This window comes from Ambystoma mexicanum, chromosome 7p (genome assembly GCF_040938575.1).
Source record: "Ambystoma mexicanum isolate Mex_15411 chromosome 7p, UKY_AmexF1_1, whole genome shotgun sequence".
In the NCBI taxonomy this organism is placed as follows: domain Eukaryota; kingdom Metazoa; phylum Chordata; class Amphibia; order Caudata; family Ambystomatidae; genus Ambystoma; species Ambystoma mexicanum.
Genome location: NC_090939.1, coordinates 195,911,921 through 195,984,009, shown reverse-complemented (window position 1 = coordinate 195,984,009; position 72,089 = coordinate 195,911,921). Strand labels below are relative to the sequence as shown.

At 44.1% G+C, this 72,089-nt stretch overlaps 1 long non-coding RNA gene across 1 annotated transcript; it reads left to right on the top strand.

Moving 5' to 3' along the window:
• The first annotated feature begins 46,655 nt into the window (after positions 1-46,655).
• On the top strand, positions 46,656-47,459 carry LOC138526540 (uncharacterized). The gene is made up of 3 exons (XR_011283615.1): positions 46,656-46,765; positions 46,854-46,889; positions 47,353-47,459. It is a non-coding gene; the product is annotated as an uncharacterized lncRNA (long non-coding RNA).
• The last annotated feature ends 24,630 nt before the right edge of the window (positions 47,460-72,089 follow it).

Sequence of the window (72,089 nt, the reverse complement as noted above, 5' to 3'; positions counted from 1 at the left end):
GCCTCTTATCAAGGACATTCTGGAGGCTGTGCAAGGAGCAAAATGGTTTACAAAATTGGATCTCAGGGGTGCATATCATTTACTAAGAATAAATCAAGGTGACGAATGGAAGACAGCTTTTCGCACACCCCTGGGTCACTTTGAGTACCGGATAATGCCCTTTGGCTTAGTTAATGCTCCCGCTCAATTCCAAAGGTTTATGGACAAGATTTTCTCTGAATTGTTGTTCAGCAAGGTGGTAGTGTATCTTGACGATATATTGGTCTACTCAAAGACCCTTGAGCAGCATCGTCTGGACGTAAAGGAAGTCCTGGAATGGCTCAGACAAAACCATCTCTTCGCAAAACCTGAAAAGAGCCAGTTTGAAGCCTCTTCTGTTCCTTATCTGGGATTTATACTTTCGGAAAACCAACTGACGATGGATCCGAGCAAGGTCAAGGCAATATCCCAGTGGCCCACTCCCACTTCGGTCAAAGATGTACAGCGATTTTTAGGCTTAGCCAATTTTTACCGGAAATTCATCACTGGGTTTTCCAACATTGTCCTACCAATAACCGCCCTGGTAAAAAAGGGTGTAAAGTTCACATGGACAATCGAAGCCGAATAAGCCTTCCATCAATTAAAAAAAGCATTTACTACTGCTCCAATACTTAGACAACCTGACCAGACACAGCCTTTTATCATTGTAACTGACGCTTCTTATGGGGCCCTCAGAGCCGCTCTTTTACAGAAAAAGGAAGACCAGTTGGAACACCCAATTGCTTATTATTCAAGAACCCTCAATTCTAGTGAGAAGAATTACTCAGTGATTGAAAAGGAACTCCTTGCCATTCGACAAGCCTGCGAGGAGTGGAGACATCTTCTGCAGGGAGCAAGGTTTCCTTTTCAAGTCCGCACAGATCATAGAAACCTTAACATCCTACAACAAATGCAATGCAGGAATTCCCGCCATGCCAGATATGCATATTACTTTTCCCAATTTGACTTCGAACTGACCTATCTACCAGGGAAGGAAAATCATTTAGCCGATGCTCTTTCTAGAAGTCATGGGGAAGAATCAGGAAAGTACTCAGGTCACGAATACTTACTGCAGGTTAAAACCTTTATCAACTCCATAAACACTTTCTTACAAGATGTTCTTGAAGCCCAGAAAGACCCATCCACCACTCTTATTCCTCTCTTGTTTCAAAGAGGATACCCTTGGTTTTCGGGAGAAAGGATTGTATCTTCCATCTCAGGAACTCATGTCCAAGACGCTTACATGGTGCCATGATATACCTACCGCAGGCCACAAGGGTCAGTCTGCCACTCTGGAACTATTACGTCGACATTTCTGGTGGCCTAGGATGGCTAAGGATACCAAGGAGTATGTCTCCTCATGTCCCACCTGTGCAAGAAACAAATATAATACGGCAAAGCCCTTGGGACTCCTTCAACAAGACTGCCCTCCTTCAGGACCCAGGCAACACCTCTCGATGGATTTCATTGTGGAATTACCAGCCTCGGCAGGATACATTGCAATCATGGTGTTAGTTGATTCCTTTAGCAAATTGGCTCATTTCACTCCAATGAGGGGCACTCCGTCAGCTTCGGAGACAGCCCTTGCCTTTCTCAGAGAGATTGTGCATCTACATGGAATGCCATTTACCATAGTTTCTGACAGAGGTACCCAATTCACCTCGAAATTCTGGACTGCTCTCTGCAAACAACTTCAGATCCAAAGAGCTTTATCTTCAGGTTTTCATCCTGAGTCCAATGGACAAACGGAGTGTCTTAACGCCACCCTCGAGCAATACATAAGATGTTTTTGTCACCAAACACAGGATGATTGGCATCAGCAATTACCGGTGGCTGAGTTTTCTTATCACAACACAGTACACTCAGCAATCGGAATGAGTTCCATTCAAGTGCACCTCTGGATACAATCCTCGTCACATCCCGTTTTGTACCATGCAACCCACCTCGTTACCTACCATCGATCAGCTACTGCACACACTCAGAGACACTCACAAGGAGGTTCAAGAGAATATGTCGGACAGCCTCCAGAAGAACAAAAGATGGGCCGACAAGGACAGAAGACCCAATCCTAAATGGAAAGTTGGTGATAAAGTGTGTTTATCAACCAAGCATCTTCTGAGATGGGTCCATCCTGGGATGTTTGCCCCAAGATACATTGGTCCTTTCTCCATTGAAAAATGTGTCAATCCTGTAGCCTTCCGACTCTCTTTGCCATCTTCCTTACGCAAAGTCCACCCTGTATTTCACACATCCCTGCTCAAGGAATACAAATTCGACCCATATAAAAGGCGATTGAGAAAGAAGAGACCAACTCCAGATGACAACCAGGAATATGAGGTCTCCAAAATATTGGACTCCAGGTACAAACAAGGCAGAGTCCAATACCTCATACTCTGGAAAGGGTATCCCTGGTCCGAAAGATCTTGGGAACCCGAAAGGAATGTGAAGGCTCCCAGGCTCCTACATCAGTTTCATCGAAATCATGCAGGCAAACCAGGAGGGCTGCCCATAAGAAGGGGTCATACTGTCACGATCCACCGTCCCTGGAAACTATGGTGGAAATGGAATAAGGGCAACTGAGTGGAAACTAATGCAGCGCTCTAGTTGTTTGCGACGCATCACATACATATACGCATCACGCCTAAGCGACGATGCATTGCAACCCTCCTTTTTTGGGTATACATGCTTGTTCTCCGTCCACTGTTCTGGGGGTTCTGTGTCCCCTAGTTTTCCCACTGCCTTCCCGCCTCCCTTGCTTTGCCTTCTCCGTGCCTCCTTCTTCCCTTTTTTCCTAGCTGTTTGTTCTGATCTATCGGCTGCCATTCTGCCCCTCCCCTGCGCTCCGCTTTCCTTCGGAGCGTTCTTCCGCTCCGAGTCTTCTCTGAGTTTTCACCCTTACACTTACCTTGTGCTTCTACTACGCATCTGTTAGCCCTCATTTGCATCTTGTTCTCCCACCAGTGTATTCTGGGTATTAGAGTTTCTACCTTCCTGCGGCAGGGTTGCTGCCTAAGAAGAATCCTCTTCAGCACCTTCTGGAAAGACAGGATATGCCTTTTCGTCCCACGAAGTCTACTGCATTCAAGAAACCGCAGGTTAACACCGTTCCAGAGTTGTTCTGCCTTATTTTACCTTGGTTGTGGGGCGGTCCCCCTGGAGGTCCCACTGCTGGGCCGGCTGCTATTAGGCAGGGTGGCCTCCGGCGGGGATCTTCCTAAGAACTGGCCAAAAAAGCCGGTGCACGCCTGGAGAAGCCAGAGGGAGATATCTTCAGAAGACTCATCCGAGGAATCACGGACAGGTGAGGAGGAAGGGGAGTCTGGGTCAGAAGAATTGTTTTTGGATAGTTTACCCCACATTCCTGAGACCCACCCGCATACCCCAAAGGAGTGACAGATGTTGTAACCATTATAATCTGACACCCAAACACAGACGTTCTCCCAATGAGTATAAATGGTTCATGGCTTCACACACTTTAATGTTAGAGAATACCTCTGTATTCTCCACCCCTCACACTCAACCCTGGATAATCTGTAAGATTCATCCACTCAAGCTCACCATGCACCTTCATCATCACTGCCGATTGACACCTTGCACCTCCCCACTCATTCCATTGGTGTGAAAGTTAAATTAGCATTAAGTTCATTGCACAATATGTAACTAGTGATTCAAGCATACAACCCTTTTATTTTGGAAATTGTTACCAACAATACAAATTTGTAGCCAATCCTATGCTCCCAAAATGCTGCTGGTTGTATACAAAAAAGACAGGAATCTTCCTTGGTGCTATTGCTCTCCTCCTCCTTTCCCATAAGAGTATTTTGGACCAGTACAGTAGGAGTCTATTAAGCTGACCATCTTGGAATGATAACCTTATGTCAGAGAATAGTGTATGCTTACTCTAGGTAATTTGTTTTGCTCAGGAAGGCAAGCAAGTATACAATATTGATTATATATGCCATGTATACTGGAAGTGATCATTTGAAATGAACATTGTAACATTTTAAAAAGAGGCAGTATACTTTGTAATTGTATTTGTTTTATTTGACATGTATAGAACCCTTTACTCCAAAGTGCTGTACAGAAATAAGTTATAGTACAATAAGGTGCAGATTGATTCATTTTTCACCATTTTCAGCAGAAGGATTTTAGAATGAAGAAGATAGTTCCTTAGAGAGGTATAGAATTAAGAATAGTAAGTAACAGAATGGAGATGCAAGGGGAGAGAATTCCAGTGGAGTGGGGCAAGAAGAGATAATGAACAGAATCAAGATTGGGCACAGGGAGGACGAGGGACAGACAATAGGAACTGAGATTGAGAACAAAGGGAGCGAGTAGGAGCATGTTAGTAGAATTCAATAATGTCCTTTTTTCATGGTTTCTTTTGCCACGAATGCACACCATTTTGTCTCTTGAAATACTGTTTCGTTTTGAAAAGGGCCAGTCTCAGATTCAGACCAACTCTTTCTTTTTTCTGTAACCACCAAGGCAATATTTCATTTTGGATGGTGGTCACTGAATGGTTGGCAGTTCTGTTGAATACGCACATTTTTGAAAGCATACACAAGCAATAATTAACACAAAATAGTAAATAACAAGCAATGTTGTAAACGCAGCCTCTCATAAACCCAACAACCCACCAAAAGAGCCTTTTAGTATTCCCCACATCTCCCCCTTAGTGTACGGCACGTTTTCGGTGTGATAGAGACATTCCTACAGTAAACACGCAAGGACAATATATGTCTCCAAATACTAGATCAGTTCCTCTTCGAGCGATCCCCCTACACTGCCATTCTACTGTGAACCTTAAATCAATACAGTGTCCCCTCCCAATCCTCCTTCAAGATCATTGTTTATCTGGTTTGTCACGCGGCTATGCTTTCCCCTTGAGAGAGAAAGCCAGGCCAGGAAAGCTCCTGTGCTAAGGGAACGCTCAGTGTCTTCACTGTGCTCACTGGGCTTGTTGATAATGGGTGGCGATTTGACGCCCCAATGCCCATTATCGACGAGCAGACCCTGCTGCAAATCATCTTCTCCTCCCTACCCCTTTACATCCTCTTTTTCGACTCATGGCCACACAACCCTATCAACTATTTGCTCCCTGATCTTCAGCTTCTCCTTGACTCTTTTCCCACCGACCTCATGTGCGACTTTAACCTCCCCAAAATCTCCCCTGCTCACATCTCTAACATGACTCTCTTCTTTGTGACCAGTTGCTGACCTCCATCTATTACCTTCATGGTAACTTTCTTGAACTTGTTTTCCTTTCTTTCTTTCCTACTCTTTTTTCCACTCCCTCACCCTATCTAAAATCTTTATCTACCCCTCCCCTTAGAACCACACTCTCATCCACTTCAACGTCTTTGGCCCCTACCATTTTCCCGTCCTCCTACATCAACTTTATACTGACACAAATTCCAACCTGACTCCCTTGCTCCTGGTGTCTAGTCAAATGGTCGACAGACAAATGGTCGACAGACAAATGGTCGACACAATTTGGTCGATAGGACAAATGATCACATTTTTTTTTTAGTTATATATATTTTTTTAGGTTTTCGTTTAGGAAAAAAAGGGGTTTTTAGCAAAAAAAAGGGGTTTGGGGGGAACCCCCCCAAAAAAAGAAAAAGGGGAAAAAACAACAAAAAAACATTCGATCATTTGACCTGTCGATCTTTTGGTGTCGACCATTTGTCCTGTCGACCATTTAGATTCGATCAGTTGACCTACAACCCTTGCTCCCTACTTAACTAAGGTCTGATCTTGCTTCCTATCCCACTCCCATCCCCAGGTCCAATCCACCTAGATTTGAGTTGCCTATTTCAACACCACTACCCTTCCTTACCTCTGTATTCTCCACCCCTCACACTCAACCCTGGATAATCTGTAAGATTCATCCACTCAAGCTCACCATGCACCTTCATCATCACTGCCGATTGACACCTTGCACCTCCCCACTCATTCCAGTATACAAAAAGGACCCTCTTGATGGCCAACTCCTTCTGCACTGCAATTGAACCCTCTGCCATCTAAACTATCAAGAAGCTCTGTATTTTTATATTTCTGTATTTAAATTTCTGTAAATGTGTAAACTGTTTATTTTGTATAAATTGAAAAGTTGAGCAATCAGCTAAATCAATAAAAAAAAGAAGGTTGCACCATTAACCTGCGCATGTCTCTCACCCCTCTTTAATCTCTCCCCTCTACTGTGACATTCCCTGCATCGTTCAAGGTAGCCACATAAATACATATCATCAGGAACCCTATCTGCCCTGGCAACCACTGGCCTATTTTGCTCCTACCCTCCTACTCGAAACAAATCTAATGATCTCTGTGGGCCTCTTAAATCCGGTTCCAACAGACACCAGTCCAGTGAGACAGCTTTGGCCCAATCTATGGATATTCCCCTACTTGGTTACCACTCCAAACCTTCCTCCATCGCCTTTCCCCTAGGTCTATCCTCTATCTTTGATACAACTGACCAGCCTGCTCATTTTCTAATCCTCCTTTAAATCAGAGTTCTAGGTTCTGCTCTCAGCTGGATTGACTTCTACCTTTCAGACGGTCCTTCTCTATGTCTTGGAACATGGCAACCTCAGATCATATTCCTCGCCCAGTAGCTGTCCCATGGTCTTCATGTTACATCGTCAATGCACTGCTTCTTCTGGTGGTGGGAGGCACGCTCCTGAGCTATGCAGGAAAGGTGGGCCTCATTTTATGTCTCACTCACAGGACATATATCATGGGCGTTTGAAATTGATTTACTTAGTACTTCTATGGCCTCTTTCTGAGATGCATTGTTCTCTCAAACATACATTTTAAGAAACCACTTCCTAATGCGAGGGTGCCCGGGGGAGGGGAAATGACTAGTTGGAAGACTGAAAATGCACCTCAAGTGCAGACATTTGGTGTGTACAGAACGGGAAGTACTAATTCCAACCACAGCATGTATGCACCACCTGACTGCTTTTTTGATACTGACGATTACATCTATCTCATCTCTGCATTTGAATGAAATTGAAATCTGCATGTACTATTCATAAAAACATTCTGGGGCCAGGACGGGGCTACCTAGAACATTTTGCACGCGTGTTGAGCTAGCTGCGCTCACAGGATAGTTGCAAAAGGTAGAAAAAGCAATCCACAGAACTCATGAAAAGGAGTGCAGCACTTGCATGAAAAACACAACATTTATTGATACATCACAGCCGGGAAGATGAACTGAACGTAGCCAACTTCAAACCAACCCCGAAACCCCTTGTGGGCTGAACCTTTTATAACCAGAAACAAAACATAAGCATATACCAAAAGGAATGTAACAAAAAAGCCATCCTAACATTATCATTGGCTGTTCATCACCAGTTCACTAAACAACCCTATACATTGCTCAAAAAGTACTGCCAGTTGCCTTTTCATCACAAAAAAGAAGAACACCCACCCAACAAGATCTCACCCCCATTGGTTAGCAGAAAATGCACCAATCCCATCTCGTGGAATAGTTATATAAAGAGCTTAATTCTAATTGGGCCATGCCTCCTCAGACAACTGTGAAAGTAATGTCCAACCGAGATGGACCATGAGCAACACACCAACATGGCACACATCCTCTATTAATGTCCCAATTCCACTACCCGCACCTGCTCACTATGTAGCTCCCTATCTCGTTGGCAATCATGGTACATCATCTTCTAGCAACCTCCCTGCAAAGAATGGTCTTCTAGAACAACATGACAGGTCCACTGCTGAACACCACTCCTGGACCATCATTTCTGCTAATTTATACATATTATTCAGCCCATTTCACACTGTAGCTGCCTGTGAACTAATCCCACCCCTCACTGTGGCCTTCACAAATATCATATGTTATTTCCCTATCTGATGAGACTGAATTTGCTGTCTGGGACTCAACATTCGTGCCTTGAGAAATGTTTCCCTTGCAATAATGCACTGACAACTATTTTATACCCCTCTACACTTGCCCTTGAGCGCTTATCCTGTTTGCAGGACAGGATGAAATTCAATCAAGTGCTCCCAACTAACAACTATGGCCTAATGCACTATAATGGCTGCTCTGCCCACACTTGCAGAGGCCTACTGGAAAATGGCAAAGCTCTTATTCATTTTACCTAATAGCCCTACAGGCACAATGGGCAGTAATGCAGTGCTATGTGTTCTCACTATGTACTCTAAAAACTGCAGAGGGCAAAAATGCATACCTTGTTGACCTGTATGTTTTTTTGTGTCTGATGGTTTGTGTGTAACTGAACGTGCTATGCAATGTGCTGTGTGTTTTCTGTGAAGTGCACTATGTATTTCTTGCAATCATGGCGTGCATGCAAAGTGAAGTAAGTATGGTGCTATGCAGTGTGCCGCGCAGTCGTTCACAGACATGAGACAATCTGCTACATGAAAAATGAAATACTGCTTCTTCTCTGCTATGTGTTGCAATGCAATGGTATGTGCTGTAATGCTGGCAAAAAGCAAAGCAAAGCTACAATGAAACAATTGCCTGTGTTATGTAAACACATAATGTAATACTATTTGCTACATTGTGCCAAATCGTAGCTACTAACCTAAAATTATCAGCACTGTTACTGTCCTTGTGGCACGTAGCCATTACATCACTGCCTGGGTACTGAAGCCCTGTTAAAGGACCTTCCTCAGACGATACCTACATTCGCTTTGTGAGCGGTGCACCTGCATCTGAACATGCTGACAGCCCTACCCAACATATAGGCTACAGCATAGAGGACAAGCAACCTGTCATTGTCCAGTTGTTTCAGCCTACAAGTGCCATCATCCCTCACCACTGACTGTGCTGGCTGGGGATGATGGGTGTTATAGATCACAACATCTAAGTAGGGGTCTGCAATCTGTGGCTCTGCAGATGTTTTGGACTATGACTCCCATGATCCCCTGTAGTTCTGTAGTCTTGGGAGGATAGCACAGTGGCAACGTGCTCGCCTTGAAAGCAAGATGACATGGAGAAACCTCTGGGTATTAAGCGCGTTATAAATAACCTATCATATTATGGTCAAGTTGTCTTTACCCAGGAAAAAGAGTTTTTGGGCGGCTTATAACTTTGGCACTGTTTGATGAATCCTCCCAAATCTTTGCAAAAAAGTAAAGACCTGACTCAAAGATTTTTTTGCGATTTTGTCAAGGGCTGTAAAAGTTGTAGGGGGGATCCCAAAACCTTTGAAATCCAGATAGACATGAATGGAACATATTTTGTTTGCGGCTGCTGCCCAAACCGTTGGATGGATTTTCACCAAACTTGCGGGAGGAGAAGCGCTCTGGTCTCAAAAGTGTGCTTTATCAAATTTGGTGTTAATCTATCTCACAAATAGGTATATCAAATTAGTGATCTCTCTGTCCGGTCTGCGGACTCACTTCCTGGTTCTGTGCACGCGGACTCCTGTGAGCCAATCAGGTAACCGCATAACATTCGCAGACATCGTACGTGGCCACTCATTCTTCAACTGAAAACATGAGGTGAGTCAAAACGCTTGAAATGAATGCCATATTGGATTTGCAAACTGCACCCGTAGACAGAGGACATCAAGGTAAAAACATATTTAAAAAAATAACATTAATCATGTCAAAGTCAAACTAATGAAACAATCTCTGGGGATGTGAGGTTTGATGAGGAATGGATGGGATATGTCCTGAAAAAGTAAAAAATCAGGTGTTTTTTGTCTCCGATGTCCATGAACATGGATGGGGATATTGCTTTGATGTTTGGGACCTTGACAAATGTTCGAGGACATCCATGCATTTGTGTGCATTAGTTGAAGAGTCATTTTTGGACGGCTTATAACTTTGGTGCTATTCAATGAAACTGCATGAAATATTGAAATAAAAATATAGACACTACTTTGAATGTTTCTCCAAAGTTTGTGCGATTTTGCTAAGGGGGGGCCACATTTGAGGGAGGGCCCACCATTTTTGGATGGCTTATAACTTTGGCGTTGTTGGACGAATTTGCACAAATGTTTGCTAAATCATTACACACTGAACATGTAATGTTTTTGCAAAGTTTGGTGGGATGTTTTCAAGGAGGGGTAAAATTGCAGGAGGGACCCACCATTTTTGAAATTGGGACGGACAGGAATGGGAAAAACAAACCTGTTTGCGGTTACAGCCTGAAATGCTGGCTGGATTGTAGTAAACCTGAGCGAGGAACATCGGCAAGGAGCTGAAAGCATGCTTTTTCAAATCGGTCATGTGTTTTATTTTTTCAAAACGTAAAATGTAGCTACAAAAGAGTGATTTTTCTTTGGGGCCTGTGGCCATGGTCAGTGACCAGATTTGTCCAGGGCATGACAATCTGGCCACTGACCATGGTCACCAGGGGCCAGCTATATGGTTAAGTTTGGCAGTGGGCCTGGCCCCCGGCGAGAAGAAGTACAAATAATAGAGATATAACTTTAGCCTGAGAATGCTGGACTGGATTGATGCAAACTGGCATGAGGAGCACCAGGAAGGGCCCAAAAGCATGTTTTTTGCAAATCTGTCCTGTGCTTTATTTTTTCAAAGTGTCAAAATGTAGGTACAACAAAGTGATATAACTTTGTTACCGAAGGCATAGCCTGTGGCCATGGCCTGTGGTTGACAATCTAGCCACTGGCAATAGCGACCAGGGACCGGCTATGGGTTTAAGTGGATATGGCCACTTTGTACTGCTTATGTGGTTAAGGTGGGCAGTGGCCTGCTCCCGGCAAGGACAGGTACAAATATTAGTGATATAACTTTGGGGCCTGAGACATAGCCTGTGGCCAGATTGTCCAGGCATAGATGAAAATGCTGGATGGATTCTCAGCAAACCTGCACAAGGAGCATTGGCAAGAAGCGTCAAAATATAGCTACAAAAAATAATGATATAACTTTAGTGCCTGAGGCATAGCCTGTCGGCCATGCCCTGGACAATCAGGCCGCTGGCCATGGCCACGCTGGATCGGTTATGAGGATAAAGTGGGCATGACCACCAGGAACCGGCTATGTGGTAATATGTTCAAAATCGTGATAGGTTGTTTAAGAGGGAAAAATTCTACTTGTGGCTACAGCCCAAAGCTATTCACGGATGTGCAGCAAACTTGCGTTCAGAACGTCGACACAGACCTGAAACCATGCTTTAGCAACTCGCTTCTGTGTTAAACTTTTTCAAAAGTGTTAAAAGTAGGTACACAAAATATTGCTATAACTTTGGTGCCTGTGCAGTGGGCCTGGCCCACGGTAAGGACCAATATCTACACCGATTTCCTTGCAACATGGCTGAAGCCCATGCCCATGGATCCTGGACACTGGCCATGGCTGCAAGCCATGAACACTGATCATTGGTCACACACTGGGTTATGGTGGACACTGCACCAGGATGCAGGCTATGTGCAGTGGCTAATGAGGGTGGTTTGCTGGAGCCGGTGTCGTGGTCGAGCCTCATGCCCTATGAAATTCAACCTTGACTTGCATCCAGAGCCTGCGCTGCAGAAAATGACACACATGAGAATGTGCTGAGAAAAATAGGTCAGTTAAATAGCAATCTTGTTCTTTAATATATGATAAAAGAGAAAATACGAATAACTTATATACAGTACTGAAACACCATAAAACATTTTCGGTTTTATAATCCATAACAATTCAATGAAAAAAACGTTGCTTAAGGGACGTTACGGTTATGCTTCCCTAATGAAACCTATGAAATTCAATGAAAAGAGTAACTTAACCATAAGGGACGTTATGGTTAAGTTACTCCAATAAAAAAAACCTGTGCAATTCAGTGAAAACACTTTGTTAAAGGAACGTTATGGTTGCAGGGCAAAATATAAAAACCCCAAAATATGTGCCATTTATTGTAAGCTATGCAACCATAATGCGCGCCATGGGCAAGCACTGCCATGACTAACACCCAGAACATCAAAGGTGACGTGACAGTGAGGGAGCACGGGAGACGCAGATTTCAGAACCATCTCCATTCTAATCCTGCTCCAACATACACATCTTATATGTTACTTCGACATATTTTGACAGTCAAAGAAGATAACCTCTTGGCTTCTTCCCTGTTCCTGTGACCAGTAGTGGAGGCAGCTTTTGGTGCCGGGGGTGGTGAATAATAGGGCACCAGCGAAAGGCTGGGAGGCGCACTGGGCGCACAATGGGCATCACAGGGATTCCAGGGGCGGCGGCAACCCCTCCTGACCCCACCCTGGCTCCCCTCTGCCTGTAAACCCGTAGGCACGTGGGCGCACCACCGACCTGTTTCACCGAGACCGGTGTCCAGAGTCGCTGAAGAAACCGCGAGGATTCATACTCTGCTGCACCAAACTCCTATAAAACAAATTAATAAATATATTAGACTGGGGAATTTGCAGTAATATTTACATGAAATTGAGTTATTTTTAGTTTGAAACCCTATTAGTCATAGCTTTCACCGAACACATACCCCACAGTGGGCGATACGCAGAATACAGCGTTGTGTCCAATTACCCTAAAGCAGCTGTTATAGAGCACCTGGCAGCTTTAATTCCAGAATCCAAATGTGGACCGATTCAGATAGCATCAGAACAGTGTGTGTCCTTGAAAACACTATCGCTCACTGGAACAACTGACACTCTGTTCCTGAATGATATAAACCTTTGATTAGTGGAGGATGAAATGGCAAAGAAGCAACTCCTGCCAAATGGCCTTCAGATGTTTAGGGGAAAAGTACAACATGGAAGCCACTGCAATGCCAAAGAGTTCATGGGCGCTGCTGGGGTGCTGACGAGAAAGCCCTGGCAATGAACTGCGCCGAACATGCTGCTTTCCACATCATCTGAGCAGTGCTCTGGGGTCCAGATTTTGACTTGGGCTCAAAGCAGAATTTACGGTAATGTTAAGGGCAGGTGCACCCAGAGGTCGAAGTGGGCGGGAGCGGTCGGGAGCAGTGTTCCTATACTTTTTAAGTTTTACTGTTCCTATACATTTATTTTAAAAAGAAACCGTTCTGGAATGGTTTAGTTTTAAAAATAAAAGTGTAGGAAGACGTTGAAGCTTGCACTTAAGTGCACTGCACTGAAAATTCCCATAAATAGCACATGTGTTTGTTTGGGGGGTTTGGATTGTGTGTGGGAAGGGGTGCAACAATGGGGTTTGTGGGGAGCGTGGCAGACCCACAGGGAACATAGTTCCACTACTTGATTTTGTACACTTCGACCACTGGGTGCACCTCATCATGGATTATGACTAACGGGCTGATACAGAGGTCCGAGTAACAAAATGGAGGTGTGTCCAAACACATTTCTTAAATGCTCCATAATCTGACCATGCAAAACTGTGTTGTAGGGAAATGAAAGCCTCTACCTTTGCATGTGCCTGATTTACGGCCTGACAACGACCCTGGTAACCAGCAGGAATGCACGACAGGGACGGCAGGGGATTCTCCTGGAAGATCCCGGCTTTGGCATGGCAAAGAACAGGAGCTAATAGAGGGCACCTGTGAGGTGCTGTTAACATCTACTGCACCTGTTTCTCCCTGTTCATTAAGGCATGAGGCAGACTGCAGCACCAGTTTCCTGATTCCGGTTAACGCTTGAGGGCACTTTTGTAAATTAGAAAAGTGGCAGACACTTAAGAAATGCTTGCAGTGATACTGCTGCACACACTGCCCCACAATGAGGGATTTGAGTAGCTTTATAGCTCTGAAGCACATCTCCCATCTTGTCTCTCCACCCACCTCAGAATGTTGGTGCCGGGAATTGGACGGAAGGGAGAATGTCGGTTTTCTACACTGCTTTTAACCCGAGCTCAGAATCGGGTCCTAGTTCTCCTTTCGGGATGTTCTACTCTGCAGGAAGGCCCATTCGTGCAACTGACATTGCAGGATGGTGTACGCCAGTCAATTCAATGGTAAACACGTAATAGCGTTATGGCGACGAGCGCTGATGCACTTTCTCTTTGGGATGTTTTACGTTGCAAGGCCCATTCATGCAACTGACATTGCAGGATGCGGCGCACCGGTCATTTCAATGGTAAACACGTAATAGCATCATTGCGACGAGAGCTAGGGCACTTTCCCTTTGGGATGTTCTACGTTGCAAGGCCCATTCATGCAACTGTTTGTTTGTTTGTTTATTTATTTATAATGTGCTCCAGACCCAAAGGTTACCGGGTGCAGCAGAAAGTATATGCGAGACTTACAATGTTACATGAATACATTTACAATATTACAATATTACATCAATGTACAATTTCATACTTACAATATATTTAGAGAGATTACTAGGAGAAACTAAGCAATGTGCAGGAGTATACATACAATATTAGCAGTTATAAACATAATGGAAGGTAGCTAATAATAACTATGTACAATTGAGTGGGGCTAAACGTGCGGAGGAGTCATTTACAGGTGTCTAGGCAATGTTAGCATTAATGTGTTTAATGAAGTTCCTTCTGAAGTGTGAGAAAGGTTGGTCTACTCTTAGGTTGGGTGGCAGAGCGTTCCACAAGTTGGCTGCTCTCACAGGGAAGCTAGTGCCACCGATTTTGGCAAGTCTAAATCTGGGTACTACCAGGCAGTTAGAGTTGGCGAGTCTCATAGGTCTATTGGATGTTTTTATTTTTATTTTGTCCGTCAGGTAACTAGGAGCAGCATTATTAAGAGCCTTATGGGTCAAGGAGATCATTTTTAGTTGGATTTTGTTGTCAGCAGAGAGCCATTTGTGTTGCTGCCTAGTAGAGAGATGTGCTCCCTTTTCTTTATGCCAAGTGCAGCTCTAAGAGCATTAATTTGTAAAGTTTGGAGTCTTTGGGTAGTGGCTTTGTTGGCACCACTGTAGAGGGCATTACAATAGTCAAGTCGGGAAAGTATTAAGGCTCTTGCCAGGATCAGACAACTAGTATTGGAAGGGAAGGGCTTGCCTGCTGTTATCAATTTACAGGTGTAGGCTGTGGTAGAAGATAGGGAGTTGACCTGTTTGGTGAAAGACATGGTGGAATCAAGGTAAAAACCAAGTGTTTTTACTTCCCTCGAGACTTTGATAACATTTCCATCTATGCTGAAAGCTGAGTAGTCCGGGCGCAATCTGTTGATGTTGGCTTGTGTGCCCAGAATAATCAACTCTGTCTTATCATCATTCAGGCAGAGACCATGGGTAGCCATCCATGCCTGAATGATAAGATACACTCTGTTCACCAAATGCCTGTCCCTGATATGATCCCCAGAAAGCGGGAGGAGAATCTGTGTATCATCTGCGTAGTTAGTGTAGGTGATACCTAGATTGTCCAGATCATCGAACAGAGGTTTGGTGAAAATATTGTATAGAGTAGGGGAGACGCAGGATCCCTGAGGGACTCCACATGTGATAGGTGTAGGGTCTGCTGCTGCCGATGGGGAAAAAACTCTCATGGTTCTCTCACTCAGAAAGGATTCTATCCATCTGATGGCTTGGGTGGAGAAGTGAGCGGCAGAATCCAAATGTCTGCAGAGGACCTTGTGGTCCACAAGATCGAAGGCAGAGGAAAGATCTAGTAAGAGGAGGAGAGCTGTCTTGCCTTGATCTCTCAGTTTGTCTATTTGGGTCTTTAAACCGATAAGGGCTGTTTCCGTTCCGTGTAGTGGGCGGAAGCCAGATTGTCTAGAACCTAGTAACTTATGCAATTTGAGGTGTTTTTGAATCTGTGTATAGGCCACTTTGTCCAGGATCTTCAAAAGAAATGGAATTGTGGTAATTGGACGGTAATTAGTAGGGATGAGAGGGTCTAGTGTCTGCTTTCTGATCAGCGGGAGCACCCAGGATTGTTTTAAGTCGGCAGGGATGATGCCTGTAGAGAAGGACACGTTAACAAGTTTGGAGATAAACGGTGATAAATCTCTGGCAGCGTCTTTTATTAACTGTGCTGGGCAGATGTAACCTTTGCAATTAGATGGTTTGAGGGTGAGGATGATTTTCTCTACCTCTAGTGTAGTAGTTTTGGTGGAGGAGAATTTGCTAGACTGGGGATTGTGGGTGGCATTAGGTGGTGGCTTAGGCAGAATGGAAAGGTTGAGCGAGTCTTTTTTCAGTTAAATTTTATTTTGGAGGGTGTTTATTTTATTAGCTAGAGCGTGTTGGATATCTGTGCACTAGGTCTTGGCCTTAGTGCAGGTGTCTGGTATGGCAATGGGTGATTCAAGTTCCTTTAGTATGGAGAAGAGTTCTTTCATACTTGAACTAGAATTGGCAATACGATTCTCAGCAGTTGGGCATAGCTTCCAATTAGATTCACATTTTCTCTTAGTGAGGCGTAGGGCCTTACGTTCAGGTGTAAAACATTTATTTAAATGGGCTTTAGGTTTACTTGTACGCATTTTAAGTGGGGCAATTTTGTCCATGGTATCAGTCATAATTTTATTATACTCATGAACTAGTATACTAGGGTCTAAATTGTTGGGCAGTGCATTTAATGTAGGAAGGATGGCAGGTATGACATTGTCTATTGTCATATTATTCTTGATTCTCGTTAGGCATGATGGTGCCGTGGGAACAGCTGTAGAGGATGGTCGGGAGGTTAGGAGGTTGAAGGACACTAATGAGTGGTCAGTCCATGGTAATGGCGAGATAGACGAGATAGCTGCTGTGCAGTTTGAGTCAGCGACCCAGTCTAATATTCTGCCCTTCGTGTGTGTGGGTGGGATTGTTAACTTTTTGGGAGAATCATAGGGAATTAATAGCGTTGGCAATGGTCAAGGCGTACGCGTCCGCTTGTTCATTAAATCCTAGGTTAAAGTCCCCTAGTACCAGCAGTTGTGAAGTGGTTTTAGCATTGTTGGTTAGGAGCTTGTGCAGATCCTCTTCAAAAGTCCCAAGCGGGCCTGGAGGTCTATAAATTAGGTGAATGGTTAAGGTTTGAGTATTGTTTATAAGGAGTTTGGCAGTGAGGGCTTCACAAGATTGTAAGGTTTGGGTGGGGGCTAGCCTTAGCGATAGATTCGATTTGGAAATTATGGCAATTCCACCTCTGCGGGTGCCCTCTCGGTCTTGCCTACATATAGTGTAACCGTCAGGGATGGCCAACATAAGTGATGGGCCTGCTGCCTTGTGTAGCCAGGTCTCAGTTATTACAATAAAGTCCAAATTCGCCTCGGTGATTAAATCAGCTATATCAAGGACATGGGTAACTAATGACCTAGGCTTGACATTATGCAGAGCTATCACTTAGTTGGGTAGGTAGGTGTCGTGCAGGGTAGATGCTTCCTATGGTCGGGTGAGATGACCCAGCTGGTGAGTTAGGCTGTGTGGGTAGGTGGTGGAGTTAACAGATAATACTTTGTCTTCTAGTTCCTATCTGATGAGGGCATTGGGTGATCACATGACAAGTTCTGGACATGTGCAGGTCGTTATACTAACCACAGTGAAATACACAGCGTGATTGCACATATTCGTAATCAGACTATAATCTATAGGGATTGCAACCATTCATAATCGGGCCATAATCTGTAGTAGACAGTGGTCACAGGCGATTTTCAAGTAAGGTTGATTGCAACCTTAGGCTAGACAACGAGGCTAGATGGGGAACAAATCAATAATCACAACACTCACAGTGCTCAGATTGCAATACATCATGCCACAAGTGGAGCGTTACGGGAGTACACACTCACAGTTATGAAATATGCTGTACATTGCAGTAATCTATAGTAAACAGTGGTCTCAGGAGAATAGCAAATAAGGTTAGGTTGTTAGAACTGATATAATATTGTTTCGTCCTCATTGTATATGTTGGCCTACGCCCAGCTGCTTTGCGAGGAAATCCGTATTGCAAGGTTGTGACCTTAAGTGAATCAAGCCTCCATTTTAGGTTAAAACCACCATTTTAGTTTATTGTACAAAGTCACCCTGTGGCCTAAAATGGCTGTCTTGTGTTCTCTTGTTCTTGCTTTAACCTCTTCAACCTCTGTAGGAGAGTTAATGTCCAACCTGCCTTCAGGCTACATGTTAGGGTTATGTAGACCTCGTCCTTTGACCTCGGGATCAGGGGATTACTTGAATCTGCAATGTTAACCTACAAGTATATAAGAACAATAACGCTATCTAAACACGATATGTGAACATCTGTATGATCTGTATTAAAGCAATGTGTAAAGAGTGTAAAGTTAAACCTATGGAATAATAGTGTTTGTTAGCAAATGTATTAAAAGGTAAACCGCATGCATGAGATATGTAAATTAGGAAACAAACCTGGCGCGACCCTAGCCCAGTTCATGATTAACTTGTAAGAGGCTGGACATCGTCATAATGAAACTGTATAAATACGCTGATGTCCAGCTAGAAAATCCTGTTCACTGCTCACATTGAACCCTATTGGTGGTCTCTGTGATGTACTGAAAGCCAAATAGCTATTTGTGTACTTTCTTTTGTAAACTGTACAGAATTGCAATAAAGATTCTGGGAATCTTTACAAGCCTGTGTCGGTGTATTTCTCTTTGCATGGTGTAAAAGCCTTAATAATGTATTTTCTGATTCCACAAGGTCTCACGCTAGTTTGGCAGATAAAGGGACAAGGCTAGACAACGAGGCTCATATTGCATACATCATTGAGGGCATGTGTGGCAGTTCAGAAGGCAGTGCACTAGCAGGTTGAGGTGCAGCTATCAAATGGTGATGCACTCATAGTCTAAATGCAGTTTATCAAATGGCAATTCAATTGTCAAGTGGTAATGTAGTAGCAGGCTAAATGCAACTATCAAATAGCAGTTCAGCTAACAAATAGCAGAGTACTAATAGGCTAGATGTAGCAATCAAAGGCCTAGTAGACTAAGTGTAGTTATCAGATGGCAGTGTAATGCATATGCAGCTGTTAAGGCGGTACAGTTAGTAAAACTGACAAAAGGCAATGCAGCAGGAGGCAAGTATGGATAAAATATGGTAACATACATACACACGGAAGCAGTTATCAGATGGCGCTACAAATGGTGAGCAAGTGGTAGTACAGTTGCAGTCAGGAGGTACTCACATTTAAAGTTCCCATTGAGATGTGGAGTACAGCGTTTGCAAAGTCCTGGTAGGAACCCCTATAGAGTCTGGTATACTGAAAGGGCAGAGTCCAGAGCTTTAGCACTGTATGTTCAGGGTGGGCTCAGGTCCTAGGTGGGCAAGGGCTGACTTGTAAGCACGTAGGGCAACACACACGTTGAATGGTGGCAAGAGTATAGCGCCAGTGATAGGGCACGGGCGCGCGGCCCGCCCCGACACAGGCGCAGACTTTAGCTCGCCCTTCGGCTTCCGCCTATCGGTGAGGCCGGGGGGCAGGTGTAGCAGGAGACAGCCAATCCAAGGCCAGGACTGCGCCCGGCAGCAAGAAGCAGCTTGGAAGTTTTCCAGGAAGAGCGGCCATCAAGCATGTTGCTTACAATGGCGGCTGTATGAGCAAAGGATGGCTAACAGGCGTAGTATTTGCATTAGACCTATTTTAGGGTGATGCTGGCAATATTTGTGGAATTGTAACGGGGTAATCCGCACCGCCAAATTCGGATGCCCATCTTGCTCACTTAGCATGTAGGCGCATCGGATGGCTCGTCAGTCCTCCGGGATGAAATGGAGTGGAGAGGGAAGGCTCCTGCCCTCTCCTCTCGGCACGGCTTACGAAGTATACGGCACGGCTTACGCAACTAACACTGCAGGATGTGTTGCGCCAGTCAAATCAGTCGTAAACACGTAATAGCATCATGGCGACGAGCACTGATGCACTTTCCCTGCAAGAAATGCACTTGATTTTAAGGAGGAATGAACTATCTTGCTTACAGCCGTTCTTTCTACAGGCATACCCACTCCTTTCTCCCTCTCATTTACTTACCCCCTTTCTGGCCCGCAACTTCTTCCCCACACATTGGCACCTTTAAGTCTCTCCTTTTTTCCACAGTGCCCGAACCTTATGTTTTTTGTGCCCCTCTCTTTGGTAAAACAGGGTGTCCAGTCATTTGGTCGACTACAAACTGGTCGACTGCAATTTGGTCGACGTCATTTGGTCGAAAACCAAATGGTCGAATTTTGTTTTTTTTATTTATATATGTGTTTTGTGGGTTTTCATGTAGAAAAAAAAAAAAGAAAAAAAAGAGGGTTGGGGGGGACCCCCCAAAAAAAAACCAAAAAAGGGGTAAAAATAAAAAAAAAAAAATTGACCATTTGGTTTTCGACCAAATTGATTCGACCAGTTGTCCAGTCGACTAATTGTTTTCGACCAAATGACTGGCAACCGTAAACCAGTCATAAGATAAAGAGAAACATTACTGCCCCTTGCACCTTTTACCTTCTGCCTTTTTCTGGCCGCTTCACCATGTGTCATTTGTTTGTCCACTCTCTTCGCTTCGAGTTCTGGGAAAAGGTTTGTGAATGATTGAGTCTAGTGTTAAGCATTACAATTCCCATGAATGCTTCTTTACTCAATTGACTTTGGCAGGAAAGTTTGGCTGAAAGTTTGGTTACTGCGCGCATGCATGGTTGCTAAAAAAATAATATTGTGGTCCTGGAAATCAAGCCATTCTTTTAATATTGATGATTGGGTGGAGGAGCTTCTTACTGTCTCGAAGTTTGAAAAAGCCATTTACAAGAACAAGGATGAAATTGACAAATTGTGGGACATTTGGAGCTGTTTTCTTGATGTCTATGGATGAATTTGAACTTAATTCGGGAATGATGTATCCCTAGCTTTGTATATTACTGTTATGTATAATTACTTATAGTTTATATACAATGTTTTTGTGGTATTCTTGTATCTGCTGCATGGATTATTGCATTTGTAATTTTCAGTCTTTGGCTTTGATGTTTTCTTTCTTTTTCCTTTCTTCCTTTTCTTCTTCTGTTCTCCCCTTCATGCACCTCTATTCTTTCTCTTATATAGGATATTTAGTGGTAGTTTATGATTAACTGATTAATATGTTTTGACTTTGATTGACTAGGAGCGTGATGTAAAGATTAATGCCATATTTTGGTGTTATTTGCTGTTGTGAAAATAAAAATGTTGAACTCGCTCTTCGCTCCTCTCCTGCTTTGACAAAACATTCGAAACATAAAGGGCATTTTTTCCCCCTTGGTTGTAACATGCGAAATTCAGGGCATTTTGTTTGCCTTGTGCATGTTAAAGCCAGCAATCAACAGGCAATGGACATCTATTAGGTCTGGCTTTTTAAATGTAGAGGATCTGATTTTCTGGAAAGCGCCCACAGAGCCATACATGCTTACTCTCCATGTCCAAAGCAAGAGCTACTGGCTAAGGCAATGCTTGTTACTGAACACTTGCAACTGAAGAAAATCCCCAATGCTTCTACTACCCAATATGTATCAATATTACACAGACATCAGCACTGGAACAGCTGTTCTTCTGGGCCAGGTTGATCCCCACACTTGCAAGAAGCTGCAGGCGCTTTCTTCTTAATTGCACCATTGTTCATTTTCATGGTTGTGCCCCTTGTGCCATACATTACATTGGGTCTCTAGATGGCATTGCTGTGGTCAGAAGCACATGAAGCTCCAGAAGATTCCAGAGCCTTTCCCTTGGGAATAGCATTGGCCCTACATAGATTTTCCAACGGGCTACTGTAGAGCATGAGATGTGAACAGTGATTGTCAAGTGCCAACAGCTGGTACTTACCAATGGTTACCCCATAGATGCAGTGCCACTTTGGGGACACTTTCAGCTGCAGAAGGAGGCCCTGAATGACCATTCCACCCAACGCTCACGAGAGGCATCTTTAAGTAAAATACGCATCTATAACGTGGCAGTCATTTTTACTTACCCTGTAACTGCAAATTATAAGTGCTCATATATAAACTTGCATGGAAAGCCAGTTAGTCATCGCAATATACTGGTAGACTATATTTCTGTTATCGGTCTGCCTACCTCCCTCCTCCGCCGATGATTTGGTCGCTATATCACTGCTACCATTCCTACAGGACATCTGAAGAAACCCAATGCTTCGCTAGATCAGGGTGGTGATCTTGGGGTCAGAAAATCACTTCTGTCGCTTCCATTACTCTTTATTAGCACCCTCGGCGGGTGCGGGAGCCAATCAGGTTGTTACAAACCTGGTCTGAATCTATTAATGCAAGCCTGGGTTCAGAGCAACCTGTTTGCCCCATGCACCCAATCTCCAATGGCGCAATGCTTCCCCCCGTGTCTCCAGCTCCCAAATCCAGCCCCTCAAACCCCCACTCTCCACGCCAACTCACCTGAAATGGGCTCCTCCACCCGGTTCCCATGCTCCTCTCAGCACCATCACCTTGTCTTCCTGGAAAGCCATGGAAATGGAAGAGGTGCTCCTTCCATTCGCATGGCAACCCTGACTCTCCCTGGCCGCTACTGTGAACGAAGCAGTAGCGGCTGCGTGGCTGAGTTTTTAAAATGTTCTATTGCTATTAACGCCTCTAGGTTTGCGCGGGTTTGTAGCTTGCCCCTGGGCCATTGCAGCCTGCAGAACGAGGGATTATTGCTATTATAATCTATATTCAAAACATCTGTAATACGGACCCAATGCTGAATATGAATATGTTTACTTGCCTGTGGTTATAGCACCGCAGTGCTGGTCACTTTTATACATTTACATATACCTGTCCTGCACCTGAAGGAGACTAATTCCGGTGTCATATATAGCTTAACATGCAAAAACAATCTGAAAGTTAAACTATTGTTGCAGGCAGTTAGCACTGGGTGTGTGGCAATGGCCTTCCACCCTGTGTGCTCTTAAAGAGCTTACGCCTCGTTGGACAAGTTATGGGTAAACCATAGAAAACATTAATGTCTTATTTGTGTTTTAGTTGCATTTTACAAAAAAAGTCTGGGAATTTTCTGCAGGGCTCTGCGAAATTTCAGAAAGTATTATGTGGGTTCCAGCGACTCTCCAGGTGAAAATCGGGTAGGTTTGTGGGTTCCTGACCATTTTACTTACCTCCGATTCTACCTGACTCTCCTTTAACAGATGGATGGGAGTGGTAGGCAAGAGGAAATGGAGTCCTGTGCATCTGTAAATTAAAACCCAGACAGGATAGCACATAGCACATTCAATTTTGAAGTAATATATCTCAGTAGATTAAAGTGCCTATTGCAGAGATCTATCTGCAACCCGCAGTTGTCAGGTTTGAATCCGGGTTAGAACAGCACACCCTTGTGTGTCAGACCAGCAGAGGCAGTCACGTGTCAGTCTCGCCTGGGTCTGCTTTCCATTATTTAAAGACTGATACATTGAGCATTATTGAGGTTTACAATATTGCAATATAGGGAATTTATAACATACATGGACCTCTGAAAAGTCTACAGGGCAGAGGAAGAGTTATCCATGCATAACGTGTGCATGACTTTGCTTCCATCGTGACCACTGAGGTTGAATATTTGACAATAGGAAGAGATCATGGCTGCAAGGGAAAACCCACAGACTGACCACCAGGGCTAAGGGAGAATACAGTGAAAAATCAATTGACTTGGTGTCTGGAAAAGTGTATTGGCACAGGGTTATTTGCCGTGCTAGAAGGTGGGATTCTTCAGAAGTATGTAGATCTATCACAGACAGCATTGCTGATTATCTGCACTTGCAGGTGTGTCACTTCCTCTTCCTCAAAAACATAACTATGACATAACCCAATCCAGACACTATGAACTCAGCAGTTTGGGCGCTTCAGACATTATTATTATACTTATATAGCAAACACAGAGCTAGTAAGTAGCGGGCGCTGTAGAGCAGGTTTAGGGTAACATTAACAGGCAGAGTGTTGAGGGGCAGATAGTAACATAATGAAGCACAATGCATGTACACAACACAATTAACATGTTAGCACACTGATGATATTTGGGAGAAACCGCTGTTATTCAGCCAACTCGAATGTGTTTTCCGTACATGTGGGTAAGCCCAAGTGCAATGACATGTTTGCGCCTACTATTGACCAATCACATCATCCAATGAGGAGACGCGCATGAACGTGTCAGTAGCAGCGTCTATGGAAGTCCCAATCACTTCGAAAGCTACCTTGCCACGGGTACACGGCTATATGCTTGTTTTTACCAGCCAATCAGATTATGGGTTACAGCACCCTTCTAGCCGCGTCAACGAACTAGCCAATGAGACACAGCGTTGCATTGACATGAATACGCCCATGCCGTTTGACGAAATGCGTGCCTGCGAAAAGACCCAATAGGGCATCAGGCTCCTTCAATGCGGCTACACATCTTTGCACCTGATGCGCCAACCAATCATACAACATACTGTGGCTCTGTACATATCTACATAATAGACCAATCTTAGAAAGGACTCTTTCAGGTGAAAACAGCATACCTTTTTGCATATTGAGGCCTATAGATGTGGGTATAGTTCAACTATACCGTGGCTACGACACTTCCCAGTAGTTTCTCTGGTTAACCGTGCCTCTGAAATTCAACACTCCATTAGTCGATACCGTAGCTGCAGTTATGCTTAAAAAAATTATATCCTTCTATCTGTAAAAAAGAAAACATAATTAGTTGGAGAACACACACACTTTAAGAAACACAATTTAACACACACATTTGTATGACCCTAATATCCTGTATGCAGTGCATCTCATGCACTATATAACACACAATATTTGTGAATACAACGCTGTTGTTCTCTTTGCACATACTAATCATTGGGTCTATGGGAAAATAATCCAACTCAGATTTAAAAAAAAAAAAAACATACAATAATATCCAAAGTTTAAAAGCTACCAATACAAAAACAAACAGGGATTTATAAACTGGATGACAATAAACAAAGGACATTTTACTGAGTGGTTGCAGAACAGAAGATGGGAAAGGTTAAGTAAACTTGGAGAACAAGGAATAGAACAACAATACATGAACTGAGTAAAAAATAAACAGGGGAAATTATACTAAGTAGTTGGAATAGAATAGGATAAGGTAGGGTGAGTAAACCTGGACAGCAAAACAATACGGGGTTGGATAATTAAACTTGGAACCTGAGCTGCTTTGAGTTGTTTCAGCTTTACCTCCAAAAAACAAGCTAGGTCTGAGTGGTGCTTGTGCAGAATCAAACTCCACACATTAAAGATGCTGCCACCAACAGCCAGAGACTTGAAATACCTGCAGCACTCGAGCACTCCTTTTGAAGAATCATCAGAAATGCTAGAGAGGTTAACAAAGAAGGCTTTTCATGAACTGTCTGTCTACAGATGTGCTGCTACCCTCTCCAGCACTACCACTATGTTTTGAATATAGGTTGGCCTTTCACAGGAGTTAACTGTACAACATCTGGTGCAAATCCACTGGGATGATAACAACGATGCAGCTACAACAAAATCCAAAATAAAAGATGACCAAAATGAACCTACAAAACACCACCAATTGAGCGACCTCACTGAAAACTCAAAATGAAATAAACCTTCAACCTCACTAACATGAACACAAAAATGAAATGCCTGCATCGAAATGCTATTGATTCACAAATCTAATTTTGAAGGTCCATGTTAGTGAAAGTTAAAAAGACATTAAAGAATACTTGCCACACAATAAGATCAGCACTTCATTGTTCAGGTTTCCTATGGAACTCAATGCTCAACTATAACATGTATATTTATATATTCAAGGAAAAAACTTTAGTTGCATTGACCTAAAGGTGAGAACTTAACGCAACAAAGCCCCTGAAATTCAACTAATGCCACCTTAACTTCGCACCCCCTGTTGCACAGCCTGTGACCACAATGATGACATCATAGATCATATCACTGATAACATCATTAATTACATTACAACAGTAACTGGCATTAAGCATGGCCTTCAGCCATGATCAGTGTGCATGGCCAAATATATTTTAACACATGAATGGTAGTATTCATGGCCTTCAGTTATAGACAAAACTGTTTGTCTATGGGAAAACAGTTTGTTGGGCTCAGTTACCAGCCCACCCGGACACCCTCTTGCACTGCCTCCCGGCCATCCCTGCACTGGGGCCTGTATCTGTACCTACACAGTTCCCCCCCACAGCTCTTCTGCACTTATCAGATTAACCCTATCTGACTTCCCCTGCACTGTACCATTTGCTGGCTGCACTACCACTGCTCTTGAGCACCCTTATTTATTCATGTATTTATCCACTCACTTATTATTTATCTTGTTTCTCCTATGCTCTGCACTTTCCATCCCCCCACTTTTTCCTTGCACTTTACCCCTTTCCCTTCCCCATGCACTTGCGCGTTCTCAATGTCACTGGGTCTAGTAAGATTGTTTGTTTTTGTTTTCTCCCCTGCTCCCCATCCCTTTGCCTGAAACACCTGTGTATGAGCGCGATATAAATAAAACATTATATCATATCATAAAATGAAGGGGAAGTAGGATGCACTTTTGGAAATAAAAATGTGTTTGTCTTCGTAATAACTTTTTTGCTTTGTAGCAAATCTATAGGAAACTTTGCAGCTGGGGGGAGGGGGGACAAGAGCCCTTAATCACATTTGAAATTTCGGTCAAATCTTTTATTCAAATCAAAAGTTATTAACAATAGAATTTTGAGGAGTTCTTATGGGAATATATATATATATATATATATATATGTATATATATATATATTGTAAAAAGGAAAAAGTAGTTGCACTTCTCTACACAAGGACAGCACTCTTCGCGGTTTGGGATGCCAGCATAAATCTCCAAAAAGTAAATCAATTCACCATTGACCAAAGGTTTTCATGCCATATCCAGTTTTATTCAAGGCATTTAAACTCATGACGCGTTTCGCAACGCTCCCGTTGCTTGCTCACATATACGACAAAATGAGATTGCAGATTGCTTTTAAATACAAAAGGGCTTGGTCTCTATGGTTCCGCGCTACATATTTTTGGTCCTTTTTCTATTTCCACTCTTGAAATACCCCTTAAGCATTCTATGTCAAATGCTGGCGGCCATTTTAGAATGTGTGAGTTTGCATGCATATATATATATATATATATATATATATATATATATATATATATATATATATATATATATATATATATATTCAATGAAAAAACTTAGTTAAGGGGACCTTATGGTTAAGTTGCACTAATAAAAACCAATGAAATTCAATGGAAAAACATTGTAACAGGGACGTTATGGTTACAGGTAAAACCGAAAAACCTCAGCACTTCGCCAGTTATGGTAAGCTAAGCAACCATAACTTGCGCCACCACCGTGCACTGCTAAGACTAACAGCCAAGTTCACCCTTTAGCCTGGCTCTAGTAGACCTCCCCAAGGTCCAGTCTCCTAGACGAATTATATTGACTATACCGTTACTAGGAAGACACACAAAAAAACAAAAAACAAAAATTATGCAAAGCTTTAGTGTTGATCAAAGATACTACTATACAGTATATGTTTCTTAATGTGAGGTGTAGATATGTGCGCTCCCCTTCCAGTTTGTCACTTGTAATTTTGCTTTGTATGCATTCGCAATGTTTTACAATGTATGGGCAATTTGCATGAATCAATGCCTTTTGGGAATCTTCTTTCTTGTTTAAATAATTCACACTGTTGAGATAACATTGTAAATGTCTGTACCGTCCCAACCATGGTACCACTTGCACTGTGATTTGTTAACTTCCTCTTGTCTCTGCTCACACTTACGTTATGCTTATGTTCATGTACAAACAATTAAATATAGTGTCAGCAATATGCAAAACTGACCTATCATAAATATACTGAGTGTATAGTTGTACTTCACACAGCAGTGCATTACATGGCAGTGAAATAGTATACTGCCTGTTTGCCATATATTCGACTAATCCTGCACTTGAATGAGGTGCAATTGAAAAGAATTTTTGACAGGCAGGATCCCTCCCTGTTTTCAAGACTAACACCCAGGACATCAAAGATGGCATCACAAATGTCATTGATTAAAACATAGAACTAAAAATAAACGTATTGACTCCATCTACTTTACATTTCTTAGTGAAGTACATAGACTCAATAAGATTTTCCAACATTTCCATTTGCATTTTGTGTTATGCTAATGGGAATATTGTGGCGTTCATTCCCCGTTCCAGGGACTGGAACGGTGGATACCAGCCCTGCAGCCCAAGTTATCAGCCCAATTGAAGCGAGGGTGGATAACGAGGTCTCTAGACCATTATCCCCCCATTCCACCCCCTGTAAAGGGGGATGAAGGCCATTAGCACCCTAGGTTCCCAATGCAGGAACCGGGGTGCTAAAAAAAGGATTTTTATTCCTACAATGGGACGCCTGCAGCCTCCCGGTGTAGGAAGGAAAATCCTTTTCCAAGACGGCCACCATGGAAAGGGAAGGCGGGGTTCCATACAGGGCCCTTCTTCGCTTTCCATGGCAGCCTGCAGAAGATGTAAAGAGAACCCTATGACCATATTACCACAAGCAAGTTTTTCTTCCCTTTCAAGCCTATCACAATTTCAAATAACTTTACCATAAAGCTAGTCGCAGGTGGACATGGACACTTTAACCCCATGTGTTGTCCTTCGTGGTCATGGCCAGTAGCCAGATTGTCCGGATCATGACCTTATTCCATGACCCAGACAATGTGGCCACTGCTTGTGGCCACAGGCTACACCTCAGTCACCAATGGGATATCACTATTTTTTTAACCTACATTATGACACTTGTCAAAAAATAAAACACAGACACGTTTGCAAAACCATGCTTTCCGGTCCTTGCAAATGCTCCTTACACAAGTTTCCTGGAAATCCACCCATGTTTTATTTTTTCTAAAGTGTGAAATGTATGCACATACAACAGTCATTTAACTTAGCCCCCACTTAACAAAATCCATTCAGGCTTCACAAAGATATTTATATCTAGATTTCAAACCTTTTTTCAAACTTTTGTGTAGATTCATCAAATTGCACCACATTTATAAGCCTTTACAATACTTTGGGACCTCTGCTTTAATTTTGCCGCCTCTTGACAGAATCCCACCAGACTTTGCAAAAACATTTATATCTAGATCTATAATCTTTTTGCAAACCTTTGTGTAGATTCGTCAAATGCCACCACATTTATAAGCCTTTAGAATATTTTGGGACCCCCCTCTAATTTTGCCACCTCTTGACAGAATCCCACCAAACCTTGCAAACCCATTCAGAATCGGGTTAAGAATATATATGCAGAATTTCATGCAGTATTGGCACCAAAGTTATAAGCCATCCAAGAACTGCTTGTCACCAAACCTGTAATGCAGAGGTGCCTGTGAACTTCACAGGACTGTTCGCGGACTTTCATGGTGAAAAACATCCATTATTTTGCTTCTTGCAGCCATATTCCATCCCATCCTCATCACCCATCACCTCCCCAGAGATTATTTGATAAGTTTGACGAGTGCAATGTTGTGTTTTTTTGTTTGTTTTACTGCAATGTCTGTGAATCCAAGATGGCTGGTGCATCGAGAAAATGTGACGCACAGGGGAGTTGCTAGGTCTGGAAAAGACCCGGGGCTACGCTGATGTCGGAACTGTTGGGACTGGGGGCTAGCTAGTCTTTTGGCTGTAGCTCCTGAAATTCTATCCGGGGCTACAACCAAAAGATCAGGGGCTATAGCCCCCTTACCCCCCCTAGCAACACCCCTGGACGCACCTCACGCTTCACTCCAACCAATCAGCGAACACATTATCTGTTCCCGGACAATACATAGGTCCATTGGCCTGTCGGAATTGAAACACTGTTATGCCTCCTATCGCAACAATTGTATGTGTATTGGCCTACGCCAAGTTGTCTAAACATCATATGCGAACAAACTCCAGGGCAAGGTCTTGAACTTAGAGAAAGTAATGTAAGTCGCCATCTTGGATTAAGCCGCCATTTTAGGTTCTCTTGTTATATGGAAGTCACCCTGAACATCAAAATGGAGGCCGAATGACATTCTGAGTAAAATTCTGGCCGTTGTGACCTCCGTACACACGAATAATTAATATGCCTGCAGGCCACTTGTCGGGGTCGCGAACTGAGACCTTGTCCTACTGTTGACCTATGTGTAAATGTACAACTATATCAGCGAAACTAATCAAAATGCATATATTATAGGATTGACCTGGCAAGGAACCCATAGGCCCGACTCTGAGAGCCGAATAGCTATCCGTTTGTCAATTGACTTTGGTAACTGTTGTAGCTTTTAAATAAAGCACTTGTATGTACTTTGTAACCTGTGTTGGTGTGTTTCTTTCTGGGCTTCCCGGCCTCATATTATTTTTATGTTTTCACAGTTGGCGCCCGAATAGGGACCCTCAAGATTGATGCCGGATCATTGAAGGTTGACGCAGACTATCGAACCGGGATCGGACGGTGTGATACTGCGGGCCCGACCGAACGAGACGCAATACCTCAGCAGCGCTGCATGATCCGATCCTTGGACGATAGTCGTGTGGTCTGACACGGCATCTTGACAAGGGTCCATTTTTGAGGCGGGCAGATTAGGTAAGTTCTTTGGTAAACCGTACGGTCCTCCTTAGGTTGGTCAGGTGCAGTCGTGACCCAGCTCTTAATTTAACCCTGACAATTTGAATTTGGCATATTGTATCTGCAGACACAATTACTGACCAGGTAACACTGATTTTTTGTGAAATGCCTGGGAAATTGTCTAGCTGCTTTAGGGCTCTGTTCCGCAGCGATCGACAATCTTTGGAATTTAGCCGCCCGGCACCACAGGAGGGGTCGCCGGCATGTACTATGTACTGTAAGTATGGCATTGGAAGTATAGTATTTAATGATATTTGGCACAGACAAACCAGACGTGCCTCCGAATTTCAGTGGCCAATCAATGGTAGTTTCGAGATCCCCCGTATTGAATACCTAGAATCGGTCTTGCTAAAAAAGAAGGCCAGACCTGCAGCATTTGATGTTTTGCAGAATTGGAAAAAAGAAGCGTTGCAGCAGCTTAAAAGTAGGGATAAACATGCACGCCATCATAAAACAAATGCCGAAAAGGCGTCGTTATATGATAATGAAAAACATTCGGAGTCAGTTAAAAATATGGAAAGGGCTTTCTCACTCGGGATCCAGAAAATGTATCCCTCTAAAGACTTCCATGTTTCTGAAGAATTTATTGAAAAATTGTTAAACAAACGCAGGCCTGGTGCCTCTGCGCCACCTCCGTATGATCCTCTCCCGGGTGCTCTGCCCATTCCTGCTGTTGTTCCTGCTGTTATTCCTGTTCCCCCTGTACAACCCATTGTTCCTATTCCTCTAGTTGTTGTTCCTCCACCTATCCCGCCACCCCTTCCTCTTGCGCCGATAGTTGCACCCTCATTGAATTTGCCCACACCTCCGCTCCTGAGTGGTTCTGTATTGACTGAAGTTGATCAGGATGCGGGGTCAAAGATTGTCATTCGAAATACTGTTTCTGCAGACAAGAAACAGGAATTATTTTCATGGGCTAACACTGTATGGAGAAAGGTGATCAAGTCAATGTTTTTTCCACATTATCAAATCTGGACAACTTTCCCGAGAAAAATGTTTTTATCGAAGGTTTGGGGACTCATTTATGTGTAATGTGGGGTAGATTACATAATTCAGATCTCCCACAAGGGGTGAGGGATCTAAATACTTTAGCACTTTTGAGGGATACAGAGGAGAAAGTACATGGGCATGTTGAGAGATAGTTTGAGTATAGGAGGGACTTTGAGAAATTGCGGGATGAGGATGATGAAGACGACAGTATGTTTGTGCTGAAACGGTTCCTTCCGTGTCGTAGATCGGCACCTGAGGAAGTACGAATTTGTACCAAAGATGCGATTCGATGGATCTTGGATTCATCGATACCGCCAGATGAAGTATATGACACGTATAGTCAGTATACAGTAGAAATGCAAAGGAAGGTGATTCAGGTAATGGTACAGTACCTGCAGGAAGAATGTGTAAGGAAGAAGGTTAGTTGTCCTATAGAGTTATTGGGAATTTGTAAAAGGGATTTTTCGCCCGACACTTCTTCGACTGCCTTAGCGCTCGACCTGACTCTGTTGCTTAGTGAGCGGTCGGAGTTACCTATATCTCAGTTGCCTATGAGAGAGGTTCCTCCGACATTTGTCCCAAAGGTTGAGATTCCCGCTAACGCTGGGACTGGTGCACCCGCTGTGGATATCCCTGCACATTATGTATCACAATTTGTTCACGTCCCGTTTTCACGACAGGAAGTGAACACTATTAGACAATCAATTCCCGATATCAGGAAAAACCCGACAGGGTTTTACAAAGAGATAGAGTCCGTTTTGCAGTCCTCTGTGTTCACCTTAAGTGATATTGACTTGCTGTTCCCTGTACTCCTGCCAGTAGATTTATGGAAACAGGTTCGGACAATAGACGATGTGCCAGGGTTGGGAGATACGTGGGCTAACATGACTAGGTTTGATGGGGAAAGACCAGCTGGTGAGAAACCACCTCAGGTAATATTTACTTTGCCTGATAGAATTGTCGCAAAATTGAAAACTGTGATTCCAGAGAAAATAATTATTTGGGACAAGCTTATGGCCTGTGTTCAAGGAAAAACTGAAGGTGCCACTGAATTCTTTAATAGATTCGAACATGTATTCTCTGACTTCAGTGGACAGGAATAGGGCACAGAACCTGGGAAAATGTTGTTTTGGACAAATTTGTACGTGGATTGTTACCCGACATCCAGTCACAGATTATGTCCTCTGAGAGCGCTTGGCAGGCGAAATCTCAATCTGAAGTTTTGCACATGGCTCAGTATTATGAGAACCGTGTTAATAATGAAAAAGAGAAAATGGAGAAGAGGAAAGGAGATTTGAAGACTAAAGTATTGTTACAACAAATTGTTAGAAATCCCAGAGGAGGTACTTCACAGATCAGAGGTCAGTATGTCCCAAAAGGAAACGCTCCTTTGGGTCCTGTGAATGTTAATCAATGTGCCTATTGCCGCCAGGAAGGTCATTGGCGAGCACAGTGCCCCGTCCTTCGACAAAGGTCAAACAATGCGTTTGGGAGTATGGGTAGACGACCTAGAGGTCGCCCTGGAGCAGGGGGGCCCTGATAGAGGTCAGTTCTCGCAAGATCCTCAGCAACCTTTTACACGGGAAAATCAGACTTCAAGTGTGGACACGAGAAACATATTTGATCACCCTTCTGCTGCCTACCTTTCTGAAGAGCTTCCTTCCGATGACATTTTATTTCGTTAGGACTGCCCGAAGCAGGGTTTGGAACCTTCACCTATTCCCGTTAATCAGAAAGGTCCCTACGTTGAATTGTTAGTGGGGAATAGGAAACATCCGTTTTTGATAGACACTGGAGCACAGAAGTGCTCCATTGATCATTCCCGGGTTCCAAACATTCCACTGTCAGGGCAAACAAATGTTTCTGTAGGGTTTTCTGGTATACCAATTGCTTGCCCGGTTTCTTCGCCGGTGTCTGTTTCTTTGGGTCCCTTCATGGACCATTGTCCCTTCCTCCTGACTTCGAACTGTGGAGAGAATTTGCTGGGGTTAAATTTGTTGAAGAAACTAAATGCAGTAATTCATTGTTCCTCTGATGGAGTACGACTGACGGTTTCACCACAGCAACTTCCCAATTCTCCGTTTTTGATTCGACCATTGCCTCCTGAGTTTAGTGTTGTTCCAGAATGTTTATGGGCGGTTGACGACAATGATGTCGGGGTGCTACAGATTGAGCCCGTTAAAATAGTTTTGAAGCATGGAGTTAAACTACCACGCATTCCGCAATATAAAATATCAGTTGAGGGCGAGCGTGCTTTGAAGTGCATTGTCTCCGATTTTGTGCATCGAGGGGTGATTGAAGAGATTGCAGGTAGTTTATGTAACAGCCGATTTTGCCTGTATACAAGAAAGGCGACAATGCAATCCCATACCGTTTCATAATTGATCTTCGTGCTATTAACAAAGTTGTCGCCCCACAATTTCCAATTGTGCCTGATGTAACAACGATACTAACAATGATCACTGCTACAGCTACGCACTTTAGTGTTGTGGATCTAAAGAATGCTTTCTTTAGTATTCCGATACACAAGGAGAGTAGATATTTGTTCGCGTTCACCTTGGGGGGGCGTTCATTCACATTTACTCGTGCACCTCAAGAGTATACTGAAAGTCCAAGCATTTATAGTAGAGCTTTGAAAGATCAGCTTGATACCCTTGAATTGCCGCCTACTTGTACACTGCTCCAGTATGTCGATGACTTGCTTTTGGCTGCAGATTCTGAAAGTGCTTGTAAAGAAGGTACTGTACTGTTCCTTGTTCATCTAGCTAAAAATGGTCATAAAGCTTCGCTCAAAAAATTTCAATATTGTTGTCAGGAGGTCGCCTATTTAGGCTACCTCCTGTCAAAGGAGGGGAGAAGATTGACACCTGAAAGAATAAAACACATTTCTGGCATGTCTGTTCCAAATACACAGAAGGAAGTCAGAGCCTTAATAGGTATGGCTTCTTACTGTAGGTTGTGGATCCCAAACTTCTCACTAGTGATAAAACCGATGTTGGCTTTGACAAAGAAGGGCATTTCTTTGCCGCTGCCATGGAAATCGAACATCAACGATCATTTGAGCTTCTCAAAACCGCGTTATGCTCTGCACCGCTTCTGGGTACTCCAAATTATGACAAGGCCTTTGTGTTGTTTGTGCATGAATGTGATGGATGTGTTTTGGCTGTGTTAACACAGGAACACGGAGTGAAGAATAGGCTGTGCGGCTAATACTCCTCCGTCCTTGATCCTGTTGCATGCGCTTTGCCAAGATGTTTGCGAGCTGTCGCTGCTGCTGCCGCGTCTGTAAAACAGAGTGAGGGAATGGTCCTAGGCCATGATTTAATTTTGATGGTACCTCACTCTGTAGATGTCCTATTGAATAAGACTCAAATGCAAACACCTCACCTCTGCCCGGCTGACAAGGTATGAATTAATTCTGTTTGCCCCTCACATTCAAATTAAGAGGTGTTGTGTTCTTAATCCGGCTGAATTTCTACCTTTCCAGCAAAATACTGTTTGCGGTGACGAAGAATTGCATTACTGCCTGTATACCACTGAACAGGAAACGGAGGGCAGGATAGATCTTATAGATACTCCTTTGGGCAATGCAGAATGGGAGCTGTTTTGTGATGGCTCCTGCTTCAAACTCCCAGATGGTACATCTACAGCTGCCTATGCAGTTACTACATTGAGTACGGTTGTTGAAACTAAGAGAATTCTGCATAACTCTGCGCAGGCCGCAGAGATTATAGCGTTGACCCGAGCTTGTGAACTCTCCGAAGGGCATACAGTAAACATATATACTGATAGCTAGTACGCCTTTGGGGTGGCTCACAACTTTGGGAGACTCTGGTCAGAAAGAGGGTTCCTAACCTCACATGGGACCAAGATTCAGCAATTGCTCTCGGCGCTCTCACTCCCTAGGCAGTACAGCACATCTTAAGGTCATAGATGATGTGGGAATAGGGAATGCTTTTGCTGACCAGATAGCCAGGCAAATGGCCACAGACCTTAGCGCAGACATGTATCCTCTAAGGGAAACAAAAGATGCCTATGTAATAGATGAGGGTATCGGGTCTGTGCGAGAAATTCAAACTGATGCTACAATAGAAGAATCTAAAAGGTGGGCCAAAGGGATGGGGAAACTGGATGACGATGGGTGTTGGGTAGATACATCTGAAGGAAAATGGTTGCTCCCTGATTCATATGTGCTGGCAATGGTTACGATAGCACACGGTCCTACGCATGTGTGTGCTCAACAGATCACGAAAATGCTAGAACAAGCCTGGGTGAATGATACCATTTTGAAGACTGCACAGCGACATGTCCAGAATTGTATGATTTGTTTACAGCACAATGTGGGGAAGGGGACAGTAACTCCAAGGGGTAGCTTTGGGCTCCCTTCTGTTCCCTTCGAGGTCATCCACTTTGATTTTATTGAGATGGAACGGTGTAACAATCTAAAATATGTTCTTGTGATTATTTGTGCTTTTAGTAAATGGGTCGAGGCTTTCCCCTTTAAGGATGCTACTGCCATGACCACTGCAAAGACTATGGTAAAAGAATTCTTTCCACGATTTGGGCTTCCAAGGGTCATTTGGTCGGACAATGGTCCCCATTTTGTTGCAGCAATAATTTTTCAGATATGCACAGCGTTACACATTGAAAAGCGATTTCACTCGGCTAGACACCCTCAAAGTGCTGGGTTGGTAGAGAGACATAACAGTATCTTAAAGAATAAGCTTGCAAAAACATGTGCCGGCACCAAATTGAAATGGCCAGATGCCTTACCTATTGTTTTGTTAGCCATGCGTACCACACCTCAAACTAAGACTGGGCTTTCTCCATTTGAGGTAGTGATGGGGAGACCTGCTAACATTTGGGGTCTTCCGAAGCCTAAAGCATTGAGGGAGGTAGAAAATGTATTGCTTGTAGACTACTGTAACCAGTTGACTAAAAATCTGTATCTCATTTATCATCAGGTCCAATCAGCTTTACCTGTACGGTTTACGGGCCCAGGACACGATATTCAGCCTGGAAGTTGGGTCCTAGTGAATGCCTACGAAAGGTCTTCCTGTCTCGCGCCTCGCTGGCGGGGACCCCACCAGGTACTGTTGGTCACCCAAGCAGCAGTGCGGGTGGCTGGAAAGAAGCATTGGATCCACGCGACGCATGTCAAGAAACTTCCTCACACGACGCCACACATTACAGAAGAAGCAGAACCCCTCGCTGAAGCTACAATCTCTGATCCTGGAGTAGCAAACAGCGCTGTGAGTGCGTCGGAGAATTTCTCTGATCCCGTGGAGCTTGGGGAACAGTCCATTTCGTCTCCGCACTCTTTGAAAAAGTCACTTCCGGAAAACACTGTTTCAAGTTCTGCGACTTCCGTCACCTCCGATACGTTGCTTCCCTCAGGAAGTGAAGTTACCCTATTTCCGGATCAAACAGCATTGGGTACCACCAGGTACGACCTTCGACGAAGAAAATAGAACTACGGCACGGGTTTTGCCTGTGCATTTGGAAAGAAAAAGTCATTGAGAGTTTTTTCTCTTGTAAAAGGAAGTTTTTGTTGAAAAAAGGGATTCTGCTGGCTAGAGTTGGGGAAGGACTAAGAAGTCGCGCGACCATAGTGTCGCCAGCAACGAACATTGGGGTCGTCGATTGAGAAACTACGATGCCTGCCACCTCCACCGCTGCTGTTCGCATTGGACTTGTAAATAAGGGGGTGACCAACTCGGACAACGAACAATGTGCCTGGGCCCGAAAACGTGTTGCTGTGTTGTCTTAATAATAATTGGAATTTGTATAGTTACTGCTGTGGGACTTTGGTACTTCGAAGAAATTTACCCTCTAAAACCTCTACTGCCAATTTAAATTGTACCTACTGCTTTGACTCCCTCTGTACGCCTTCAGACTCTGTCACCTAGAGACTCCCAGCATAGACGAAAGTACCATAATAACACTTTAATGATAATAATGAATTCAACGCATGCCATTTTTAATAAGAGTAATTGCTGGATTTGTACCCATTTACCGCAACATGGGAACAAGGGGCTAGGATGGTGTATTCACCCTTTACCTTTAACGACTGCTTGCTATGCCTCTCTTAGAGCACTATTCTTTGGCTGTTGGAATGATAGCATCTCAGGGAACTTTGATGGAACTAATTTAAATGATTTTGAAAAACGTGAATTGACTCCCCTGGGATGCTCGCTTTTTGCACATAGAAGTAAACCTAATGTTGCTTCTATTAGGCCATCTGATAAACTATCTCTTCCTTTTCAAACTCTAATTTCCTTTAAAATGGCTCCGATAGGCAATAAGGGCGCCGTGCCTCCTTCCTACTCTATTAATCATAGCCCTGATTCAGTCCCCTTCTGTGTACAAAGAAATGGCACTCGGTCATTGGGAGATTTTGAAGGTTGTGTAAACATTGTAAATTTGACCGGAGAGAACAGGCCTCTGTATGTAGAGGGGGCCTGTCTATTTTGTTTGTGGTAGTTCAGCATTTCCCTGGTTGCCCAAGGATTGGCAGGGAACCTGTTATTTAGGAATCCTGTTACCTGGGGTATTTATAGCTAGTACATTGGAAGTTTCTAAGGCTCGCCCACGGCGGGACGAGAACGGAGATACCCCTGGGCAAGTATTGGGAGATATAGCAAAATCAGTTGTGCCATTTTGGGGACAGATAGCAAATTCCGAAAATATTAGGGGACTAGCAAGGGTACTGGAGAGAACCATCAACCGGACCACCGATATACTCTACAATATGACACTAGAACAAAAAGCAATAAGATTGGTAGCACTCCAAAATCGGATGGCATTAGATGTCATTCTGGCAGAACGAGGTGGAGTATGCAAATTAGTGGGGTCCGCTTGTTGTGTTTTCGTACCAGATTCCTCACCGACAATTTTCAAAGCGATACAGAACTTGCACATCCTTAGTTCTGAAGTGCATGTTCCTGTGGGAGATTGGAATATAAGCGCCTGGTTCTGGGATTCTCTACGATCCTGAGGTTGGAAGGTGCTTTCTGTTATCCTGGTTATTTTGGGAATCCTGCTATTCCTTTGTTGCTGTTTCCAATGTCTTCCTAGTGTATGTGCAATGCTAGAGGGATGTTGTGCTCAAGCAGTGAGCACAGTAGGGCACAAAATATATGCCCCAGATACAGCATCTAAATAGTTTGTGTTACAAGAAGTTCTGATGAACGACCTAATGGCTATAGATATTACAGATAATGATTCAGGATGTATGGATGACAATGCATGGAGTTATTTACAAAGATATTAGAAATGATATTAGCACTTGGCATAGGCCAAAAGGAGGGTTTGTCGGAATTGAAACACTGTTATGCCTCCTATCGTAACAATTGTATGTGTATTGGCCTACGCCAAGTTGTCAAAACATCATATGCGAACAAACTCCAGGGCAAGGTCTTGACCTTAGAGAAAGTAATGTAAGTCGCCACCTTGGATTAAGCCGCCAATTTAGGTTCTCTTGTTATATGGAAGTCACCCTGAACATCAAAATGGAGGCCGAATGACATTCTCAGTAAAATTCTGGCCGTTGTGACCTCCGTACAAGCGAATAATTAATATGCCTGCAGGCCACTTGTCGGGGTCGCGAACTGAGACCTTGTCCTACTGTTGACCTATGTGTAAATGTACAACTATATCAGCAAAACTAATCAAAATGCATATATTTTAGGATTGACCTGGCAAGGAACCCATAGGCCCGACTCCTAGAATGGTTAACCCCCGAGAGGGTAGGCCAAGTGCTGGATAAAGGGTATAAAAGACCCAAGTATTCCAATGTACGGTCTCTCTCACTAACGCATTGAACTCTCGTTGAAGTTCGTTATGTTACTCTGAGAGCCGAATAGCTATCCGTTTGTCAATTGACTTTGGTAACTGTTGTAGCTTTTAAATAAAGCACTTGTATGTACTTTGTAACCTGTGTTGGTGTGTTTCTTTCTGGGCTTCCCGGCCTCATATTATTTTTATGTTTTCACAGGCCAATCGGTGTCCTGTCCACAGAGCGGACAGGGAAGTGTGTCCGCGGAGCGGACATAGATATCACACATTATTTGGGACCTACTTTTTGGTTGTTTTAAAAAAACTACTGGTTGGATTCCCACCAAATTTACAAAAGCACGCTTTCGGGACCAAGCCACCACTCCTGCCGCAAATATTTTGAAAATCCATCCTGCGGTTTGGGCTGTAGGTGTGAGCAAAGTTTTTTCTCCATTCAGTCTATGGGAAAAACAAAAATTGGGACCCCCCTCTAACTTTGCCCCCCCCTTGACCAAACTTCGCAGAAAAATTCAGAGTGGGCATATACCTTTTTTCCCAATGTTTCGTGAGGTTTCGTCCAGGGGGAGCAAAGTTATAAGCCACCCAAAAAGTGCTCTTCCTATGGGTTTAGCAACTTAATCATAACTACATGCCAGCTACCGCGGCCATCTAATGAAAGCACTTTGTTAAAGGGACATGATGGCTAAGTTGCACTAATAAAAAGCTATGAAATTCAATAAAAACATTTTTTAAAGGCATTTTATGGTTACAACTAAAACTGAAAAACCCCAGAAATTCACCAGTTGCGGTAAGCTAAGCAAGCATAACTCGCGCAACCATAACTTACGTGGGAGGAACTGACGCTGCAGGGTACTGTCACGACCCTCGCCCAAAACCCCCTCTGGCAAACCCATTGGCCAGGTGGAGTCAGGAATCGGGCCTTTAGAGCCTGGCATCCTCTTCCAAAACCCTCTTGGGGCCAGTCCTGGGGCCTATGGCGCCAGGCTCATACATCATGAAAAACAATGTGCTTGGGAACTACTTTATTGTGTTGTCAGCCAACATGGAGGCATCCACATAGCTTGGTTCCTCGGAACCAAGCTATGCGGTCTAGTGTTTTGGGTGTGGTAGCCTAGGGACTACTTTACCTGGACTATTTTGTTGGGGCTATTTAAACCACACCCGAGCAAGACAACAAGCTTCGCGTTACTTTGCAGCTTGCAACGTGACGCTCACCGTGTCCAGCTATGCTCCCGAACCTCGGAGAAGTAGAACCTGAATGGAGACAAAAGGAACATCATTAGCAGCAGCATCTTATCTGCAGTCTTCATCTTTAGTTACTCGCAGTTCCTGAGAACAGCTTTCCTTAGATCTGCACACCTCCCAGACTGCACGACCTGAAAGAGGAAGATAGAGGCAACATTAAGAAAGCAGAAGAGATATTGAAAATTACAAACTGCTCAAAAGGCTTACCTGGCTGGTCACCTCTTGGCTGGCACCACTCCGGAAAATTCCACACGTGCTGAAGAACACCGCGACCTGCAGGGAAAGAAGACAAAACAGGTTAGCAAAGGCAAGCCATCGCAGCACTGCGCATAGCGCTTACTTACCGCATCATAGCGCTCTTAAAGCACCATCATTTACCAGCGGGGCTCAACCAAGCCAGTTCGCTGCGCTGTGGCATTCATCAATCAGTGTCGCCTTCATACCTAAGGGAGAAAAAAAGACATTATTAAACAAGAGAGGCATGCAGGATAGCAACAATACTAAAGAACAGCAATAAGACCTACCTGAACGATATCAAACGGGCCGGCGTCACTGAAGTAACTGGACCGCACATGCCCACATGCCCACGAAAGACAACGTGCCCCTGCAAAGAAGGCAGGACGGAGAGCATGCCTAACTCTACCACAAGGTGAGGAGAGGGCCCCTGAGGGGCTGAAATCATACGGGGTGGAGGGAGGATACTTACCCCGGTCGGCCAGTCTTGTATTTTCAGGCAGAACTTTCCCCACAGACCACATCTTGGCAAAACTGAGAAGCATACCAGCGAGTAACCTGGCTGGGTGGCGTCCCTGTGGATACCAGGTGAGCGTAACAGAACACAAAGCCTACCGTAACAAATCCACCTGGGCGCCATGGAGACATCAGAAATGGACCAATTGGCCCAATTACTAGGAGAGCTTCGTGCTGAGGTTCATTCTGCCCGACAAGAGACTAATGCTGTCCGGAGGGATTTGCTAGTGACCAAAGATCGTACGGAGGAGATCAGTAGGCAGATCCTGCAATCACAGGCAGGGCAGACTCCTCTTCCTGGGAGCAACCCACTGATGCAAAACCCCACCTTACCATTTACTACCCCCACTCCAGTACAGATCACATTACCTGGAACAGCTCCCCTGGCACCACCGGAAAGGTTCTCAGTTCTCAGGCGACCCATGGAAGTATGTGGCATTCATCAATCAGTGTCGCCTTCATTTTCTTGGTAGGCCTGGAGCATTTCCAAACGACCAAGCTCGGGTAGTTTTTATCTTATCATACCTGAGTGGTAGTGCAGCAGATTGGTCGGTGCCGTTGGTGACCCATGACAAACCTCTATTACATGACTTTGGGGGGTTCCAGAGCGAAATGGAAAAACTTTTTGCTCGCCATACCCAGGAACAAGCAGTGGACAATGAACTCTTGTCCCTCCGACACGCGAATCAGGACTTGTTAACGTACATTGCTACCTTCAACAGACTGGTTGCCGAAGCTAGGTGGCCAGAAAACAAAAGAACCACGTTATTCCATCGAGGCTTACAAGGTGAATAAAGGACGTCTTAGCCCAGGTGGTTGATCCACCCAGAGATTGTGCCGAGTTCATAAATCTGGTCGTGCAGCTAGACCACCGGTTGCAGGACCGAAAAGCAGACCGGTCTAAGATGGACCCTCGGACCGTGTATGTTCAACCAAAGGAAAACACTCCCCGTGTACCTGAAAATACTGTAGAACCCATGCAGATTGGAGGGATACGGCCTCCATTAACAAAACAAGAGCGGGACAAAAGAAGACAACAACAACTTTGTTTGCATTGTGGGAAACCAGGACATTTCCTGAAGGACTGTCCAGTAAAACCCCCAAGAACAACAGTCGGGCCACAGAGAAGGATGAAGCTAAGGAATCAGAAAACTACCAAGCTCGACAAACGTAGAGGTCCGTTTGTCGAGTGAGAAGAAAGAGTTGCTGACCTCGCACTTTGCAATACCAGTGATCTTAATTAACCACCAACAGTTGTCAAGAATGCATACCGTTGAAGCATACATCGATAGCGGAGCAGTTGGAAATTATATTGATCAAGAACTGGCAGCAGAGATGGGGCTTCCTTTGTGTTCCAAGTCAACTATGGACAAGGTAACCACCGTGGATGGGACAGAAATCGCTTCCAGACCAGTAACCCAGTGCACAGCCAGGGTAACCTTGCTGTGCCAGGACGAACATCAGGAGTCTATTTCATTTGATCTCATCAGGGCACCTCAGTTCAGGCTAATACTAGGGATGCCATGGTTGGTTGCTCACAACCCTTTGATAGACTGGCGGGCATGAAAATGAACCTTCCCCGGTGACTGCTCCCCTGCCTGCTATTACCAAGAGGAGAAGCCTGACGTCTGTATCCCCATGACTCCCGGAGTGACAGTATAAACCCTGGGAGCAACTAATACCTTGCCAAGTGAATACCATGATTTCCAGGATGTATTCCGAAAGGACCAAGCCAATACATTACCACCACACAGGCCCTATGACTGTCAGATCGACCTTGTTCCTGGTGCACAAATCCCTTGCGGCAGGATCTACGCTCTCACAGTACAGGAAAACCTTCATTTGAAATCCTATTTAGACCAGTACCTTGCAAACGGATTTATCCGTCCTTCGAAGTCCCCCGCAGCCAGTCCTTTGTTCTTCGTACCGAAAAAGGAAGGAGACTTGAGAACCTGTATTGACTACCGCACATTGAACCAGATCACCGTGAAGAACCACTACCCCTTGCCACTGATCCCTGAGATGCTAGACCAAGATAAAGATGCCCAGATTTATACCAAATTGGACCTTCGAAGAGCACACCACCTGGCCGAGTCACAAAAGGAGATGAATGTAAAACCGCCTTCCGTACTAAGTACGGCTTGTTTGAATATCAAGTCATGCCCTTCGGGGAGTGAAAGGGGTGAAAGGGAAAGGGAGCCACTGAGAATCCGACTGAATCAGAGCATCTGAGATTGGCACTTTTCACAACAAGCCACATTGACCATCCCAGAAAATCCCCAGATGGAGCCAGATAGATAAGGCTGCTGCCTTTAGGCTCTCATTACTAGCTGGACATAGATAGTAGATGCTCCTGATCACTCATGTGGAAAATGGGATTTTAGGGATGCCTGGCTAATGAGGGAAAGCTTTCTAAAGGGAGCTGAGGCACACCTCTAGGATATTTTCCCACCCATTCCCACCCACTCTCCATCCAAGTGTGTTACAGTGAACAGCTGCCTATTGGAACATTGAAAAACCTGAACAACCTGAGCATCGTAACAGTGAATAATCTGCTCAAATTCTGTTGCTAATATAAAAAACTCTTGTACTCTCTTGGAGAATCTGCAAACCCGCAAAAAGCCCCAAAGAATTTTATTTTGTCTCATCATTTCCCTGAACACTTTCCAAGATGGAGGGCTGCTCGGCTCAGGCAGTTTGTTGTAGTTGTAGGGTTCAGAGCCTACGACAATTTTCTTTCAACTTGAGCATGAGTTGATGTCGTGTGGGCTGTAGCTGCCATTGGCGTGGCTCTCTCCTGCCACAAACTAGTGCCTGACAAACACTAACTCTTCCTTTGGCTTAGTGGCCTGGCACTGGGGTAGGCCAGCACACTGGCAGACAGTGCTGGATGAGTCTGCCCAGCTCACAAACATTTGTATCAATTTTGCCAGAGTGGGTCCATGGCAGGCCTCTCTGCAGCATGCTTTGTGTAGAGTTTGTAAAGGAACAGTGCAGCAGCTGACGCCCTGGTGATATAGTCATCATAAGTCATATTTAGGCGGCATGAAGATACAAGGAAGATGAGCATACTTGGATTGTCCCGTCATCATGATAGTGTTATCACCAGGCCAGCACAGGACCCCAATTTAGATTAAAGTTTATGTATCAGTGTCATGACACAAAATTAAGGGGAGATGTAAGCCCTATTGAGGGGCCCCCCATGATCTTTGAAGAAGTGCATGCTCCATCAAAACAATCCCAGGACGGCCTGGGCAATCCTCCAAGAGCAAGGCACAAGATGAAATGTTCATGCTGCAGCAGGAGCATGCCGTGTGCTGCACTCGGTGAAATATACAAGCATGTTTTTGAATCAAATATTGCATCTTTCACCTAGCGTATAAACAAGGGGCAGGGAGGGGGCTGGTCTAAGCGTTGTTTTTTATTTATATTATTTAATTTTTAATGTTGATCCTATGTATTGCACTGCCCGCTCCTCCAACCCCTGCACTTTCCCTTTCCCCCTTCCCCTGCACTTGCGCAATCTCAATGTCACCTGGCCTAGTAAGATCGCTGTCTGTTTTCCCCCTGTTCCCCCTCCCTTGCCTCGTCACGCTTTTAAACACTTGTTCATAGGCACGTTATAAATGCCATATCATATATATCCCACACACCTTATGACTTTCTCCCTCTCTCTCTCTCTCTGCTGACTTGAACTACAGTTCCCGAGGGCGTTCAACCTACCAGCGCCTTGAGATCATACCAATGATACATAAGGCGCTATATAAATGCAAAGTAACATAACATAACATAACATAACATAACATAACATAAGATACCAAGCAGTGTGCAGCCAGTAGCATTATTGTGTATCACAATGGCAGAGGCAGATTGTGTTGCCCAGGAGATGGTTGGCATCTGAGGGGGCACTGGAACTGTGAGCTATTCAAGATCACTGGTGGCAGCTGAATCTTTTTAGTGGTTGAGCATTAATATCTCCCACAAATTAGGGCAAGTGAACGAGTGCAGTGAAGGGTCCCTACTTATCCCCTCAAATTGTTTTTTTAATAATTTGTTGAAAAAGGGCATTTTACACCAACGTTTTTGAGAAAAAGAGGGTAAAACGGGATTGCATTTACAATATGTTCTCTATCTTAACACATGAAAAAATCAAGGACATGTGAAATTGAGGGTGAGGTCTAAGAAGGGATGTGGTCTAAAGAGTGATGATCATTGCATAGAAAGGGAGCCGCATGCTCCAAACAATTGATGATGAGACCCTGCAATCCTTTATTTTGAGTCACTCAGCATGGTCCCAGGTGCTCTGGTTTGCATCCAGTCTGCATATTTTAGTAAGTCTCTCGAGCACAGTTTGTATATAAATTGCTGCCTGTAAATAAAACGTTAGCCAATCTAATATTGTTAAAAGCAGTAACTGCAGGCAGGGGAACACCAGGGTTAGCCGTACGTGCATTTTGTTGCCATGCAAGCAATTTTACATTTCTCCAAAACGGAGTGCAAAAAGAAAAAATACTGATACAAGATAGTTGTCATGGTATACACAGATAATTAATAGGCACATTAGTGAACATTTTTGTCTATAAACACAATGCTGAATAGATGTCTCCTGGCAAGGTAATGGGGATCCAAAGAACAGTAATTTGTCAACCATGTACGATATGACCTAACATAAAGAAAAACAAACACAATGAGTGGATAACTCTGGACAAAACAAGAAAAAACTATCTTGTATCATTGATGTGTGATATTCTAAAACTTATATCTCTGCTCTTACCAATAATGCATTAACGTGCACAGGGTTTCGCTAATTCCTGCTGTACTTTACTCCTGTGGATTTTTACCAATGTTCGCCCTTCATTTCATGTTATTTTGCAATACTGATATTGAATTTTCACGTAATGATGCTATATTTGCAAGCACATCCATGTAATAGTGACCCTGTATCATATTTTGCAACATCGTTGTTGAATTTGAGGGTAATGATGTTACATATCTGCTAGCATACCCACATAACACTGACCCCTCTGCCAGCCCCTGTGTGTTTTGAGAACCTTTCTCAATAGTCATTGCAGATCTCGTAATGTGCTGTGGGAACTTGCATATCCAATCCACATAATCTATATGCTGCCAAGCATAATTCAATGCACCCTAGATATACGTTCATTATCTTAGTCACACTGGACTAGGTGTGGGATATCTAAACAAATATACTCACCTGCTGCTACTAACCACTTATTTCAGCGGTTTGAGCCATACTTGGATCTCCTTATTGATTACAAGCATTATGCTGTTTATCTTTGACAATGACGCTGTTTACATATATCGCGGTCCGCAAACGAATGGCGCGCACTGACATCATCCGCAATACGTGTGCACGTGACATCACCCACAAAACGTGCGCGTGACGTCACGCGCGCGACTCTGCCGCCTTGTACAAAGCGGCCATTAATATGCTTGGCTCTCTATTCACTCACACAGACTGGATGTGTGGATTTATCTTTGCATGGGGATTTGACCCCACGATTTGTGAGAGCATTTTTGCTACAGGTAAATACTTTTTGAGAACTCTGCACTACTAACATTCAGATAATTATGTATTACTTTTCACAATTGGCTTCATAATTCCACCCCTTAGAATTGGAATAATCTCAAGCATGACCTCTACCGGATGGTAAGTCTGCTAATTTTCAGTATATATTGCTTTATTCTGTGCACCAAAAAAAATTCTTTTGTTAATACACACAATTGGAAATAGACTTATACTTGTTCATTACATTTTGAGACATCCACTTTCTGTTTGCTCTAGTTAGGTTTTATTTATTTTTCCAGGTAACAAACGCATTTCCCATCACATACAATTTTGCTCTTCTTGAATCTGGATACACGATATGTTGCACCTTCCATCATGCACATTTTCGAATCATGCTCTTTCTTTGTTAATGATGTCCAAAGAGTAACTGGAATTTTGTTTTGTTTTTGTTCTTGGGTTATTATATTTCTTTCCTACTGGCTTCAACCTCACACTGAACACTGGTATGATATTTCCTTTGCTTTTCAATGTGCATGGCATTTTCATAATTTGGATGTTATACTACCTCGTTATGCCTTTCACTTTATATTTGACTATATTTCAGTTTCTTGTTATTATTTGGATAAATGTACAGCCTTGATAACGACCGGATAGGTCGAAACACGTGTTCGCTGTTCTACGAGTATTAAATTGTGCACTGAAGCCATTGAATACGTTTTTTCTTATGGACTTTAAAAACAAAACTTTGGATCTGCGCATTGTGCTTACCTTCATTGCCTAGCTTTCAATTTACTTGTCCTGGTGTTCACTAGGGGGCACCAGTGGAAGGGTGCCAATGCAGCAGGCCCAATTATTATCCAAAACCTGTGGTACCAACTTGCACACTGTATTCTAACGACCCCCATATCTTCTTTATCGATATACTGGATTTGGTGAACATTTCATTTGTCACAACACCACACTAACAGTGAAATATCTGAGAACCTTTGGACATGTATACTCTTTTGGACAGATTTTATCCTTGGTTGTATGGTTTGGACTGTATCACCTAAGCTGCAGACGTCCCACTATGCATTTCTTCTGATGAGAACATTAGTTGACTAGTGGGGAACATAGGGTTAAGAATGAGGTTTAATATTTTGCAGTCCAAAGGCAATGTTCCATATTTTGAGGGGGTCAGTACTCCCTTAACCCCCCAATAGTTGCACCCTAGGCATAGGGGTCTCAGTCAAAGTAGTCTCCTTTCTACAAACAAAATATAGTGTGCAGTGATGAGTTCATAAAGTTAAGACACCAGAGATTGTCTGATGGGTCTCAAACAGTTTAACTGCTGTCCTGGGACTAGTTGAACCATATCCTGGGTTTGCCCATTGGCCTCCTTCTAGTGGAGTTATGGCATCTCTGAATGGTTGTTTAGCACGGGAAGACTGGGACACTAGATCTAAGAGTGAGGGGGGGAGGGTAACAGATCAGTCTCTTGTGGTTGTTGCATTGTTTCCCCAACCAATATCCTTAACAGTGAGTCCCAGGCTAGCATGGATGGCATGTGGCACTGGGGCGCTTAGTGTCTAGGCCAGCTGATTCCATAGGTCATGTGGTTGATATGGATGTTTATGTTTATTTATCTGTAGAGTGTAACATTTGCCACAGGGGCATCTTGGCGCTAATCAGCAGAACAGTGGGTCAGAATGTTTTGAGAAAAGATGAGTTTTAAACGCTTCCTGAAAAAGAAAGTGATTAGACAAACTGTAAAGCTTAATGGGCAAAGAGTTCCACAGTGAGGAGGCTGTGACTGAAAAAGCCTGACCACCAATCCGGCTAAGTCTGCACCTCTAATAGCAGGCAGGCATCAGCAGAGCGAAGTGCACGGCCTGGTACATAAGGGCAGACATTCTCCTGGAGATATTCCACCCCCTGGCCATAGTAGGCAGGCTGCACGAAGCACGCAGCTTTAAATTTGATGCGATGAGCAACCGGCAGCCAGTGAAGATGGCAAAGCACTGGAGAGATATGAATGTAGCGGGAGGAAGACGTGGCAAGACGGGCTGCAGGAAAACATAGAAATCCTTAAGGAGGAATACCGAGAGCACTTGGAGCAGAAAGACCCAGAGGTCTTACATTTTACTCTATCACACATAAGAAATGATGTGAGAAAGTCGCATATTATTTAAAGAAATACACTACTGAACCCATACAGTGTTAGGTTAGCACAGTGCAAGCGTGCATACTCTGGGATGAAGACAAGATGTAGCCAAAAGATCTTTCAAGCTATCTACGGGTGCCATCATATAGTAATGCCTAAGTACAGCCATGGCTCTAGCATGGTGCTCTTTTCAGCCTCCCTACTGCAAGGGGTATGGCAAGGCTTTGTACTCCTGGGTATCACAACAAACAGCACTACTTGTGCACTACCCTGGTGCGGCAGTGTGCTAGTGCGCCGACATTGATCCTTTCAGCTTCTGTACTGCAAGGGCTGTGACATGGCTTAAGTCGAGCACAGGCTCCCAGGATCACAGCAAACAGAGCACTTGAGTGCTACCCTGGTGCGGCAGTGTGCTGGTGCGCCATCATTGATCCTTTCAGCCTCTGTACTGCAAGGCGTGTGACATGGCTTAGGTCGAGCACAGGCTCCCAGGATCACAGCAAACAGAGCACTTGAGTGCTACTCTGGTGCGGCAGTGTGCTGGTGTGCCATCTTTGATCCTTTCAGCCTCTGTACTGCAAGGCGTGTGACATGGCTTAGGTCGAGCACAGGCTCCAAGGATCACAGCAAACAGAGCACTTGAGTGCTACTCTGGTGTGGCAGTGTGCTGTTGCGCCATCTTTGATCCTTTCAGCCTCTGTACTGCAAGGGGTGTGACATGGCTTAAGTCGAGCACAGGCTCCCAGGATCACAGCAAACAGAGCACTTGAGTGCTACTCTGGTGCGGCAGTGTGCTGGTGCACCATCTTTGAACCTTTCAGCCTCTGTACTGCAAGGGGTGTGACATGGCTTAAGTCGAGCACAGGCTCCCAGGATCACAGCAAACAGAGCACTTGAGTGCTACTCTGGTGTGGCAGTGTGCTGTTGCGCCATCATTGATCCTTTCAGCCTCTGTACTGCAAGGGGTGTGACATGGCTTAGGTCGAGCACAGGCTCCCAGGATCAAAGCAAACAGAGCACTTGAGTGCTACTCTGGTGCGGCAGTGTGCTGGTGCACCATCATTGATCCTTTCAGCCTCTGTACTGCAAGGAGTGTGACATGGCTTAGGTCGAGCACAGGCTCCCGGGATCACAGCAAACAGAGCACTTGAGAGCTACTTTGGTGCGGCAGTGTGCTGGCGCGCCAAAAAGTATCCTTTCAGTCTCTGTTCTGCAAGGGGTGTGACATGGCTTAGGTCGAGCACAGGCTCTCGGGATCACAGGAGACAGAGCACTTGAGCGCTACTTTTATGCGGCAGTGTGCTGGCGTGTTGAAATGTATCCTTTCAGCCTCTGTACTGAAAGGGATGTGACATGGCTTAGGTCGAGCACAGGCTTCCGGTATCACAGCAAACAGAGCACTTGAGCACTACCTTTATGCGGCAGTGTGCTGGCACACTAGAATGTATCCTTTCAGTCTCTGTACTGCAAGTGGTGTGACATGGCTTAGGTCGAGCACAGGCTCCCGGGATCACAGCAAACAGAGCACTTAAGAGCTACTTTGGTGCGGCAGTGTTCTGGCGTGCCAAAATGTATCCTTTCAGCCTCTGTACTGAAAGGGGTGTGACATGGCTTAGGTCGAGCACAGGCTCCCGGGATCACAGCAAATAGAGCACTTTAGAGCTACTTTGGTGCAGCAGTCTGCTGGCGTGCCGAAATGTATCCTTTCAGTCTCTCTACTGCAAGGGGTGTGACATGGCTTACTTAGGTCGAGCACAGGCTCCCGGGATCACAGCAAACAGAGCATTTGAGTGCTACTCTGGTGCGGCAGTGTGTTGGTGCACCGAAATGTGTCCTTTCAGCCGCTGTACTGCAAGGGGTGTGACATGGCTTTGGTCGAGCACAGGCTCCTGGGGATCACAGCAAACTGAGCACTTGAGCACTACTTTGGCACGGCGTGGCTGCTGGCGCGCCGAACTTTCACCTCTCAGCCTCCCTACTGCAAGGCGCATGGAATTGCTTTTCTCAAGCAGGGCTCGTGGGGAAGACAGCAAACAGCGCCACTTGAGTGCTACTTTGGGGCAGCGCTGGCACGCCAAACTTGGTCCCTTCAGTCTCCCTACTATAAGGGGCAAGGCATGGCTTCGATCCCCTAGTTGTAATGTATTTTTTCCTAAAATTTTCTACCCTGGATGGTTCCGATTTGTGTTTGTGTTTTTGGCACTTTGAACTTTCATTTCTAGTGGCCAATAAAAAGAAAGGACATATCTAACATTGCGTCAGGGTTATGGCCACAAACCCTTAAACTCAATTCACTAGAGCCCTCCTTTAAACACATAGAGCCTGATTCACAAAGCTCTGTCCTTGCGCAAATATGAGGATGCTCGAGAGCATCAAAGATTTGCACCTGCTATGATATGATATGATATGATATGGTATTTGTAACGCGCCTATACACAAGTGTTTCAAGGCGCGACGAGGCAGGGAAACAAGGGGAAGAACAGACAAACGATCCTACTAGGCCAGGTGTCATTCAGATCGCGCAAGTGCAGAGGTAAGGGGAAAAGGAGAAAGTGCAGGGGGAGGAGGTGGGGGGGAAGTGCAGTACAAGGTAAGTAGCGTAATAAAATAATAAATAAAAAGGGCCAGCTGGTGGCAAGTGCAAGGTAAGTGCAGAGCAAGTGCTGAGAAGTGCTGGGAAGGGGGGCTGTAGGGATACAGTGACAGTCCCACAGTGCAGGGGGAGCCAGGGAGGCAGTGCAAGTGGAGAGTGGCTGGGCCCTGGACCGAGGTCGCTGAGAGTGGCCCAGATGCAGGTTTAGTGCAGAACTCAGTGGGGAGTAAGCAGGTTTAGCAGGGGAGAGGGAGAGAGAAGGCAGAAGCGAAGAGGAAGGTTTTGAGGTACTTCCGGAACCGGAGATGGTTCTCCTCAAGTTTCAGGGAGGCAGGAAGGCTGTTCCAGAGGGAGGCCCCTGCTGCGGAGAGAGATCTACCCCCAGCTCGTAGCTTCGAGAAGCGGCTGACCATGAGGGAGTTGGAGACGGATGAGCGAAGGGCTCGTGAAGGAAGATATTTAGGAAGAGAGAGTTGAAGGTATTTAGGCCCCAGGCCCCAGAAGGCCTTGTGGACAATGCAGAGGGTTTTGAACTTAATCCTCGCAGCCACTGGGAGCCAGTGAAGAGATTTCAGTCCTGGAGAGATACGGTCCCTGGGCTTGAGGCCAAGGACAAGTCTCGCAGTTCTGTTCTGGATAAGTTGCAGAGGGCGGAGAGTGGAGGCAGGCAGATTAAGATAGAGGCTGTTACAGTAGTCCAGCCTTGAGAGAACCAGGGCTCGGGAGACAGTGAGCTTCTGGGGGAAGGAGAGGAAGGGAAGAATACCTCTGAGGAGGTGCAGCTGGTAGTGTGACTTCTTAGAGACGTCAGATATATGAGGAGAGAAGGAGAGTGTGGAGTCGAAGATGACCCCGAGGTTTTTAGCCTTGCTATGTTGTACTGATGACAGCCTCTGATTTAGATTTATTTTAGCGAATCATATGTTGTCATTTTTTCAAAGATGTTGATGATTCTTCTAAAGAAGAAGCCATGTGTAGTTTAGAACAGCTGACAATAGATGCTCTGGAGTACACCAGGAGGTTTAAGCAGTTGACATTGTGGAAATCAAGAACGCAGGGTATACCGATTTATTTTAAAACTGGCCTTAAAGCGAACATTAAGGATGAACTGACAACAATTGTGTATCAAATGGCCTCTAGAGGACTACTTGAACGGGCCCTACTGATTTTTAATTGTGGGAATCAAGATGGGGTAGGCAGAGGAGACAAATTGAGGAAGTCCAGCTTATTGAAAGGCGATTCTTTCCACTGTTGAGTTTACTTATAATAATTTGGTTTATTCAGTGACACAGGTATTTCATTTTGCCTCTTCGATTGGTATGCACCTACCAACCTTTATTTGATGTGATTCCCTTGCTGTCCTACTATGCATACCGGTACATGAAGTTGGTAGCGGTGGAGTTGACGGTGTGGCTGCCACTTGCTGACATTTTGCTCTTTAGATGTGGCAGTCTGTTTTAAAGGACCATATGCAAATGTGGAAGAGAATCTCTGTTGTTCCTTCTTATCTCTAACCACGGCAGTGTCTGAAGGGGCCCCTGAGGGACCCTCGGATGTGGAAACAAGGCACAATCACCACACACAAACTGATACGCCAGACACAAGGTTGTATTCCCAAAATCTAGGGTTTTATGCAAATCAAATAGTCCCAGTTGGCAAAATGGTCCCACGCCCTGTGACGTGTGTCTAACAGACCTCGGGGGACGCAAGAGAGCGAGAGAATCGTACATCAGTTACATATATACAAAATAAGCATCTTACAATCAGTAATGACACATTCAATGCCGCCCCTAATTCATTCCCTTTGAATTGGAGGTGATGATTGACCATGGTGACGAATATGACACCTTAGACCACCATATTTAGTAACAGTGTGCAATCTCAAATTTACAGACACCATTCTTTATTTGAGAGAACACAACACTTCTATTTTCATGGGCAAGCTGCGCGTAGGGGACTGGCACATTCCAGGCCTCACTATCTCCTGGTTTCGATTCACGCTCTAGAAGTCAGCTTGCTCTCTGGGGCCTCACAGTGCTCAGAAAGGGGGGCCATAAAGAAGAGCATAATTCAAACCTTTTAATATTCGTTTTGTACATTGCTATTCTTTTAAGGAGACTCACTGGCATCCGTGTCCTGATTAAAATGCCTTGCTCCTTGCCTTCAAGGATATGTGAGGGAGGGAACCGGGCATTTCTGTCTGGCTCTCCAGCGTAATGTTTCAACATGTCTTTAGTAACCTTGGACCATTGAAGCGAAATAATGTCTACAGCAAAGCAGTTTTACATGAGGCAAAGCAGCAACATTAGAGAGAGCAGAGAGAAAACAAAATGGCGATTCTGGTCATCTTAAAATGGCCGCACTCTAGTTGAGCTAATAGCTACGTAATGACTACTGAGCATATATTCTTAACACTTTAAATGAGGCGGTTGGTCTTCGGCCAACCAATTATCATGCATTGCCTTCCGTTCGAGGGGTGTCTGGTTTTTCTAGACTGACAAACCCTCCTCTTGGCCGTATGCCAAACGCCTCATCCATACATTGCATCCTCCTCCGACTAAGTGTTTAGATCAGACTCGGAATCTGATTCGAACTCTGACTCATATACACTTGTTGTCTCCTCCTTATTATTATCAATATCGATCGCCATGAATTCTTTAATGGTTTTGGATTCATAACTATTCTGAGTGTTTGATTTAGTAATGTTTTTTCGTTCTACCATTTGTACACATTCCTCACTAATTTCAGTGCATACTATGGGGAGACAATGTATGCAACAACAACATGTCATGAATATTCCTAGAATTGCTACTAAGATTGCAAATAGCTTCGATCCCCAGGACCGCAACACTTTCCAGAACCAGGAGCTTGTGTTCAATTCCAGCCTCCTTCAGTGGGGTGAAGATCAGAGCTTAATACATGCAATTTTCTTATTGCTTCCAAAATCGTGGGGGAGGAGTCACTTACAAATACGCAACACGCTGATCCCACAATTTTGCAAACACTGCCGTGATCAACTAAGATTATATCAAGGGCCATTCTATTCTGTAGCAACATCAATCTAATTCTTTTTTCCTCAAGAGTCATGTTATATAATATGTCGGTTGTTCCATTTATTGTTTCTTCTAATATTCTGGACAGTCGTCTTATATTATAAGAGTTTATTGCTTGGCCCCAAAATGGTATAAATGATTTTGCTATATCTTCTACAATTAACCCATCCTCAATATTCCGGCAAGGTCTTGATCTGGTCAATTTGGCTATATCTGCTGTTTTTGAAAGGAACACCCCAGGGAACAGGAAACCTAAATAACAAATGCCTCACCAGTTTCTAGGTAACCAAGGATATGCCTTTTCTCCCACATATATAGGTTCCACTTCTTTATCAAGGAATGCTATATTTTTGCATCTAGTGAATGTCCCCACCTGAAAAGAGCCCTTTTTCTGTAAACAAAAAGGGACCGAACATGGATTATAATTTACTGTATAGGAAGGGGGCTTTGCATCCTTGTTTCCTTCTGGGTTCATAAGAAACGTGATCACAGATGATTTATAAGGCACAGACAATCTATCCTGTGGCATTATTGCTGGTGTAATTGATCGTGTTTTATGGAATATGGAGCAACCCACCGGTTTCATAATCACTTCCTCGAATTCATTCATGTTTGTTTTGTCTAGTTGACCAGTTTCACTCTCGTTCCATTTACCATAATATAAGGCACTCAGAGAGGCATAGCATGCAGAAGTCAATGGCAGGGGCTGTACATACCATCCTATTCCCTTACCACCATGCTGGGGCAAGTGGGCACACACCCAACAGTTGTTTTTTCTTAGTATTGAGTGTGTCATGTTCATTATCAATAGTAATGTATTGTTCCCATACCCTTCCCTATGTCTCTCTTCCATTGGGGACAAGGTATTGGAAATCACATGAACTGGGCTTTCCGTCGTAGAAATGTTCACAATTGGCAAAAGTACCTCTAGAGGTTGCATTTCCTCCAGGTACCATAATACTGATACAGTCGATATTGGGGCTAGTATGCTCATTATACACATTATTAGTGTTAGACTCAGCATACAATTCTTCTGATCATGTCCTTTTTTCACCATTCTATGTATTGCGTTTAACTCATTAACAGCATTGGTGCAGGAGGGGACGTTTGCTGGTTCCGGCATCTTCTCTCGTCCTTCTTCTTCTGCCGTGCTCGTCGTGAATATCTCCTGTCGGTGCGCTTCTTGGAATGTTAGAGAGTTCGATAAATGTCTACAGTCTTTCCATGCCAGTTCTTCTCAGCCTGGATTGCTTAGTCGCTTGGCAAGATCTCTGTGCATTCGCACATTGCTCTAGAGTTTCAGAGCAGTTGCCTTTGTACAATGTGCGCCCCGCTTGTCCGCTCGGGTTCTGGACACATGGAATTAGCACCGAGGAGTTGCGTTTGTTGTGCTGTCTGGCTTGCACAACCTTCATGCCACAATCCTCTAGGCTTCGGATTCCTACTTCATCCGAGAATAGGAAACAGAAGCAATAAAATCTCAAAAAGATGAAGATGTGATCACTCCTTTTTTCTGCTCCGTAGGTTATACCGATTTGCTCCCGGTATCGTGTGGTCGACAAATAGTGCGGGTGCACATCCGGTCTCAAGCTTGGAGTCAGCCTGGGGCACAATGGCAGATGATGTGGGTGCCACAGAGGTATACGCTTGATGTTGGCCAGCAGTGATGCAGAATCTGCTGGACAACGTTGGGGCACTCTTTGCCCTTCCTCTTTTATGGCAATCTCATCAGGCTTTGTTTCAGGATCAGGAATTTTCTGTGGCAAAGAACTTGCAATTGTATTTTTCGTTTCTGGAACCGCTGTCTCTTTTTGGTCGTTTTCCCGATCAGTCAAAGTGTCGAGTCGAGGTGGGACTTTCTTGGCGTGTGTGACATGTATCCACGCCTTTCGTCCATCCACTCGTATCGCCGTCTGCGTAGTCATGAGGATCTGGTAGGGCCCACACCACCTGGGTGCTAACGATGTTTTCCATTCAAAATTGTTCACTAGCACCCAGTTTCCTGGCTCCAATGCATTTCATGGGCCAGTGTATCCGATAGGCAACGCTTCCTGCACCTGCTGATGAATCAAACACAGTTTTTTCATTAACAGATTACAATAAATGCTGAGTACAGGATGTTCCACTTCCCTCATCCTTTTCGGCTGAGGTGCACACCAAACATTCGCCGGTCTCCCCATGATAATTTTGTACGGGGAGAGCCCAGTTCTCGCCTGTACAGATGTTCGCATACACAGTAACGCTATTGGCAATGCATCTACCCAACTTAGTTTGCTACCTGCACAGATCTTGCTAATCTTGGACTTCAAGATTCCGTTGTGGCGTTCAATAAGACCAAACGACATCAGATGTCTCGAACAATGGAATCGTTTATCAATTTGTAAACCTGGGCAAATTTGCAGCATTACTGCACCTACAAAATGCAGACCGTTGTCCGACCATATGACACGGGGCAGACCAAAGCGAGAGAAATACTCCTTTAGCATTTCTTTCACCATGCTCATGGCAGTGCAGTCTTTCAATGGATACGCTTCCAACCACTTGCTGAACGCACATATGACCACCAGAACATACTTGAAGTTTTGGCATCTCTCCATTTCTATGAAATCAAAATGGATCACCTCAAATGGCATAGAAGGAGGGCCAAAACTGCCTGTTGGAGTCACTGTGATACAATTCTGTACCAACCTCTCAGCATTCTTTTTTATGAGTGGGTTTTCCCAGACTGTGGTTAGATGTTGAATTATTTTCTTTGCACAAATATGGGTGGGACTGTGAGCCATTGTAACCATTACATTTACATAGGCATTTGGAAACATCCAATTCCCGCTCTTCTTGTCCACCCAACAACCCTCCAGGTCCAATTCTGCAGAGCCCTCAGCCCCCCCTTGGATTTATTTATTTATTTATTTATTTATTCGCATTTGTTAAGCGCACAGAATCAGCCCTGAGGCATCGTGGCGCTGGTTACAGAATAGCGCTGGTTACAGGGAAAGCGCGTCTTAGTTACAGCATACAGAGGCATACATGCATACAGTTTGGGCAGTAGCAATAGTTAGCAGTGTGTGCCTGAATGGCAGTAGGTAGAGGAATTTTAGTTAAAGAGAGAGGTTTTGAGTTTTTTTCTAAACGCTGTGAGGGAGCCTTCTGCTCTTAGAGCGTGGGGGAGATTATTCCAAAGTTTTGGTGCTATGTAGGGGAAACCCAGCCCCCCGGCTGTAATCTTGTGGATGCGTGGTACAGTGAGTTGGTTAGTGTAGCAGAGTCTGGTAGGTCTGGATGAGGTCTGTCTGAGAATGGTGTCTGAGAGATATGATGGTGCAGTGTGGTGGATACATTTGTGGGTAGTAGTCAGTACCTTGAAGGTGATGCGTTCTTTGACAGGGAGCCAGTGAACTGATTGCCTTGCCAGTGAGATGTGGTCCCTTTTGGAGATGTTTAATGCTGCTCTTAGAGCGTTATTTTGGGTGACCTGGAGTTTGTTTAGGTTTTTTTCAGAGGTGCCGGCTAGAAGTGCATTGCAATAGTCAAGTTTAGCGCCTATGGTAGCTCTTGCTATTGAAAGGCAGTTTTCTTTGGAAAGGAATGGTTTAATGGCGTTGATGAGTTTAGTGCTTAGTGCAGATGCGGAGACAATGGCACTAACTTGTTTGTCCATGGACAGGGTTGCATCAATGTAGACCCCTAGCGTTTTCACAGAGGATAGGACTGGGATAGTGCAGTTGTCGATGTTGAAATTGGCATAGCAGCTGTCTAGCCTGGCCAGTGTGGATTTTTGGCCGAGGATAAGGATTTCAGTCTTATCCCCGTTAAGACATAGGCCGTTAGTGGCCATCCAGGCTTGAATGGTGGCATATATGAGTTTTAGAGCTAGGGCGTCTTTGTGGTATGAGCCTGATAGAGGGAGGAGCACTTGGGTGTCGTCGGCGTAGTTGGTGTAGGCAATCCCAAGTGCATCAAGTTTCTCGAATAGGGGCTTAGTGAATAGATTGTAAAGCGTAGGTGCTGTACAGGAGCCTTGAGGGACACCGCAGTGTATTATGGATGGTGTTGCGCTCGAAATGTTTGAAAAGACTTTCATGGCCCTCCCTTCAAGAAATGAGGTTATCCAGGAGGTGGCTTGGTCAGAGAAATGTGCGGAGTGGGAGAGGTGTGAGGTGAGGGTCTTGTGGTCCACTAGGTCGAATGCCGCAGAGAGGCATCAACAGTGGCTTCCACCTGCATCTCTTTGACAGTGACAATTCCATTTTCTATCATACAGGGTACTTCCTCCGATTGTACTGTTAACATTTTCGTATTTAAATCAGTGGCAGTTTGTTTCGCAATTCTGTCTGCAAATGCGTTTTCCTCTCCCACCTTGCATGCCACCTATTTATGTGTTTCACACTTTACTATCGCCAAGTGCTTTGGATACATAAGTGCAGGCAGCAATCGTACAATCAAAGGGCCATGTTGGATTCTAGCCCCATGTGATGTTAGAAAACCTATCTCGGCCTACAGTCGGCCAAAATTATGAACCATGCCAAAGGCGTATTGGCTGTCAGTGCATATGTTCACGCTTAGATTTTCAGAAATTTCACAGGCTCTCGTTAAGGCAAGTATTTCCACAGCTTGGGCGGAGTTGTAGGGAATTCTTTTACTTTCTACAATGCTTTTTAACGTGTTGATGGCATATGCGGCAGTTGATGTGCTGTCAGGTAATTTAAAGCAGGGACCGTCACAAAACAGTTCTCCATCTGGTTCTTTTAGTGGAGTATCACTTAAATCAATTCTCCCTTTTTTTTCTTCCTCAGTAACCTTTAAACAATCATGGGGCGGTGATTCATTTCCACCAAGGTCTTCCTCGGGCATTGGCATCAATTCTGCTGGATTCAAAGCGCTACACCTCATAATTTGAATGTGGGGTGCGAACAACACTATTTCATATCTAGTTAATCTAGCAGAGGTGAGGTGTTGCGTCTGCGTTCTATTGAGTCGAACGTCTATGGCATGTGGCACCATCAAAATGAAAGTGTGCCCCAATACCATCCCTTCCGTTTGTTTCACTGACGCAGCAGCCGCTGCAACAGCTCACAAACATCGTGGTAGTGCGTGCGCTACAGGGTCCAGCGCAGAAGAAAAATAACCGCACTGCCTATTTCTTCCACCTTGTTCCTGCTTTAAAACAAATAACGTGCAGCCTTCATTCTCATGCATAAACAACCTAAAAACTTTTTTTATAATTTGGCGTGCCCAAAACTGGAGCAGAACACAGTCCAGTTTTAAGCAAATCAAATGCTTTTTGACATTCTTCATTCCATTGCAATGGCATCACTACATCCTTCTTTGTCAACTCCACCATTGGCTTCACAATTAATGCAAAATTTACAATCCACTGATGACAATAAGAAGCCATGCCTATTATAGCTCTAACTATTTTCTGTGTCTTTGGAATAGGCATACCAGAAATGCTCTCTATTCTCTCCGGCGTTAGTCTTCTCCCTTCTTTTGAGAGTAGGTAACCCAAATAAGCTACCTCCTTCTGACAATACTGAAATTTCTTTAAGCTCGCTTTATGGCCATGCACAGCTAGATGAGTCAATAACAAGACAGTACTTTTTTAACAAATCTCTTCCGTGTCAGCAGCAATCAACAAGTCGTCAATGTACTGGAGCAATACACAGCCTGTCGGAAGTTCTAACATGTCTAGCTGTTCTTTTAATGCTCTACTGTATATACTCAGACTTTCAGTGTAGCCTTGTGGAATGCGTGTGAATGTTGATGATCACCCTCCTAACATGAAGGCGAACAAATATCTGCTTTCCTTGTGTATTGGAATGCTGAAGAAAGCATCCTTCAAATCAATAACACTAAAGTATTCTGCTGAAGCAGGAATCATTGTCAAAATTGTGGTAACATCTGGAACTAGCGGGAATTGGGGATCTACTACTTGGTTTAATGCACGCAAATCAATTATGAAATGGTACGGTACCTCATTACCCCCTTTCTTATACACTGGAAGAATTGGGCTGTTGCATGTGCTGCCTGTAATCTCTTCAATCACTCCCAATTTCACCAAATAAGAAACAATACTTTTCAATCCTTTCTCTGCTTCTGCTGAAATTTTATACTGCGGGATGCGCGGTAACGTTACTCCTTCTTTTAAAACAATAATGGTCAAGAATACCCCATCTGGTGTACAGTGGATAACTGCGCTTAGTTTTTTCAATAAATTTAATCCCAGGAGATTTTCCCCACAATTCTCTCTTAAAAGAAATGGACAATGTTCAGTAAAAGGCCCTATTGTCACTGCTACTGATTTGGACTCAGGATTTATTACTGGGGTACCTGCTAACCCTACTGAGATATTTTCCCGCCCTGACAGAGGTATATCTGGAACCAAGTGATGGTCTATCGAGCACTTCTGTGCCCCCGTATCTACGAGGAATCTATGCTCTTCATTCCCGACTTTCATCTCTACGTAGGGTCCTTTCTGATTCACGGGAATAGACACTGGTTCCAACCCCTGGCGTGGGCTGTCCTATTGCGGTAACAACACATCATCCGAAGTGTAGTCACTGCTATTATTGTAATATGCACCCGATTGAGTATCAAAAATGTTCCCACCCCTTCCTCTATTTCCATTTTGTATACCCTGCTGATTTTGACTCTGGGTAAAAGTAGTTTGAGCCTGGCCTTGATTCTGTGCACCATTCCCTTGATTATTCTGGTGCTGCTGCATATGGTTTCTGTCGTGGCCATTTGTTTCTGGGTGCCCTCTGTGCTGGCTTCTCTGACCAGACCCGCCTATATTTTGCAGATGTGCACATTGCGCTCGCCAGTGTCCTTCCTCTCTGCAATACACACATTGATTTAATCCCAAAGGCCCTCCATGCATGTTCGAATTATTCCTGCCCTGTGCATTCCCCCTTCCCCTGTTGAGTCCCGATACTTGCTGGAGTAACACCCCTACTATCGTTCGCAGGGCTTCTATTCTTATTTGCAAATGGTACTCATTACATATCTCATTTATTTCCCCCACAGAAGTCCTAGAGCTTGACATCCATCTCATTATTTCCCGCATACACACTCGCAGTCTCTGTCTATCACCTATCTGCCCCGGTGGCGGCAAGGATTTCTGCATATAAGGGCCCGCCGCTTTCTTTCTACCAATATCCTTCCTTCCATACCCAGGTGTGGCAAGTACTTCGGAATATTCCTCAGCAAGTTCATTCTTAAGTTCAAACAGTCTGCTCACATGTTCTTTTATTTGTTCATCTCTCCCTCTACAACGGGCTAATGCATTCAAATCCAACAATCGTTGCAGTGGTAACTTCCCAATTAACTTTTTCCATTGTGCCGACAAATATTCCCCCATGCATTCCAACAATACCTGTCTTTCATTGTTCCTTCTGAAGTCATACAGTGACGTTAGCATAGATGCCCCATCATTCTCGTCTATATACATTTCTGCCTGTTCTTGCAGCTCACACTTTCTCTACTTGCGGATCGCACTGCGGGTCACTCTGATACATTCACTTTGTTCAAATTCGCTCATTGGGGGGGCAGTCGGTACAGAGGCACCCTCTTGGGCAGGAGGTACGGAGGGGGCAGTGAGAGTGAGAGATGTCTCTTGGGGCTGTGATAATTGCGAAACACTTGGGGCTGGCTGACTAATGGGCAGTGAAATTACTGATGCAGCCTGTGGCTGTGCTGGGGTTGGGAGGGGCTGAGCAACGGGAGGGGGTTGAACGACAACTACTAACGTAGTCTTTTTAGTCTCTCCCCTCGGGCCTTGTTTTGTTTCGGTTAATACTTTGTTTATTAATTCGTCTGATGAGTGTAACTCTCTCTGTGGATATATTTTTTCAATATTCAATTGATTGCGTCTATTTGCCTTCCTCAAACTATTACTCCACACCTCCGCCTCCTTTTCCTCGGCTTTCTACGCTTTTGACTTATGCCTGCTCGCATGTTTCTCTCTACTTCTAGATAGGAGCATTGCTTCCCTCCTCCAGTCCCTAAGGATATCAAGTGCCACAGGGCGTGCTTTCTTACTTATCAAAAACTTTTCCAGGTTATCTATCCGATCCATCTCAAAACTACCATTACTCGGCCACTGAAGATCTTCCTGCTTTCTGGTTTGCTTATGCCAAATTTCACAAAACATTATTGCTCCCACACCATACTTCACATACATATCATAAGCCGGCATTCCCCCCGGAGGCGCGACCTGGCCAGTTTTCAAAGATTGTTCGCCGCAGTGGAAAAATCCTGCTAAGGTGGACAATACCCCAGACATGTTTTAACCTTATCCTTGGCTAATCAAACTTACTCTGGGTGTTTGATTTTGCAAAATCAACTCTCAACCAATATCAGGATCACTTACGAATCGGGGCACGACTCACCTGATTATTCAATTTGTCTTTTCAAGACACAATTCGTCCGTATACTGAGGCAACCAATGACGTTGTGTCTGCGTATCTTGGCTTGGCCTCGTTTCCGGACCCTCGCCTCCTTGTTCGCTGGCCAGAGACGTCGCTCAGGGATCAGCTGTGTGCAGATCTGCAGCAAGGAATCTCATCACTTACGCAGGGTGCCCCGAACACCTCTTGATCCCGGCTCGATCGCTCCCGTCCTCGCCGTTCTTACCGCCTTCCTTATTTTGCAACCTACATGATGGAACAAGTGAGGAAGGGTCCCTATTCAGGTGCCATCTTGAAGGGGCCCCTGAGGGACCCTCGGATGTGCAAACAAGGCACAATCACCACACACGAACTGATACGCCAGACACGAGGTTGCATTCCAAAAAGCTAGGGTTTATTGCAAAACAGATAGTCCCAGTTGGCCAATTGGTCCCACGCCCCACGACGTGTGTCTAACGGACCTCGGGGGATGCAAGAGAGAGAGAATCGTACATCAGTTACATATATACAAAATAAGCATCTTACAATCAGTAATGACACATTCGATGCCACCCTTAATTCATTCCCTTTGAATTGGAGGCGATGATTGACCATGGTGACAAATATGACACCTTAGACCACCATATTTGGTAACAGTTTGCAATCTCGAATTTACATACACCATTCTTTATTTGAGAGAACACAACACTTCTATTTTCATGGGCAAGCTGCACGTAGGGGACTGGCACATTCCAGGCCTCACTATCTCCTGGTTTCGATTCACGCTCTAGAAGTCAGCTTGCTCTCTGGGGCCTCACAGTGCTCAGAAAGGGGGGCCGTAAAGAAGAGCATAATTCAAACCTTTTAATATTTGTTTTGTACATTGCTATTCTTTTAAGGAGACTCGCTGGCATCCGTGTACTGATTAAAATGCCTTGCTCCTTGCCTTCAAGGATATGTGAGGGAGGGAACCGGGCATTTCTGTCTGGCTCTCCAGCGTAATGTTTCAACATGTCTTTAGTAACCTTGGACCATTGAAGCAGAATAATATCTACAGCAAAGCAGTTTTACATGAGGCAAAGTGGCAACGTTAGAGAGAGCAGAGAGAAAACATAATGGCGATTCTGGTCATCTTAAAATGGGCGCACTCTAGTTGAGCTAATAGCTACGTAATGACTAATGAGCATATATTCTTAACACTTTAAATGAGGCGGTTGGTCTTCGGCCAACCAATTATCATGCATTGCCTTCCGTTCGAGGGCTGTCTGGTTTTTCTAGACTGACATGTCCTCCTTATTCCCCCTCTCAGTGGCACAGGTGTGGGGATGGGCCTTTAATCACCTTCACCCAAAACATGTCCACCACTTACGAAGTTAGTACACGGTTGTACATAAAGCAAGTTTATTGTACAAAGCTCTAAGGAGCAGTCAGATGGTGTTGCAGGAGCAAACTAACCTCTAAATCTCAACAATACAACATCAGTTGGCATCTTATATACTTATTGCAACAATTTAAAACACTCCCAGATACTTTATTACAATCTACTAGACAAAACCTCTTGAAATAAAACCCATCTTTTCGCAATGCTTCCATTTTTATTGGCCAGTCTTATCTTGACTATCATCTCCAGATCATATTCAAAACACACCTCTTTAGTGGAGGATACAAAACAGCTTCAGTTTGAGTAGGTGGTTCTAGCCTTGTACAGGGTTACGGTCATCATGGCAGAAACTGTTGGTACCTGGGCAGAGCAGCAACGTAGGATTAGCTGGCAGGAACAGAAAATAGGCATCAGAATCATCACACCAAGGCTCAACCAGGGAGGTACACACGAGGAACGATAATCAATCCATGAGTCATTGGTGATCCCAGCCTCAGTTTCCATTATAACTTTCAGTTTATGCAGGGCAGCGATAGTTCTGGTGACCGTGCCATTCTCAGTGTCATTAGGAGGCACACATGTGCAGCAGGTACTCCTGATTTTCTTGCATACTCTGCCCTCCATTGCTGTCAAGAGGTCAAGTATGCACCGGTTTTGCAAAGTTATGAGCATCAGTGCCTGTAATTCTTCCTTAATGGCACTAGAAGCTGACTCGGAAGTGTTCACGAAGAGCAAGAGTTCATACCTGGTCACTTGGAGCCATTTAGCATTTGCCACTGCTTGGATGCCAGGTGCCAGGAGGGAGGCAAAGTCTTGGTGTGGCTAAACAGCCAATACCAATCAGAAATGTCTGCTAGGTCCTACTGAGAAGTAGTTGGACCTTTTCCCTTTGTTGTAATTGGCCGGGATTTGCCATCGAACATAGTCTCTGATTTGTTTACATACGGTGGTGAAGGGGATGCAAGGGGCACAGGGGATGGGGGGGCACAGAGGACAAGGGAAGCACAGATGTAATTTTGGGCATTGGATCGGTCAAAATTAGGTGCTCTTCGGGGATCATATGGACGGGCACATGAAGGGGAGAGAGACTGCACACACCTCTCCAGGATAGAGGCAACTGTCTGTATGCACTCTGTGCACAGATCAAAAAGTTGTTGAGAAGGACAGCCATACCTCCAAGCAAATCTGCAATGTTAGAGTGTTACTGCAATTCCCATTTGTGCCAGCGGGCACTGTGCCATCGCCCTTAAACTTAAACCATAGCGAAAAATGGGTAAGTGTCTGTATATTAGCAGGTTCTTCTGGCTCTTTGAGCCACGCCAGATACAGCAAATGATTTCTCCATACTGTCACACACTCTTTGTTTATTTGTGCCACCCTTCCTCTGAGAATTCCGTCATTCCTCCAGCTCTGTAACTCTTCACCCCTTGCTCACATCAATTTTTAGAAAAATTGCTCCTTCCGAGATCAATTGCACTCTTTGTGTACACCTAATATTTTTGTGTTGTGCCCGCTCGGTCATTGAACAATTATCGTCACTTGGTATGATTAATGCGGTAACTGACTGCCCTTTAAACTGCCCACGGGCACAAGGCACAGCACATCTGCTACCTCTATCTCACTTGGGAAAAACACCCTAGAAACACCAAAAGCATGGGGGGTGAGAGAGCAGAAGTAGCAATATCCTATGGATCTCTCTCCCCGGATCTTCCTCATATGGCCATACCATATGTTGTCAGCTACGAAACCATGTGCATTTATTAAGGAATTTAGCTTATGATTATCATTATCATAAAAATAATTTCTTTTTCCTCTTAACATTTTCTCCTCAGACTTCATAAGATTAGACAGTTTTATTTATATATTTGTATATGGCTCTAAAAGAACATTTACAAAATACATTATGCATCAACAAACAATAAAACAATAATTGTTTTACAATCTTTAAAAAGTAATAACATGTAAAAACTGTACATATACAATATCAATCAGCTTTGTTCCATTGAAACGTCAATAAAACCATATTTTCAAACATACACAACAACCATTATTAACATAGTTAAAAACCTATACTCTTATAATTAATAAAACCCAATCAATTCATAATTCTAAAATCTCAGTCTCAAATATCCCTAGTTCTTTCCTGGTAGGAATTTCAAAATAGTGTGCCATAGCCAGTATAAATCAATCTGAAGACTCACACAATCGGTATTCAGGCACATATGCCCAAATTCCTGGGTTCTAATAGCATCATAATCACATATGTATTTCTCAAATATATGCTTATAGGTATTCACCAGCATAATGCACTTATTAAAAACATGTTTGGAAGTTTTTCTAGCTTTCCTAATTCGTTACAAACTCGACAGACTCAGTCACTTATCAGTATTTTTAGAATTTCCCAATTAAAGATAAACAAAAGTAGCTGATTTGTTCGCAATCTAAGCATGAGGTGGCGTACTGCTGGGTTGGGGGTTTGGCAGAGGTAGGTTTGTGCTCTTAGGTAATGGTAGGTTACATGTGTAACGTAACTATATGTTTGCAATGTAGTTAGATGTACATATAGACTTTCTCAATCCCATTGTTTTATCTTCTTCCTAAATAAGGCCCTTAAGGTAATGTAATCCATATCAAGGCCAAAATCAGGGAGGCAACCAATTTGAACAAATAAACTCTTGTTTAAAGCCACAAACTCGCTCACTACCATATCTGTACTAAACAGTCTTTCCCTACTGGCCACCGCCAGCAGCTGGCATTTGGGATTAGATGTAGTTTTTATGAACAGCCCTCCTCTCCTCTTAAGTAATTGGCTTTTTAATGACCCCAAACCCAGTTCCAATCGTAAATATTGTATCGGGGTTCATGACAACAATTTCAACATTCTTTTCCAGAAATAGCCCTCTAACCTATCAAGCAAATTAAATTTATATATAGCAATTGCATCCATACAATGTAAAGTCGAGGGACAGAAACTTTGCTTATATAAAGCAATAATACCCTCCAAAGAATATCTGGCTGTAGAGTTGTTAAACGTTTCAATCATAAACGCCAATTGTCATGCTTTCCTCTTTTTTATGTACTTAGTTCCTAGAGGTACTCACATCTAAACCTAAATAAGTTACTTTTCCACATAATCCAACACACCCAAACTTGTTTCAAGAATGAGGCTTCCATAATTATTTTAGTTTTGTCCATATTTATCATAAGTTCATTCATTTTGGTATATACAAGAAGTTCCTCGAACATAGCCTTGACACCACTAAACATATGGTTAAGTATCACCAGGTCATCCGCGTATATCATGCACGGTAGGGCCACTCCTCCCATTTTGGGGTAGCATCCTGCTCCTGCTGAGAAACACTTTGGAAGATCTGTTAAGTGTAAATTAAATAAATGGAAGACCAGTCCGCACCCTTGTTTAACCCCCCTATTTATAGTTACTCTTGCAGACAAAGTGCCAGTGTCATCCAGCCTAACTTGCCCACCAGTCTTCGTATGGAGACCTTTACGAATACAGATCAGCCATTTTGGACAACCCATCCTTTCCATCTCAGACCATAATTTATGTTGGTTGAAATAATCAAAAGCGGCCCGGAAGTCCACAAAGACAATATAAAGCGCAGGCTTTCCGTAATAGCCAACTGACTGGATTAATCTGTCTAGTGCTCTAATATTGTGGATTGTGGCACTCCCAGGATGAAACTCGGTCTGTGTGAATTGAAGAATATCCTCTGCCCATTTTTGTAAGACCTTTAGAATGAAAGTACCAAACATTTTCCTGGCGATATCTAAGTGGAAAAGCAATCTGTAATGTTCTGGTAGTAACCTATCCCTTTTGTTATAAATTGGGATCATAATAGATTGTTGCCATGAAAAGGGAATCACCATTGATTGATAAACTTTATCAAATAAAATCTTGAGAATTTGAGCCCATCCCATAGGATTATGTTTTATACCGCACTGGCAAGCCCATTATGTCCAGGCGCCCTACAATTAGAAGTTTAGAGATAGGTAAATTGAGGGTCATCCACCAGAACAGCATTCCACCTCGGGGGACTTTGACAAAAGTTGCCTCTATCTCTTAGGTGAGTTGACCAAACTTCCTCTTTAATAGGGTTTATAGTTTTCTTAAGTCTCATCCTCTTGCCTGAAGCTGAAATCCCCCAAACCTTCCTCGTATCCGTACTTTTAAGGGCACATATCATATTTTGACATTAGCAATTTTTAACTGAGAATCTGCACCGCTTTAACCACCCCTATGCTCTGCCTTAATTTTTCTTATCCTGAGAGCCAGCTCATTGGCCAGAACACCCGCCCTATTTAGTGTTCTTAGTCTCTGTCTCATTAGCGTCTCTTATCATGATATCAAATCTGTTCACATATTTTTCTGAGGTCACATATTGGGATTTCACCAGACCTGTTTCCCTTGCAAGATCTTATCACAAGAGATGATCTGAGCAAGCAGAGAATTAGCCTCACTGATTCTTCAAGCAGACCAACAGATGCGATTTCCTGCACCATTAATATTAACCCCAGGGTGAAGTGCCCCGGGCAGTCTCCCTTTGTTCTGCCATTCAATGGGGTTAGGTACCAGTTTCTAAGGAAATCCAGCCACGTGTCCCTTTTTGTATTTGTACCTATCTGTACCATAGAACATTTTCCTGGACATCTCAAAAACTCTCTTTATCAAGACACTGTGCATTTAGATCACCCCAAACAAGGTATGATCAATGGGGATAAGAAAATAAATTGGTAAAAATGATGTTGTACTGCCCAAGCCATGTGATAATGTCTTGGCAGTGGAACTAAGGATAGGCGATCTTATGGAAAACTATAATATGTGGGTTATTAATATTTACTTTCCTCCAGATTCCACATGACTGGATATTATACACGATTATATTGATGAGATACTTGTGGTTGGGCATAGAGGTGGAAAATCAGATCATTCTGTTTGGGGGTGATCTAAATGCATGGTGTCTTGATAAAGAAAGTTGGTATTCTGCCCCCCGAAGGCAACAGGCTTCTCTGACGTTTGGCATTCTGCTACGTTAACCCACCCTTCGCTGGTTTTTCAGGTGTATTACCATTATTTAAATGTCACTTAAAGGCCAAGTTTATGCAAGTCCAAACCCAAGAAAAGGGTTTCTTTTTATTAGGAGATTGTTAATAGAAGTAGTGGTTAGGACAGTAATCCATTAACAGGGCTCACCTCGTCGCTTGTCAGCCCAAGAATAGAATCACAATGGGGGACAGGAAGGGAACCTGAGCAGGGAAATATTTCCAGAACCATACTTATTAGCTGTTGCTACTCACATTTAGTTAGGGAACTGGATTCTCATGCTGATACCCTGACATTGGACAGCACTCTTTGATGCATTCCTTGAATGCGCGCTGCTTTGTTTGTTTACCTCATCGTCCGGCGCTGGTCACCGGGAACATAAAAAACACACCTGCGCACTGCTGTGTCTGCGTCTTCTAGCAGCGTTTGTAACTTGTGCTTGCTCTGCCAACAGTTCCAAGGAACCACAAGTGAAGACAGAGGGCCTCATTAGGACCCAGGCGGTAAGGGGTTTACGGCGGCGTAAACAAGCGCCGGCCCTTACCGCCTGATTCCGAGGTCCCTTAGCGCCAAGGAGGATTTAACACCTGCTTTTTGCAGGTGTTAAAATCCATGGCGCTAAGGGACCTTGTTGTTAATTACGCCACCGTAATTTACGGTGGCGTAATTAACGCCTTCCCCATTCCCATTATGCCCTATGGGGCAAAAATGGGAATGGGGAAGGGTAAATGGGTTAATGGGGACTTACCGCCCCGCCAACCTCGGAATGGGGCGGTAAGTCCGCAACCACCATGGCGTAAACATAGTTTACGCCATCGTGGTAAAGGTACGACCCAGGCGGTAACTTACCGCCTGGGTCGTAATGAGGCCCAGAGTCAGCTTTCTCGTCAGGGAAAGAAAAGTCACCACAGCCACATGGAACACACAGCTGCACACTGCTGTGCTCCGCGTCTTCTAGCAGCTTTTGTAACCTGTGCTTGCTCTTACACCAGTTCAGGGGCACCATAGACAAAGACAGACTCAGCAGCTTTCTTGTTGGGGAAAGGAAAGTCACCACAGCCACATGGAGCTCACAGCTGCACACCGCAATTTTAAGTTGTCTCCATTCATACTTTTTGTCCTCTTTAGACATGGTGACCCAAGGACAAAAAACCCCCACAAAAACATTAATTGTTACACAATTTGCAATCTTAAACATTCCTCCAGATCTCCACTCACACCATGCTTTTCACTGAAATGAATTGTGAATCATTAGGGCGTAATTAACTTCTATGCCGGCTCCTATGCAGTTGGATGGCTTTTAATATCCCTTTGAGTATTTTTCAGGTGGATTCAACTCTTATCGCCCTCCACCTTCATGGCAGTCAGACTCACGTATGACTGTATGCAGCCCATCGAAATGCTGCTCGTTCCAGCAAATGTAGACTCTGTCCCTGGGGAGAATCTGTATTTTGTGCTGATCATCGATAATCTTGCTGCTTTCTCCTGTTATCTGTTGGTGAGAAGACATAACCTGGGATGATATATTCTTAACACTTTTTATTTTTCCTGTAAGATATTCCTTAAACTCTCCTAAGATCGCTGCGGTCTTGTGTGCATATGATGCCATATGTGTAGGTGAGAGAGGTTTACATAGCCTATGCCAGTCACAATTTCGTGTAGGCTCAAATGGTGGTCCATCCCTGGCTGGTTTTGTATGTAAAATAAAGCTAGTGGGAGGCAAACGAACCATGATTTATTTAACTCTGCACACAATTTGTCTAACCGGGCCGTAAGGACCCTATTAATCCTCACCATGATGTCGTTGGCCTGCAGGTGGTACACCGAGCACAACCAATGCTTTATTACTAGCAACAAAGTGATTTCAGTGAACAAGGAATTAAAGAAGTGGGCTCTGTTGTCGGATTCACAAATTCCCCACCTTGGAACTACCTCTCTCACCAGAAATCTTGCCGCCGTTTTAGCATCACGATGTACGCAGGGACCAACCTCAAGCCACAGGGAGAATGGACAAGCCACCACAATAAGATATCTGAAATTACGGCATCTCGTTATCATGTCCACAAAACCGGTGTGGCACTCCTTGACTGGACCAGAGGGCCAGGGCAAGACCCTCTCACTGACCTCATGGTATTTCTGTGATTTAACTCCTTTCACACTACACAATTCCCTATGATATGATAGTTTATTTATATAGCACCTATACACAAAGTGTTTCAAAGCGCTTCACGGCAGGGGAAGGAACAGGAGAAAATACAGTGACATTCATACAGGCCATGAACAACAAGAATCTGAAATTAACTATCGTACTGAGCCTTTGACATTTCAGATAATGCAAGAGCTAAAACACAGATAGGGAGGAAATGGGAACAGACAAGTGTCTACCGTACTACGCCTGATGACATTGCTGGTAGAGCAGAGAATTACAGAAGGTGAGGGAGAGGGGAAGAGAAAGGAGGGAGAGGAACAAATCAAGCGACTATCATACTAGGCCTGATGACATTTCAGATAGGGCTGGGAAGGAGGAAGTACAAGGGAGGGGGGAGGAGACAAACATTTGTTGCTATCATACTAGGTCCAAGGACAATTCTGATAGAATAAGTGCATAGAAAATAGTAAGGGATGGTGGGAGGAGAGAGGGGGAATGGAGAAAGGAGAGGAGGAGAGAACAGAGAATAAAGCAGTCAAAAAGAGCAGAGAAGCAGGGGGGAGAGCGAAAACAGTT